Genomic DNA, 72,089 nt, shown 5'->3' on the forward strand with positions numbered 1-72,089 from the left:
CGCGGAAGAAAAAGATCGGAAAAAAACCAAATAAGCCCTTAAAATGGTCTTTTTTCATCGAAACGTCTCTAGAATTGTACATCATCCCTAAGACACAATCATGACTTTTCATGAAGCCACGGAAAGAAAAGGAAAACAAGCGGAAGCGACATTTTAAAAAAGGATAAGTTTAGCCCCAAGGACAAAATGGTAATTTCTAACAAAATTTGGGTGCTACCGAGCACACCATTGGAAAGATAGCGAAAAATTAATCAATTTAGACTCAAAACTTACTTGATTCGAAGTTTGTATGGAAGAGAAAAGTCAAAACAAAGTTTTGACATCGCCTCGGCCTTGAATAGTGTTTTGACAGCAATGAACAGTGTTTTGACAGCAGTGAATAGTAACTTGTGCAAAATGCTGAAATCGTGTGACGTTTTGAGGTACTAAACAACATTTTTTCGAAAAACACGAAGAAGAAATCCCCCTCAAAATAATTTTTCCAAGCTGACCATGTTAAAAGAAAATTTTATTTTTGATTTAAAATTCCCAAAATGCCCTTATAACAGACTTTTTCAAAAAATGCAAATGCGCACAGAAAATCAGATTTGACGTGGGGTTTTCGAGACCGAGACGGCATTTTCTGAAAAAATGTTGTGAAGAAACCCCCCCTAAAATCACTTTTTCTATGTGACCATGTCAAGGCCGGAATTTATTTTTTAAAGAAAATTTCCAAAATACCCCTAAATCAGTTTAGATAAAAGAAACGATGAAAAATAAACAACTTTGCACCAAGTGTTCATTTGACCCTAAATGGTGTTGTGTGCTAAAACGATCATGCATGCAAATGTATTTAGTGATTTTAATCACGTGGGAATGGTCCGCGGCTCCCAAAAATGCCCAATGCAAAATACGACCTATCCGAATCTCAAAATGCAAAAAAAAAAATGCTTTAAATGGAAAACTTGAGACCAACAAGCATCCATTTCATACAAATGTGATATTTTGTGCAAGGCGAGCATTCACGCAAACGTAATATACATATTTACATGTGTTCCAATGGCCTACGGCCTCAATGGTTGCTAAATACAAAATATCACCTATTAAACCTCAAATTTTGCCTAAAATGACTTTTAAAAGAGAAACTTGAAACTCAAAATTATCAAATGGTTTCAAAGGACCGTTTGGCCCTTGTCCACACTTCATACATAAATGAAGAGACTCTATGGAAGTGCTAAAGCCCACTTCCCACCACCCATGCAAATGTAGTGAAGTTAATACATGCCATTTTTCTATTTTTCAACAAAATTACTTATAAATAAAAGTACTTAGAATACAAAATGAAAGTCATTGTCCCATAACCTCATTACATACATGTCAAATACATCCCAATTGGTACACTTAAGTGCTCATTACATATTTATAATTAAATATACAAGTTTTGATATATAAAGCTACAAATAGCATTTTATGCTAACATTTTCATGAAAAAAATACTTCAAGTCTACAAGACATCCCAAAGCAAATGCAAAGCCCCATGTCTTGAATCATGTACCTGAAAAATGTCCCCACTACGTGGGTGAGTAACATAAAGCTACTCGTAGGAGATGAGCATGCATAGACCTAGCGTTTAACAAACTTATTAAGTTGATACAAATCCACTCATACGGTCATGCCACCTAGTGTCTATGTCAAAGGTGAGACTCGGGAAGCATCCTAAGCTACCTTAAAGCATTTCTAACATAAACCACATCATTCATACAATTTAACAACATAGGAGCATATAGTGCAACGTAATAAGACATAAGTATTCAAAGTTATCAACTTGAAACCTAAAATGCGTAAAACAACCGAAACGGTTCATGCCACCTAATGTCTATGTTCTAAATAAGTCTAAGGAATCATCCTAGGCTACATTAAACAATTAAAACACAAATTACAATTTCAATGCAATTTTAACTACCATTAGAACTTCTAATACAATGCATCAAAGCATAGATTATCAAAGTTAACAACTTGAAATCTAAAATACGGAATCAACAAGTAATGACAATTTAGTGCTATTAACTTGTATTGAAAAGCAAGGCATGCAAGAATACTAAGTACATGTATACTACACCTAATTGAAATGTCAAAACACCACAATGCAAGCTATAAATCAATCCATATTAAACAACTTGGAATTGAATGCGAAATTAAGTAATGGTGGAAAGACAAGGATGTACGGTCTCAATGACCAAACAAGCTGATCTCAGGTTACTAGCTCATAAGATACTACCTAGTGCACACTAAACCTGGAATCAAACCGTATATTGGTGTTTTAGGATTACCAGCCCTCAAGGAACCACCCAATGCGCACTATATGTTGTAGGGGGAGCTCTCATCCCGTACTAAAGCCATGCCCTATCCATAACATAATACAATGCCTTGTAAGCTTTCCAAAAATTAACAAGTTGTGCGTCAATGTATAATACATATACACAATGTAATAGTCAACTACTATGTACAAACAAGTCAAGTAATACACACAATATTCATCCTATGTCTTCAAGCTACCAGGGCATACGACATGTCAAATATATAATGCGTATGTAAGCAAGTTAAATTATAACTTCTACTCATGGAATACTATAGTGTAATCATACAACGAGTTCCAAATTTACATGTTAAGCATGAAAACAACTTCAATACCTAACTATCTCAATGGAAGCATATAATAGAATTTAATTAAATTAAATAATTAAATTCTCAAGATTACAAAGTAACTCCAAATATTCTAAAGTTAATACAAGTCAAAGGTCATGACAAGGCCTAGCTTAATAACACTTTACAAGTTATTTCTACCTAACTCACAATTAGGTCATTTAAACTTCATATAAGAAAGTAATTAAATAAAGTTCTCCACACTCATTCAAATATTCTCATTTGTATATATGTTAATGAACATATTAAGGCCTAATTTAATATCACATTATAAGTTCATTCCAAGTTAGGTACAACCATGTGAATTAAATCTCATACAAAGAAATAATTAAATAAAAGTCTCAAAACCTATTCAATTATTCTCAATTTAATGTATATGATAGAACATGCCAAGCTTATAAACAATATCAAGTTAAAAAATCCAATTTAGTGCTTAGAACACTTAAAATAAAATTAATTAATCTCATTAATTAATTTTCTCTAGATTTTAAAACAATTCTAAATATTCTCAAATTCACATATGTTAAAGAACATACCAAAGTCTAATTTAATATCACATTACAAGTTGATTCCATGCTAGTTACAACCATATGAATTAAATTTTCATACAAGTGAAAGAATAAATAAAATTAGCAATACTTATTCAAATCCTCCCAATTTAATATATGTTAACAAACATATCAAGGCCTAATTTAATAGCATGCCACAATTTAATTCTAAGCTACATACAATCATGAAAATTAAATCTTATACAAAGAAAATAATAAAATTAAATTCTAGATAAAAATACCTAGGCATGCATACAAGTCAAATGAGCATAAAATACATTCAATACAACATTTATATAAACCTAAAACATCCCCTACCTCCATTTGAGATGAAATCTTAAATCCCCAACAGAAGGAAAACGCTCTGCATCCGACAATACTCTTAGGTTATGTCGAGGACTACGAGGGAAGCAACTTTAACCCTTGAGGCACCATGAAATTCCAAACCCGAACTCAAAAATGGTCGGAAATGGTCTCTAATAAGGGGGGAAAGGTTCGTTTCGCCAAAGCCTACGATAAACGCTAAGGCACTACGGCGTTTTACAAAGCGGAAGAAGGTGGAAAAGAAGAAAAGATGGTGATAGCTCTTTGGGCTGCCATGGCTGCTGCTGGTTAGCCAAGGAAGAAGGGGAAATGAAATGTTTTAATTTTATAACCCCCTGTTTATAGTAAAACCCTAAAAGTGCCCCGGAAAGGCCCCGCGGGTCCAAAAAGTGGAATTTGAGCAAACGCACTCAAACGGCAAAACACCATGAATGAAAAAGAATTGAAATGAAAAAAAAAAAATGAATAATGAAAGAAGCGGTATCAAAAATTGACTCCTATGCAAAAAGATATTCCCCGAACAAGTTCGGCGCTAACTGGAGCCAAAAACCCTAAAACGGGGGAAAACGACTGGAAGGAAATTCTAAGAGTATACGACTCAATGGAAAGTGAAAATGAATCCCATACGAGGAGCCAGGCTAAAAATGAGGTATTTTGTAATAACTTTCGTTAATTGCACAATGGACCCTACAAAAAGGGATAACTGTAAAACTGTCCAGAATGAAAATATCTTCCAAAAGATATTTTCTTAAAACCCCTAATCAAAATATCTCCAAAATATATTTATAAAAAATACCCCAAGAAACATCAATGTTTCTGAAGAATCCTTTCATCTACGCCCCTACGGGAGAAAGAAACAATCGGTGAGCTTTTCTTCAAAAGTTAAGTTACGCGTTTTGAGGAAATCAATTGAAATAAAAACTCATGAAGTCAAAACTCAACTCTGAACATGAAAAGTGAGGTTATGGCAACAAAGTGACAAACAGGAAAAAGACGAAAAGTGAATAATGTCCAAAATGTGGAAATGACTCAATCATTAAAGGAAGTTGTCAATCCAAAGGAAAGAGTCTCGAAAACTATTTCTGAGCACTCGAGACAATACTAAGTGATGAGTAAACGAACTCAGAAAAGAAAATTCAACGAAAAAAATTTATCCGTAAAATTTGAGAAAAATGAAAGGAAGGAAAATGACAGGGTCATTATATGATTTAATAGAAGAACCAACCTTCTAGGGCCTCGTGCCAGACCTCAAGGATCGAGCACCATCACTCAAAGCTCGAGCCTTGACTACCAAAAGCTCAAGCTCCGGACCAAAAGCTTGAGCCTTATGAAGTTGAGATCGAGCAATGTTAAAAGAAGAGAATCCCAAAATATTCTAAGTGTTGAAGAAAAAGACGCTTCGGAAAATAGTTGAAGAAATTTGACTAAGTACAAAATTGAAGATCGAGCACCATCTTTTGAAAGCTTGAGCAATAATTCTAGAAAGCTCGAGCTTTGCTCTTAAAGCTCGAGCCTGAGCTCCAAGGCTCGAGCTCCACTTCTTAAGCTCGAGCCTTCTAGGACAGATCAGATTTAAAGTTACGGGAATTATTCTTTTCCAAGTCTTAATTCACTCCAGATGGGCCAGAAGACCTAAAAGCCCACCTGAACTTTATTTTCTTCTATAAAAAAAAGGCATAGGCCTTGATAGAAGGTGGTTCAAAGTTCCTTGTTCTCGTATTATTCAGAAGGCTGATATTGTGGTGGCGACTTTTAGGGTTTCCATAACCTTAGAAGATGAAAATCCTGAGAAAAGAAGTGCCATTCGTAATGATGAAGATGACAACAACACAGATGATATTCTGCATCGTCATGAGTAGCTAATTCCTCTCTTAGGGCACTGATGTAACCTATCAGATTATTATGGTTTGATTGTTTTAACTCTGGAAAATTTTTAATGTATATTATATTTCTTAATTACATGATTATGAGTAATTGAGACAACTCAATTGGTTCTTTAAAGTTTTATTAGTTATTGAATTTGTAATGACCCGGTCATTTTCCTCCCTTCCTTTTTTCTCAAATTTTACGGATAAATTTTTTTCGTTTAATTTTCTTTTCCGAGTTCTATTTTTCGATGCTTAGTGTCGTCTCGAGTACTCAAAAATGGTTTCCAAGACTCTTTCCCTTGGATTGACAACTTCCTTTAAGGACCGAGTCATTTACACATTTTCACTTTTTGGACACTATTCACTTTTCGTCTTTTTCCCTATTTTGTCTTTTTCCCTATTTTGTCTTTTCCCCATTTGTCACTTTTTGGCACAACCTCACTTTTCATGCTCAGAGTTGGTTTTTAACTTCACGTATCTTCATTCTAAGTGGTTTCCACAAAATACGTATCTTTATTTTTGCAGTAAAGTACTCTGGTTGCTCTCGGTGTCTATAGAAGTATGGATGCATAGTTTTTCAGAATCTTTTTCTTTTCTTGGGGTGTTTTTTATAAATATATTTTGAAGATATTTTATTTTACGGGTTTTTAAGAAAATATTTTTGGAAGATATTTTCATTCTGGGCAATAGTGCAGTTTTCACTTTTTGGAGGGGCCGTTGTGCAATTAATGAAAGTTATTGCAAAAATGCGTCATTTTGAGCCTGGATCCTCATACAGGATTCATTTTCACATTTCATTGAGTTGTGTACTCTTAAAATTTCCTTATGGTCGTTTTCCCCCAGTTTCAGGATTTCTGGCCCCGATTGCCGCCGAACTTGTTTGGGGCATGTCTCTCTGCTCGGAACTCAATTTTTGACACCGTTTCTTCTGTTATTCATATTTTCTCACTTTGAATCTTTTTTGTTCATGGAGTTTTTCCGTTTGAGCGCATCTGCTCAAATTCAACTTTTCCGGACCTGGCGGGGCACTTTTAGGGTTTTCCTATAAATAGGGGATTATAAAATTAAAAAGTCACTTTCTTCTCTCTTCAAGCACGACCAGCAGCTCCCATGGCAGCCCAAGGGGGGCTGCCACCCTTCTTTTCTCAATTAAACTTTAGTCCTTTTGTTAGAAAGTCATAGTGTCTTTACGTTTTGTGTTTGTCTTGACTACTCGCATCTTTCCCCCTTATTAGAATCCGTTTTTGGCCATTTTTTGAGTTTGGGTTTGAGGTTAAGTTAGGATTTTGGTATGTCCTCTTTGGAGTTTAATGTTCACGGCGTTGTCTGATGAGCGCTGAAAAGTTCATATTTAAACCCCTTAAGCTTATGTATTCTAGAACCTTTATCTATCTTATTTTACCGTTTTGTACTGATTTTGTATTATTTCCATTTTCACGTACTTATCCCCAAAATAAGCTAACTCAGCCAAATAAGAGCATAATTGAAGCAATTCTGGGATGAATTAAAGAAAGAAGTAAAGTAAAACAAAAGGAAGCAAAGGGTGGAATTGCAGCAACTTCGATCGATCTCAAGAAAAGTTTGATCGATCCAACTTTCATCGATCTTAGCACTTCAAGATGGATCTGAGCCATGTTTGTCCCTGTTCAAAGATCTTCAAATTTCAATCGATCCAACTTCCTTCTCCGATCGATCAAACATTTTTGTCCTTATCCAAATGATTGATCTTATCCAGTTGTACCGCCCTACCAACCACTTTTATCCTTTTCCCAAAAATATCTTCAAAATATCTCAGATTTGTTTTTATCCAAAAAGGCACCACCATCGTGGATCGATCCAGCCTAAGTTCGATAGATCTCGGCCATATTCGATCGATCCAAGTCCAAGGTTCGATCGATCGAACTTCCTCCAGTGCGAAAAAGTTAAATTTCCAGCTCACTAAAAGTTGTCCTTTATCCAATCATTGGGGGAATATTTGCTGCACAACCCCAGCTCATTTTGGGTATCATTTGACCTACCTATATAAGGATAAAGATTACTTTTTGTATCATATCACATCACATATATCATATCATACATTGTAGAACTCTTAGGGAGTAAGCAAAGAAGAGGAGGAGGCTAGAGACACCATTGGAGACTCTTCATCAACCAAGGAGCAGATTTCTTCTATGGAGCTTGCCCTTAAGGGTTGGAGGACGCCATCCATAAGTGGCTAGACATCCTCTTGGGGCTAGAGTTAACCCTAAGCATGCTTTCTACTTCTTGATTTATGTATTTTTTAGGGGATTTGTATTGTGATTCATGTTTTGACACATATATATATAAATCTTGTTTATTCAATGATTTATGTGGTTTAATGCTTCCAATTGACCATTTCATTATATCCATATGTCTATGTATGCTAGAATAGATGTTCATGTGTTTGTCTTTATTTCTCGTGTTATTGATGCATGTCTATGTGTGTTAATGTTATAGATCTAGAGATTGTCAAGACATAGTACTTAATGTCATGTTCTTGTGGTTTATTTGATGGTTCATACTCATTTCTTGATGGATTGTACCTCCCCCTTAGTTTAATTAGTTTAATTTCATGTCATTAGCTTAGTTGTAGTGTAGTTGTTAAATGGGAGGACAATCCATGCTTGTTGTTGATGTTCCATACTTATGAAAAGCAAGTAACATGTATCTCTAACCTTATGATGTGTTTGGATTGTGAGCTTAAAGAAATGATTAATGGCTTAATTTGATATGTTGTGCTATCCACCATGTTGTTTAGACAATATATGGTTAATTTTTCATCCATGCTTGTTGAAACAACCACACACACACACTTTGTTACAATACATGTTCTTCCCCTCATTAATCATTCATTAAAGGTGTAGAAAAGCTATGCTTAGTGGTGATCTCTAAACCCCAAGATCTCTCTCTCTTTTATTCTCTCTATTGCATTATTGCTTACTTTAATTTAATTGCATCTAGTTTAATTCAACCAACCAACCATTATTTTGATCACTCGACCTACTAACCCTAATTTTGATTCCTCAACCTAGTGCGACCCTCAATCCCTTGGGACGATCCCTACTCGCCCTAGCTATATTTTTAGTGAAAGGTAGTAGTGACAATTTCTAAATGTAAAACTTGGCCACATTACATAAACTTTGGGTTTGGTTCGACGACATACCATTGTCCCCGACAAAACCCCGAAGTATTGTCGGATTCAGAGCTGTTTCATTTTGGTGGCTTTTGAGATTTTCATCTCAAATTGAGGTAGGGGATGTTATAGGTTTATATTTTTGTTGTCTTGCATGCTATTGATGCTTATACAACTTGTATGCATGCTTTTGTTTATAATCTAGAATTTAATTTAATTAATTTCTATGTTTAAGATTTAATTCACATGATGATATTTAACTTAGAATTAAATTGTGGCATACTAGTAAATTAGGCTTTGGTATGTTTGTTAACATATATTAAAATTGGAGTATTTGATAAAGTATTGCAACTTTTATTTAATAAATTTCTTTGGTGAAAGTTTAATTCTCATGGCCGTACCTTGCATGGAAATAACTTGTGATATGATTTTAAATTAAATCTTGGCATGTTCTTTAACATACTTTAATTTGAGAGCATTTGGATAAGTATGAAAATTTAGAGATTTTAAGTAAAAGGATTAATTAAAATCTATTTAATGGTTCCATTGGCTTAATTAAGTTTTTAACTTGATATTTGGGATGAGTATGACTTGTACACTAGCATATATTAATTTGGGACCATTTGGTGTTGTTTTAGAAGTTAGAGATTTAATTATTATGATTTAATTAAATTATACCTTATTATTCCATGGCCTAATTAAGTTTTTGAATGGATATATAAAATGACCATGCTATGTTGTTTAACATGTGTTAATTAGGGATCATTTGATTGAGATTTGAAACCTAGAAAAATTAATTGGTTTATTTGATTAATTTCCGTTTCTATTGAATTATTGATTTAATCATGAGTTTGACATTGGTAGTACATTTAAATCATGATTTTGGACTTGGACTAGATTCTTCAGTATATGTTTTTAATATTGAATTATATTGTTATAGCATGTAACGAATCACACACTGAAGATTCGACATGTGATATTATTATAGCGCGTAACGAATCGCGCTCTGAAGATTCAACATTTGTCATCCAATAGTAGTTGTGGATTTAGAGCATGAGCTGTGTGGTTACAACCTACTTGTGCATGGAATGTAGTTTCGTGCTTTATATATATTTCGTATATAAGTTGTTAACTTTTTTATTTTGGAGTCACTTGGGACATTGTTACAGAGACATGGCTAGAGTTTAGCTCTAGTGCGGGAGGTATGAGTTCTCCACATTTATAGTGCACACTTAGGGTGGTATTCCCAGCAGGTTAATGCCCGGAATAACCATAGGTCTTGGCTTTATCTAGGATTTGATGTCCAAGTCTCCCACTATTTGTTTTCGCATTCAATTCCAAGTTGACAACCAATATTTAATTGTGACTTATGGTTTTGGCTATTGGCGATTTAATATTGTTAAGTACATTCAGGCATTATGATTTCTAATGAATCATTGCAGGTTTTGATGTTGTTAAGTACATTCAAGCATTATGATTTCTAATGAATCATTGCACGTTTTGATGTTGTTAAGTACATCTACGCTTTACTGTTCAAATGTAAGTTAGGAATGATCCTATAAATTCATTTGGAACATAGACTTTAGGTGGCATGACCCACTGTAGTTGTTTTTGCATTTTAGATTTCAAGTCAATGGCTTTGAGGATCTATATCTTGTTGTTTTGTATAACATGTTTCTATGTTGTTTGAATTGCATAAATGATGTGATTTATGCTAGAAATGTTTTAAGTTAGCTTAGGATACTCCCTGAGTTTCACCTTTGACATAGACATTAGGTGGTATGACCTTTTTGAATTGTTTTAAGTTAATGTAATAACTTTGTAAAACATTATGTCGATGCATGCTCATTTCCTACGAGTAGCTTTATGTTACTCACCCACGTAGTCACGTAGTGGGGACATTTTCAGGTACAAGAATCAATGTTGAGATTCTCGTTATGCTTGGATGATTTGTGGACTTGGAGGTTCCATTCTTGTAAAGGTTGGCTTGAAAAGCCATTTATAGCCTTATGTGTCAAATGTGTATATTTGATTCTAAATTTGTAATATATGCCTAAGCACACTTTTTGATTATCATTTTATGTATATGATATGTGGCCAAGGGCCAAACCATATTTGAAATTCATGTATATTCATAAATGTTGAAATTGCCTTAATGAGAATACTATGAAAATCATGCGTTTTAATATTTCATTTATGCGCCGAGTGTGCATTAGGTGTGAAATTCATTATCTAGCATTCATTTTATATGTATGAGGTGTGGCCAAGGGCCAAACACCATTTTGTTTTCACTTTTGTATTCTTGTTTCACATATTGCATTTTTGGGCTAAAATAGTAAAATCCGAGCCTTTAAGGGTTCATTTTCAAATTGAGCGGCGTAAAGTGTGTTCCGACATGTCCACTAGGGTTCATTTATCATGCATAAAGTGTGGCCAAGGGCCAAACGGTCATTTAAAATCATTTGTTAATTTTGGATTTCAAATTTTCCATTTCAAATTCATTTTTGTTTTTTTGGCCGTTGGGGGGTCGGATTTTGACTCGGCCATTTCCGGGAACAGTGGACCATTCCCGCGGACTCAAAATCACCATTTACGTTTACGTGTATGATCGTTTTCGTGAAAAACCCTCTTGTTTGTATTTTGAGCCTTCTACGAACTCATTTCACATTTTTGTTGCAAAAACCAGTTTAAGGGCATTTTGGGATTTTCCTTCAGGAATTAAATTCCGGTTTTCACATGGTCACTTAGAAAACATGATTTTTTTTGGGGGGGGGGGGGGGGAGGGGGGTTTTTCTTCGTGTTTTTCCAGAAAATGTCGTCTTGGTACTGAAAATCCCTCGTGAAGTTTCAGCTTCTAGTTTGCATTTTAGCAGCTTTTTGCCCTCTTAACCAGTTCTAATCTAGGGGCATTTTGAGGATTTTTTAGTGAGTTTTTTTAGTTTTCTTTTGTGTGGTCGAGTAGAAAACTCGATTTTAGGGGGGGTTTCTTCTTCGTGTTTTTCCAAAAAAATTCGTTTAGGCCTCCGTTTTAAGCCTCGGTTCTGGAAACTCCCATTTTTTTTTTTTTTCTTGTTGTTAGCATGTGCATGCCCTTGGGCGCCGCATTGAGCGCCGGTGGGCTCGCACATGGGCACCGGGCACGCCATGGCCTTCGTCGGGCCGCCGCGACGTCTCAACTTCAAACCCTCGTTTCTCCCTCGTCCGGACTCCAAATCGAGTGAACTTTTTTTTGAACTTGACTGATTTTTTGCTCTCTTTCCAACGGTATGCTCAATTGAACCCAGATCTTCCTGGATAATTACCAGTTTACCCTTTTTGCCTTAAGTGCTCGTTTTTCTTCGTCATGCCGTTTCTCCTTCATCCGGACTCCGAATCATGCGATTCTTAAGTCCATCTTGATTAGTTTTTCGTTGTCCTTCCAGTGGTGTGCTCGATGGCACTCGAATCCATAGTTTTTAAATGACTATTTTGCCCATGGGGGCTTATTTGTCATATTTTCGATCTTTTGCTTCCGTATCAATTCTCATTGAGTTCCATGACCTCATGGAAGGTCACTTTGATTTCTTAGAATCTTATTTTCTGTTTTCGCTTTCGCATTTCAGATTCATTACCAGATTATCCTTTCGGTTCATCACTGACGCACTAGCCTAAAAACCAAGGCCATCACAGAATTGTTATTACATTGTCTTATATATAACTAATTCATTAACTATAATCAACCCATTTTTATTGGACAGTATCTGGCGGAGCCCTGCCGGACATAAGAATGGAGATCATGTAATGGTGTTCTAAAGTTTTTTATAAATAAATGTTTTCATAGTCTATGCTTAGGAAAGATGGATTGTTTACAAATTAGTTAAAGTAATTAAAGTAGGTAGGTGGATAGTCCATGCTAACCGCAGATAAGTTATAGTTAGCTGCAATTTATAAAATATCTTTCTTTAAACTCGAATTGAACGAATGTTATTGAGTTCAATTCCTTTGAAATATAATTTGTTAAATCCCCCGAGTTGAAATAGTTAACTATAGTATGAAAGTTGTGGTAAAGTCAAAGCCCTAAGACCTCTCTCTCTGATCGCTTTAGTTTAATTTAATTTTATTTAATTTTATGTTCATGACAGCCAACCAATCAATCAATTCAACCAGTTACCTGTAAACCAAATATTAGTTAAAAACAAAGCAAATAAAACTCCTCTCCCTGTGGGATCGACATCCTCTATATTGTACTATCTTACAAAGATTTATGCTATTGTGAGTGGTAATAAACTGACACACATCATTACCCTAGTGCACACGTGTAGGAAGAGCTAATCTTCCACCTTAGAGCCATACTCTAGTCATATTCTAAATTGATGACATTCCAAGCTTCCAAAATAAAAAATTTGTGTAACAATGTATAAATTAACATATATGTACAAGGTAAAAGGCTATTTACCTTGCACAAACCAATTTCGGAAACATACAATACATGCTCTAAGTCCACAACTACTATGGCATACAAAATGTTGAATCTTCAATGTGTGATTCGTTACACATACAAGACATATAAATATCGAATCTTCAGTGTGTGATTCATTACATGCTATAACAATATAAACTTTAAGTCTTCAGTGCGCGATTCGTTACACGCTATAACAATATTATTTAATATTGAAAACTTAATCTCATGAATATAATACAAGTCTAAAATCATGATTTAAACATATGATCAACATCAAATACATAATTAAATCATTAATGCGATAAAAAAGGAAATTAATTACCTCTAGATTTTAAATCTCATTCAAATATTCCCTAATTAATACATGTCAAGGATCATAGCATGGTCATTACATATGTTAAGTCAAATATTTATTTAAATGAATAGAATACCTAAATAAAAATTAATTAAACTAGTTAATTAATTTCTCTAGACTTCTAACCAACTTCAAATGATTTCAAATAATTATATATCCGAGACTATATCATTGTTAATGCATATATCAATTCAAGAACTTAATTTCATCATTTGAACAATTAAATAGAATTTAATTAAGATAAAATAATTAAATCTCTAGGTTTCAAAACAACTCCAAATGATTCTAATTTAATATATACTAACAAGCCAAGGGCATTACATATATCAAGTTAAAAAAAAAAAAAAAAATCAATGAAACTATTAAATAGATTTTAATTAATTCATTTAATTAAAATCTCTAGATTTCAAAACTCATCCAAATATTCTTAAATTAAATATATGTTAATGAACATACCATAGCCTAATTTAATATCATGTTACAAGTTGATTCAACACTAGATACAACTACGTGAATTAAATTTCATTCAAAGAAAATAATTAGATAAAAGTTTCAAAACTCATCCAAATATTCTCAATTTAATATATATTAATGAACATACCATGGCCTAATTTAATATTATGTTACAAGTTAATTGCATGCTAGATACAACCATATGAATTAAATTTCATCCAAAGTAAATAATTAAATAAAAGTTTCAAAACTCATCCAAATATTCTCAAATTAATATATGTTAATGAACATACCAAGGTCTAATTTCATATCATATCACAATTTAATTCCATACTAGATATAACTATGTGAATTAAACTTTATTCAGAGAAAACAATTAAATAAAATTCTAGATTATGTACCTAGGCATGCATACATATTATATAAGTCTTGAAAACAATTAAAACACCAAGAATACAATCCTATAACATCCCCTACCTCAATTTGAGATGAAATCTTAAAAGCTACCAAAATGAAACCGCTCCGAATCCGACGATACTTCGGGGTTACGAAGGGGACAACAAGGGGAACAAATATCCTCCTTGCGGCAACACCTACTCAAAACCCGAACTAAAAAATGGTCAAAACTGGATTTTAAAAGAGGGGAAAGGATGGCCTCGCCAAGGCCTACAACAATGTCTTCGTCGTCGACGCAAAAATCAAAGAGGAAGAAGCCTAAAAAGAAGGATGAAGGTGGCAGCCCAAGGGGCTGCCATGGCTGGCCGGCCAAGGAGGAGGGAAAAGAGAAATTTTGACTTTTTTTCTCTCCCACCTCCTATTTATAGAAAAACCCTAAAGTGCCCTGAACGGGTCCCGCCCGACCCGAAAAAGTGAAATTTGTGCAGACACGCTCAAATGGTATAACACTATGAACATAAAAAAAAAAAAAACCAAATAAGAAAAAAATGAATAACGAAAGAAACAGTGTCGAAAACCGAGTTCCGAGCAAAAATATATGCCTCGAATAAGTTCGGCGGCAATTAGGGTCGGAAACCCTAAAACTGGGGAAAACGACCGAAAGACAATTCTAAGAGTACACAACTCGACGAAAAGTGAAAATGAATCCTGTACGAAGATCCAGGCCCAAAATGAGGCATTTTACAATAACTTTCGCTAATTACATAATGACCCCTGCAAAAAAAGGATAACTGCACGAATGACCCAGAATGAAAATATCTTCCAAAAATATTTTCTTAAAAACCCCCAAAATAAAATATCTTCAAAATATATTTATGAAAGACACCCCAAGAAAGAAGAATGTTTCTGAAGAAACTTTGCATTGATGCCCTTGTGGACACAGTGAGCAACCAGCGTACTTTTCTACAAAAGTAAATATATGTATTTCGTGGAAACCAAATAGAATGAAGGTAAATGAAGTAGAAAATCAACTCCAAGTACAAAAAGTGAGGTTATGTGAAAGAAATAACAAACGGGGAAAAGATGAAAAAGGTAAATGTCCGGAAAAAAAAAAAAAAAAAAAAAAAAAAAAAAAAAAGGAGGCGGCGCGGTCTTCACTAGGATGATACCAATCTCCCAAAAGAATAAGTGTTGGGAACTATTCCCGAGCACTCACGACAATCCGAAGGGTCAAAACTCGGACCCAGAAAGAAAAACATCAATGAAAAAAATTTATCTGTAAAAATAGGGAAAAAGAAAGGAAGGAAAATGACAGAGTCATTACAACTTAAGTGTTCACGGATTGGAATAGCAAGCTTACAACATTTCCACAAGAAATGTTGTATTTTTGGCATAGTCCTACAAGACCAAATACTGTCCCAAAAGAACTTACTGCTAGAATGTGAAACAGGTGCCACCAAAGATCGGTCTCCACAGCCTAGAAGACCATAAGCTAATTTATAGGCTGATTTCATAGAAAACATACCATTGGATTCCAAGTCCCAACCCAGCTTATCCGCTCTAGAAAATACACTAAAGCTGCATTTAAGTATAGCATCAACAGTGGCAGTCGGAAATAAGCTACGAAACAAATCCACATTCCATCCTTGGGTTGAAGGATCAAGAACCTCAGGCACAAACTGGGGAACCAAAGAATGTGATGCCTTGGAAGCGGAAAATATTGACCAGGAAGCCAACGATTCGTCCAAATATGAATAGATTGTCCATTTCCCACGATCCATCGAAAGCCGACGGCAATAAGAAATTGAGTTGACCAGATACTCCTCCAGCTCTAGGAAGGATTGGATCCCAACTTGGATTCCAAAAAGGAACTGATAAGCACTGAAAAGTGCGCACTTGAACCCTTGATCTTGAGTATATTAGGACCTTATTCTATCTTATTTTCCCGCTTTAGTCTGATTTTACGTTTTTCCCCTTTTCAGGTGCTTAAGATTGAAATGAGCTAAATCAGCTGAATTAAAGCATTGGAAAATCACCCAAAGTCTTGGTGGAAAGATAGAGCAAAATAGAAGCAAAAAGATGAAAATTTCCCTCTTCGATTGATTGAACCTTGCTGTGACCGATCGTACTTTAATCGTTCCAACCTTACTATGATGGATCGAAACTTTGTCCTTATCCTCAGAATTTCCATTACTTCGATCAATCTAACCTCTCTTCGATCGATCGAATATTTTGATTTTATCCTCATAAATACTTTTGTCCTTATCGTTATAAATATCTCAGCTTTTGTCCTTATCCTATTGATGCGCCGCCATGCTTCGATCGATCGAAGTAACAATGTGATCAATCGAACTGCTTCAAAAACTGTGCAGAACAGAATTCTAGCCCAATTGAAGATATGCTTGTGGTACAATCATTTAGAGGTCCGAGTGCACGAGGTCTAACCATTGGGGTTGACATTTGAGCTACCCATATAAGGGAATTAGCCCTTTTTGGCTAAGGGTTGGACAATTTGGCAAGAGATTAAAGAAGATTAGAGACATTTTTAGGACATTCTCTCTCTAGTTCATACTCTCTCTCTCTAGGATTTCAAACAAGAAGAAGAGGAAGGAAATGAAGCCATGTTTGGAGATAGCCCTTGAGGGTTCCATGACCACATCTATGAGTGGCTAAACACCATCTTAGTTCTTTAACTTTTTGGGGATTCTTTGTTGTAATGAATGCTATAACCTTGTGAATATATATAAATCTTGATATTGTCTATGATTTCTACGGTTGAATTCTTCCCATTAATTCTCTAGATTAATTACATGTCTATGTGTGATTAAATTGAGGGTTATGTCTCTACACTATTTTCTCTAGATTGGTTGCATGTCTATGTGTAATTAAATTGAGAATCTAGTGATGGTTAAGCATGGTTATTATTGGACACACTTGTTGATTAATATGATGGGTTATGCTTATACTTGATGGATTATACTACATCTTTAGTTTAATTGTTTTAATTTCATTGTCTTAGCTTAATTGTAGTATAATTGCATTTTAATTCCTAGATAGGTAGATAATCCATGTTTGAGTTTGATAATCCATGCTTATTGTTACAAGTTGTATGATTCTTTAGATTAATGTGTGCTACAATTGTGGATTAATTGGATGGTTTATACTTAGACTTGATGGGTTGTACTACATCCTAATTTACTTATTGATAAGTAGGCAATTCATGCTTGATATTGATATCCATGCTCATTGTTACAATTGATAGCACACATTTGGTTTACAACATTATGTAAGATTATTTATTTAATTATGGCCCACATGATTTGGACATATGACATATTACTTGGTGGGTAAGTAAATAGATATCAATTAATATTATTTATTTTTGGTCAACTTATAATTACCTTTTTGGTAATTACTTATTGGAGAAGTGTTTTCCTTTCTTATTCCTTACTTTGATGGAAAGTAGAATTATGTTACTATAAGGAAAACTGGTCCTCTCTTTGCCTTTATAAAAGTGCATATACTCCATCAATTATGTACAATTAATGATACAATACGTAAAAGTTTTATGTGTACAAAAGGCCAAGAGAGAGAAACCAGTTTCTACCTTGACCTGTTGATCAGAGTTGCAGATTAGTTCGTGGTTAAAGGATCTAGAAGTTGGATTTAATCTCAACAAGGTTTGATATCATGAATCGAGGTATTTATATCTAACTATTTATTTATGCATTATAGATATGTGAAAATCATGAAGTTCTAAGATATGGGATTCATGTAAATTTGTGATTAATGGCTTAACACGAATTATTATAGTTTACATGTGGTATCAGAGCTAACGGTTTGGGAATTCATTATTTTTCATTAAAGTTGTATAAATAATATGTATAAATTTAAAATTAAATGATTGTATAATCCATTATTTTAGAATCGTATGTTTAGATCAGTCCGTGTGGTTTTTGGGTTTGGGTAGCTCAATTTCCGAGCCAAAATTGAATTATGAAAGTTGATTACTGATACATAGTTTACATATGTGTAATAGTACAAACATATGCATAATGTGTATAAGACAAACAACTTCAATGCTTTAGGTTACTGATTTTCGTGCATGACTAATAAAGAACATTGAATTAAAATAATAATAATAATAATAGCATTTGTCTTGCTATTGTTTCATAGAAACAGTCAGTTGTGAAAGGATTACAAAGACTCATTCTTATTATTATTTAAAAATTAATAAATACATAAAGTTTGTGTATTTATTTATTTTATTAAAGAGGTTTAAATTATTATTATAAGTATTTGTCCAATAATTTGAAGATTCTGTTTTTAATTTGAAATAAATTAAAATTAAAGTTACTGAATACATAAAATATATGTATTGATTTATTTATTTTAGGAATTTGAATTTCTAGAATAATTTGTGAGTTTAGAAATTTAATCTAATAAATTAGACATGCAAATAACTTGTTGTTTCGTACCCAAACATACATACATATTGTGGAATCAATTTTAAACTGATTCAATTATGATCTTTAAGTCCGAAAATAAAATAATATATTTTATTATGTATATAAAATAAAAAGATATTTTCTATGAAATTTCGGACTATTAAGTTTTTGAGATCGAAGTTGCTTAAACTTTAATCGACAATTATGAGTATGTGTGTATAATGTTAAATGTGTAAATTAATAATTAATTAATTACTAGTTAATTTAATATTCATATTATGTGTGGGTTAGTAGCTACCAAAGTGGCCTAACCATAATAGTTGATGAATATTAATTTTAGTAGTAAACATAATTGCAATATTTCATGAATTATGATGCTTATAATTTTTTGTGATATTCATGAATATTGATTTTATTTAATTATGAGAAATAATTCTTCAAAGGGAATTGATTTTCAAGTGATTAAATAAAAATTAAAGGGTCGTATGTATTTTTTTTTTTTTTATTAGGTAAATATAGGATATCCAAAGGTAACTTATTTGTTTAATTAAATAATGCATCACCAATAAAGGTATACATATAAATACATATAAGCATCATTATTAGTATTTTATAGTTGTCACCCAAAGGGGTACTATAATTATACATTGTATTTATATATTTAAGTTATACATACGTATTGTTAACTCAAATCATTATTGTTGTTAAGATTTTATCTTATTATATTTATTTTATTACATCCCTTAATGCGCATGCTACATCTGTTCTGATTCTCAATATGACTAACTTCTCATAATGAAATGAGTAAGTTGAGTTCAAAATTTAAATGTGTTAAATCTTAATTTAACATTTTAAATTGAGAAACTTACTGTTATTACTGATAAAAATAGTGAGGAAGAAAAGATTCTCTATAAAGCTTGGGAGAGATCGAACAGATTAAGCATTATGGTTATGCGAATAATTGTTCCTCATAGTTATAGTGCTAAGGAATATTTTGACTAGAAGAATGTTTTCGTATTATAAATAAATATCTAAAACGAAAATTATTAATTGATATCACTACTATGCATTTTTGTTGGTACTTTTACCATGTATGGGTATGTTCTTAGGATGACTAATGTTGCTACCAAATTGAGAACCTTATAGATGATTGTGGATAAGAATTTTCTTATTCAATTTATCTCAATTTTTGTCTACTTGGTATGGGTCATTTTGAATTAACACTATTAAGACAAGTGGAAAGTAAAAGAATTGACCATTATGTTAATTTAGGAGGAGACAAAGCTTAAGCAGTAGGTAATCATTATGTTCATCTGATGACTCAAGAAGTTAGAAAGAAATTTGGGAATAAGTCAGAAAAGGCATTAAGTGAGCAACACCCAAAATTAAAAGATTTAGGTCAATCTACCAAAAGAAAGTAATGTAATAATGAAAAAGTGTCATTAATGTATTGAACACTTTTAGAAAGATTACATGACATATAAAGAATGATTCGAAAAAGAAAAGTACGCTTTTGGCTTTTGTATATTGCGAATTACTTGTTGAAATTCTTTTTAATACATGATAGGTTGACTTAAATACTAATATTTATGTTTCTAATATATGCAAGAATTTTTTATGGCCTAAACCACAAATTCAAATAAGAATTTCTTATTTATGATAATTGGGAAAAAGTTTTGTTGAAACCATTGTGACACTATGTTTAATGTTAGACAATGGATTTTATTTAAATTATTTTAAAATTTTTATGTTTATTCAATTTCCCATAATTTGATTTTATTTCAAAAACTTTATGTTAATGGTTTTTCATTTAAATTTGGCAATGATATTTATTTAAGAAATTATAATTTGTGCGTTATGGCATTATTGTTGATGATTTTTGTAAATTCAAATTTGATGATTTATTTATTAAAATCCTTTTGATCTTGTATTATAATGTTAGAATTAAGCGTAACTCAATTAATAGAAAATTTATCTTTGGCATAAAAGACTAGGTCAATATCTAGTGAAATGTTAGGAAAATTAGTAAATGATGTAATTCTTCTGAATCTAAACTTTACTGATTTTGATGTGTGTGTAGATTGTATTAAGGGTAGACAAACTAAACGCACAAAGAAATGAGCCACAATAAGTACATAGCTTCTTGAAATTATTTGTAGACCTTCTAATGTTCCATCTTTTGGAGGAGAAAAGTATTTTATCGCCTTTATAGTTAATTTTTCACGTTATGAATATATCTATTTGTTGTATGAAAAATCTCAAACAGTGGGTACTCTTATAGTATATATAAATGAGGTTAAAAAACAACTAGATAGAAAGTGAAAACCATAAGGTCATATAGAGGTGGTGAATATTATGTAAAGTATGATGAAACAGGTTAATACTCTAACCGTTTGTTAAACTCCTTGAAATGTATGCCATTTGTGTTCAATACACTTTGTTATATATGCCACAGTAGAAGCGTGTAACTGTAAGGTGTAATCGTACTCTTATGGAATTGGTTAGGAGTATATTAAGTAATTCCTCGGCTCCCATAATGTTGTGGATATTAAGTAATCTAAAGGGAACAAGTTTTACTATCCGAAACATAGTACGATAATTATTGAAACCGGTAATGTCAGATTCATTAAGAATGGTAAAATCAGTGGGAGTGATAAAAAATAAGAATTTGATCATTTCAGAAGTTAGGGTACAAATATCTTTATCCATAACTTATAAGGAAATAATTGCTCCTTCAGTTGTTGAACCGTATAACAACGAAGAACAATTAAATGATCAACAACTCTATAATGAGATTGTCACCAATGAATAGATTGTAGAAGAATTATAAGGAATAATATTAAGACGATCTCAAAGAGAAAGGAGATCTGCTATTCCGAATGACTATGTGATATATCTGCAAGAATCTGATTTTGATATATAGTAAGATATATACGGATCCGGTTACATATTCACAAGCCATTAACAGTAATGATTTTACTAAATGGATTAGTGTCATGAATGAAGAGATTATAAAAAAATCTTCTCTCTAGTATTTAAGAAGAAATCTTTTAAAATATCATAGCATTAGTAGCTTATTATGATTTAGAGTTACATCAAATGGATGTGAATACAATTTTTATGAATAGGAGTTTATAAGAGGAAGTTCATATGAAATAATTTGAAGACTTCATATTAGAGGGTAAAGAATTCATGGTCCGTAAACTTAAGATGTCAATATATAGATTTAAACAAGCTTTCTAACAATGGTATATTAAGTTTAATAATACCATTATTTCTTTTGGTTTTAAGAAAAACACTATTGATCAGTGTATATACTAGAAGGTTAGTGGGAGTAAGTTTATATTTCTGATTCTATATATTGATGATATTTTATTTGTTAGTAGTGATCTTAGTTTATTATATGAAACTAAAAGTTATCTCTAAGAACTTTGAAATGAAATATATGGATGAAGCATCCTATGTGATAGGAATAGAAATATTTCATTATAGATCACATTGATTTGTTTTTAGAATTGTCTCATAAAGCATATATTAAAAGAGTTCTAGAAGATTTGGTTGGAGGAACAATATTATGGAAAAGTGCAAAATAATTTATGATTACTTTGTCTATTATGAAATTTTAATTTGTAGTATAAACAATATTTATGATTACTTTGAGGCTATAATTTATGGTTGCAGAATTTATTTCAGGACTTGGAGTTATGGGTACCGTTTTCAGATTGCTGAAAATTTATGCTGCAATTGTTGATCTTCTTGTATGAAAAATGATAGGTATTCTAAAGTTGAAATACTTTATTATTAAAGAACATATTTAGAAATAATGAATGTCTATTGAAATTATAAGTACACAACTTATGATTGCAATCCATTAATGAATGGACTACCATTCAAGATATTTATAGAACATGTTGAAAGAATGGGTTTTAAATGTAGTCAATGATGATTATCTTTTAATTGTGGATTGCTTAAATAGTGCTTATATATATTTGACATTTTGCGCTGATTAAATGTGTTTCTGATATTTCCTATTAATTAATGTACATGTACGTATTGCTTTAATAAGTGGTAATAGGAATAGTCTTGGAAAAGACATTATTGTTAGATCATTATTGATACTTCTCATTTATAGACTATGTTGAATAGAATACTAGTGTTGTGGTACATGGAAGGGACTGTGTCATTTAAGGATATATAACCGCCATGACTCGCATTGGTAATTTATTTACCATGGTATTTATGATGACCAATTTAATGAGTTAATCTGATTTATGGTGCACATTAATGACTATTTTACTAAACCACTATAGAAATTATCATATATGCCAAGTGGGAGAATGTAAGATTATTTATTTAATTATGGCCCACATGATTTGGACATGTGACATATTACTTGGTGGGTAAGTAAATAGATATCAATTAATTTTATTTATTTTTGGTCAACTTATAATTACCTTTTTGGTAATTACTTATTGGAGAAGTGTTTTCCTTTTTTATTCCTTATTTTGATGGAAAGTAGAATTATGTTACTATAAGGAAAACTGGTCATCTCTCTGCCTTTATAAAAGTGCATATACTCCATCAATTATGTACAATTAATGATACAATACGTAAAAGTTTTATGTGTACAAAAGGCCAAGAGAGAGAAACCAGTTTCTACCTTGACCTGCTGATCAGAGTTGCCGATTAGTTCGTGATTAAAGGATCTAGAAGTTGGATTTAATCTCAACAAGGTTTGATATCATGAATCGAGGTATTTATATCTAACTATTTATTTATGCATTATAGATATGTGAAAATCATGAAGTTCTAAGATATGGGATTCATGTAAATTTGTGATTAATGGCTTAACACGAATTATTATAGTTTACACATTAAACTTCTCTCAAATTGTTGAATGCTAATGGTTTAGAGAATGAGCTTGGTGGTAATTCCTATGTCCCAAGATCTCTCTCCCATTCTCTAGACCTTACTTAATTTAGCTTGTTTTAATTTGCATGTTTCTAAGTTCAATTGTAGTTTAATCAAACCAAACGGAACACTCTTTTGATCTCTTGACCTACTAATTCAAGTTTAATTCAAAGCACCTTTGATTTGTTGAGACGATTTCTTCTCATTTTATACTACATAATATAAGTGTTTAGTGATTTTATAAATTTTAAACTATGATGCCGCTATGCACTCTTTCTAAATCTTTCAAAGTAACATTAATTTGTTGCACAATCAAGGAGTCATCAGAAACAATGCTGAAAATATTTAGTTTTAAATAATTTGAACGCCATATTTTGCTGGAGAACCTGAAAGTTTCACCAATTTTTAGCCAATAAAGTCGCATAAATTAACGAACAATTAATTGTATTAGAGCTAGAGTAGTCAAACCGTTGCTGCAGCATAAATTAAAGAACAATTTGAATTCCTAGACTGGTCAAGTTTCAAAGGATTTATTATACCTCTTGATGAGCATTGAATATGTGCAGGCCAGGTCTTTTGTTTGCAAACGACAAAGCACCCTCAGATGCTAGGCAGTTGTACCTTTTTGCACCAGTTTAGGGTATGAGAATAATTATTGGGTGAGAGTCGTGTGACACATTATTATTAGAGTTAATTACCACGACACTTAATAAAATTTATCAGACAATTATAAATAATTTAATTATTTTTTGAATAAAAAAATTTTATGTGATAATTTTGATTCAAACAAATCCTTAAAATTTTAAAAAAGACGAAATTATCTTTTAATATTTAATTTATTTTTATTATAAAATATCAGAACTCATAAAAAATCAAAATTACCCTTATATATATACATTATATACTACCCTTATATCTATAGATATATGGAAGAGCAGCGGGGAAGAGACTAGAGAGAGCACCAGCCAAAAGGTGTGATGGGTTGAACCAAAATACACCACCGCAACCATGAAGACCTGAACCGACTTTCTAAAGATTAAAAAATGTTTCAGTGTCTCAATTAACAATATTTTACACCAGATAATTATATTATTTATTGATTATAAAAATATCCTTTTAAAATAGTCCATATTGTAAAGGAAATAAAAATTTTGAAGGCCATCTCTCCATGTACTAACTTTTTCATTTTGTTTTTGTTTTATTTATTTTTTTAATAGATAAAGTCTACTTGTGAATTAATTAATTTGTTTGAAAATATAGTTTAGGGTCTATTTGGTACGCGTTTTATTTTTGACATTTAGTTTTAATTCAAAGCAAAATAAGTGTTTTGTAATATAGTAGTCTGAATAGTAATCGAAAACATGTTTGGTAACGTTCATTTGTTGCAAAATTTTTGAAAGCAAAAATATGAAAACATATTTGATATAAAAGATGTTGCAAGTTTGAAAAATATAATGGTTATTTAAAAATGTCATTCAAAAATTTTTCAAAAAAAATATATTACTATTCATCATTACACTATCAAATGCTAGTGTGGAAACATATAAAAATATCAAATTGGCGTTTCGATTTTTGCCCACTATTCACGAAATATTTTAACACTGTGTAAAACAAAATAATTTTTACCAAATGTATGTTTACAAAAATAAAAATAAAAATAAAATGCATACCCCTTATTATATACTCCCTCTGTTTCAAAGAAAATGTCATTTTTTAAAAATTGTGACTTTCGCAAGTTGAATTATCAAGATTTTTCAAAAAAGACACTATATTTTTAAGAGGAAAGGAGTACTATTCCTAACTTCTGAAATTTGAAATTAGAGTTCCTGTTTTTCCGCTGATGTTAGTCGTAGGGGATTTCTTTGACCCAATTTCACGTGCTTGAATAGTCCAAATTACGTATATTCCATTTTGTTCAAACTAAGAAGAAACATTAAATTAATGCACACCATGTAATTTTGTCCGTCTACAATGCAACAAGCGTGCAATTTTTTCTACTTTAAAGTAATGTGGGCTCATTTTTAAGAATCTAGAAGAGGGATTATTAACTGTTATATAAATAGAAATAGATGACTTTTATCAGCTCTAATATTAGACTGAATAATATATGTACTACACAAACAAATATATGTTTGTTGACTATATATATCAATTTTTTTTAATCTTTTTTTTAAAACATGACTAGAGTAGTATGATTCAAAAGTAAGACCTTAATCGTACGTGAAATATATCAATTTGGTCATTATCTTAATTGCTGTAGAAATTAATTCTTCTAGAGGGCTAATTTGTTCAAAACCATGATTTGATTGAGAGACTTTTAAGTATGCTGATGACAGAGATTATTGTGATGAAAGCCATATTTCCCTACAGTTTTGAAACTTTGTATGGTGCTTGGATAATTATTGGCCTGGTGGTCCTAATTGGCATTTATGGTGTACCCATTTCATAAGCTGTTTGGTCCCATTTTCACATGGCTACAAAGATATATACATACATACATATATATATATATATATATATAGCACACATATTCCCTCTAGAAGTTTCTTCAGTTAAGAGAAAATGTATTTTCTTCGTCTTTAAAATTTGATGGTGCACATATATTCAGGCAACTTCTACTATATAAATACTTGCCTTTGGGAACAATGGTTAGCTAAAAGAAGGGGCACCCTTTAACCTACTTTCACAAAAATAAGAGTTTTGTATACATACATACATACATATATATATATATATATAGATGAGTCAGGACATCCAAGCCAAAAAAAAAAAACAATATAGGTTTATTTATCAAAGTAAAATAATAAACAGCATTAATAATATATGACGTAACACATTTAATTAGTAGCCGTGAATTTCACTGTATAAATAGAGAGAGAGAGTGTGAAATGTGGATATTATATATATATAATACTTTCACAAAAATAAGAGTCATACGTGTATATATACATGTATGAGTGTTGATATACAGGCTGGTTATATAAATTTACTTGTTAAAGTGGAACCATAAAAGTCATTGATGATGTGATGTAATAGACTTAACTAGTAACCACACATATATATATATCAATCTATATATATTAAAAACTCCAAATTTGGCTTAAAAAATCTTTTTTTCTTCTACTTTTCCTGAGATAAATCGAAAAATTTCTCTAATTTTAGCTTTCAATCTTGTTTAGTGTATACGGAATTGATTATGTCACCACATACTTAATTTAATGGTAAAGACTTTCATCTCACTCTTGAAATTTCAATTTTTTGTAAAACCATTATGGGAAACTTGATTTTGAAAAACTACCATATTTAAAATATGCATCTTTTGAGTCTTTGACTACGAGGAGTTAGTTTTACAACTTTCAAATAATCGGTTCTACATTGTATTGTATTGTATTGCATCAAACAATTGTGATAGTATGTACGTAGATGTTATCAAATAATTGTAATCGTATTTACATATAAAGCATCTATTTTTGTGAGATCCGTGTTCTCCAACGTACACCATGAAGAATCGGACCTACTGACGAAACAAAACATTAATCTAAGGCAATAACAAATATGAAAATAACCTATTTATTAAAGTGAAACAATAAAGAATATTGATGGTCTAAAGTAATATATATATATATATATATATATATATATATATATATATATAACACTCAAGTTTGACTTAAAAAATCATTTTTTTTTTATTCTACTTTTTCTAAGATAAATCGAAAAGTTTCTCTAATTTTAACTTTCAAACTTATTTCGTACATGAAATTGATTATGTAAGAATATTTGTCTTGGAAAAATCAAAAAGTTTCTCTAATTTTAGCTTTTAAACTTATTTCGTACCTGAAATTGATTATGTGAAGAATATTAGTCATCTCATAATTAATTTAATAGTAAGACTCTCATCTCACTGAATAGAGGTTGAAATTTCAATTCCTCGTAAAACCATTATAGAAAACATGATTTTGGAAAACAATCATATCTAAAATATAAATCTTTGACTTGGGATTAGTTTTATCGCTTTTAAAGAGTTGGAATCTCATGCGATAATAACATTGTGTTCGTTTACACGTGTAAAACATTCACTTGTGCAGCAATCACAGCTATTAATTCTCTCACATACACCACAAAAAATTCACGATCGAAACAAAGCATTAATCTCAGGTAATAAATATTAAGCATGAAAATCCAAGAGCATTTAATCTTACCATAAAGATGACAATGAAACTATGGAATCGACCAGTCAACATTAGTCATCTTTTTAGACTCTAATATTAAAGCAACGTACCTGTTGTCTACGGACAGTGGGTCCCACTGATCGAATCTGAGCCGAGCAAACTCAATTATTGAGACAGATAATGTACTTTTAATTGATATTTTAGCAAAGGTTGTTAAAAAAAAAAAAAAAAAAACGAAAAAGATAAAACAACACGCAATATTAATGATTTTGCCTGTAACATATGCTTTTATTGAAACTGCATCTTTTTCACATGTCTCTTGTGGCATATTCACATTACTTTTTTAATAATAATATTATTATTATTATCATTTTTTATGTTGCATATCAGATTGAATGAATTATATACAAGGTGGTCTCATTCTTTTTGCCTAAGATCTTGGTAGACGGCTAATGTCAATGTAAATCTAGTTCGCAAATTAGAGGAAGGAGAATTCCAACACGAGTACATTCACTTAGAAAATTTGATGTTTTATTAACTAAGTTAATGTCTTAATTCAGATGGTATGATCTCTAATTTTTAAGAAAAAGATTGAACATTTGAAAAAAATACTTTAATACACTCTTAGTATATTAATGAGATAGTATCAAGTGCTAATACGTAGTGAGCGATAAGACTACGATAATAAATACATTTTTATTTACGTAACGAGATGTGGAATCACTCGTGCATGGAGATTTTCTCGGTCCTAATAAGCATACAACTTTGTTACAAGAAGTGAAGCTGATTAATTTCCATACAATTTTTCTTCGCATGCATGAACCAATCCTTATATATGTTTTATCAACGTGCACAAACTTACATGGCTCAAGTCCATGGAAAAAGGGAAACAAAAGAGCTTTATATGAATGCTTAAATTACCAAACGCTTATTGATAAGTAATGGTACAAATTCCCAAATTGAAACATTATTATTGCAAACCATATCACATAATAATCTTTAGAATAAAGCACACTTCACAACCAACAATTATTCAAACACCAATTAACAATCTTAAATCCATATATATGACTATATGAGCAGTATACTTAAAAAATTCTCTTTGTAATTTTGTACATTCACAATTCAATTGTGAGCTATATATATATAACAAAAATATATAGCCTAAATTACATAAACCATGCAATATTTCTAGTTCTTGCAAGCCCTTAATCAAAAAGGCCTTTTGAGATCTTTGAAATCCATAGAATCAATACACTCCAATCTATCTCTATGCAGATTCAACATCTTCAACAACTCAGTTGCTTTCTCTTTGATCCTCTCACCACAACCCACCTGCAACAGCAACAACAGCTTCTGAAAGGCACCAACTTGAAGAGCCTCAACAAGAACATCATGATCAATATCACCACCTCCTCCTTCCCTCCTCTTCTCATTCTTGCTCAGCTTCCACAGTGCACAAACCGCGAAATCGGTGGCCAAATCCGAAACTCGAAGCAACTTCTTCACCAACACAGGTATGGTCAGAGCATGATGATATGCCTGTTCTCTTCCTTCTGCACAGCTACAAAGTCCATCCAACACACCCAACGCCTTCTCGCAAACGCTCCGATCCGATTCCACCAGCATTTCTAGCAACAAAGACACCAGACCCATCTCCACAAAACTCGCAATGACTCTCTCATTTGCAAGATACGATGATGAGGAAACCATGTAGTAAATAACCATCAATGAAGCTTTTGTTGTAGTTGGACAAATGGGCTCTTTCACAAGCTTGAAAACTGCTTCAATTGCTCCTTCAATCTCCACCAAATCATCCACCGTTTGTTCGTCCAATGAAAGAACTTGCTTTAGCATCAAGACCGCGTTCCTTCGTCCAGACAAGCCTCCACATTTTAGTAACCATACAATGGAATGCAAAGATGTTGTTGATGCTAGATGAGACTTGGCCTCTCCATCAAGAGGCTCCAACAATGTCAATGTTGACAAAATCTCCTCGAGCAACACGGAGTTAGTCTCGAAAGATTCCTTTGAAAAGCCCTCGAAAATGGCTGACAGGACGCCGCTCGTCCCGTTGGCCACAATGCACCTCTTGTTACGCTCGCTCTCTTTCACCAAGGCCTTAATGCTGCTCACCACTTCGCGGCAACCCCTTTCGTCCCGCCATTTCTGAGCTGTGGTGGCTTTCGAGAGCATTTCCGATACCTGGAAAGACGAAACCGGGATTCTTGGCGTTGGGATTCTCTCAATGCCATAAGAACTGTTTTCTACACACCAGTCTTGGATCATCGTGCGTATTGTGTGGTTTGGAATCGGCTCGAGTGTCCTCAGTGCCTGGTTGGTGATAGGACAAGTATGGTTTCCGGATTCGATCCATCGCTCTATGCTCTCTCGGTCGTATGTTATGCCCGTGGACAGAGTGACAGGATCCTTCATCAAGTCTAGAGAAATCGGACACCGGAACTGGTTCGGGATGGTCAGCTCCATACCGGAGTTTTCGTCCGGTTGCTGCTTCTTCCCGGCGTGGCGTGCCGCCCTACGCCGCCTCCATGAAGAAATCATTGATGGGTTGTTTGTAGAATGAATGAATATCAAAGTTGTAGATTAATTTAGAGAGAGACAGAAGTAGATGTTTTGCTTGGGATGTGTTTTTGGTTTGTGAAGCTATATTAAGAATGAGAGTCGAGTAGGTTATATATAAACAAATGGTATTTTGTCTTTGTTACGCGGTTCAAACGTTCAAAACTTGGGACAATATCAAAATTGTGAAACTAAAGAAACGTTCAAGATAGAGAGAGAGAGAGAGAGGGTGTGTGTGTGTTTTTTTTTTTGGTTTGAGAGAGAGATTTGAATGTTGACCGTTGAAAGTTTGAAATGGTAAACCACACCGTCAGATGGGCATAAAGGGTGATTGTTATATTAAGTAAGACTGATTGAGATTGAAATTGAAATTGAATCAATCAAATATTGGGTGCAAAGAAAATAGTACTTAATAAATCAAAAATCAAAGGTTTTGACGAAAAGCCCGTCAACGGGCGGTGGGACTCAGCCTAGAGAGAGAAAGATATTGTATAGATAGAGAGAGAAATAAGTAATTTTGATTTTAATTTGTTACATGGGCTCATTACGCGCACCATACGCGCAGGGCTTGAATTTGGGCGTGGTCAGTCATATTAATTCAATGCCATGTTTAACGGGTAATATGATCAAATATGTACTCTCATTTGACACACAATCATGTGCTCGTCTGTGTTACGCGGTCATGCACGGTTTTTGAAGATTTCAACAACTCAAAATGTACCCGAAATAGGAGTTTTGTTCATAAACTTGAATGGACGTAATATCAAAATGTATTTATGGTTATAAAGAAGGAAACCTCTCCTGTTCTTGTTCTTGTTTCCACCGGCTTTGATGTGTGGCCCAAATTACGCCACGTCGGTTAAAGCAAATTGGTGCCAAATAAGTTACCATCCGCCTTTACTTTTATACGTTGTGGTATATATGTTAGTGTATATATATATATTATATTATGTATATTTAGAGGAATTTATTGAAATATCCTTGACATTCAAAAATCCCCCGAATTATCCTTCATTTTTCTAGGTCGGAAAGAGAAGTACTTTCAAAAGGCGAAAAAGGCGATTGAGGGGCAATTGAGGAGGACTTAGAAGAAGATCATGAGAAGAGGTCGCCGGAATTAGGTTTTCGGAAGTGGAGTGGAATTGAGGCAATTAGGTTTTCGGAAGTGGATGTGGAAGAAGGTGTTCTCAGAAGTGGAATGGAGTAGAGGCGATTAGGTTTTCGGAAATGGAGGTGGAAGAAGGTCAAGATCGAACTTAGGTTTTCGGAAGTGGAGGTGCAAGTGGAAGAAGGTCGCAAGAAGAGATTGTTATTGTTATTGTTATAGTTGTCGGACTGTTGTGATAGTGGTCGGAGTTAGGTTTGTGGAGCAGAAGGTTTTCGGAAACGCAGAGGTTTTAATTTCTTTGAATTAACTATATTAAATTGTAATGACCCGGATTTTTCGGATAAATTTTTTTTCGTTGTCTTTTCTCTTCTGAGTTTGGTTTCTTGTCGATTAGTGTCGTCTCGAGTGCTCTGGAGTGATTTCCGAGACTCTTTTCTGTGGATTGATAACTTACTTTGAGGACCGAGTCAGTTCCGCACTTTTCGTTTTTCGACACTATTCACTTTTTATCTTTTTCCCTATTTCGTCTTTTCCTCGTTTGTCACTCTGTTTGCGTAACCACACTTTTTGTGTTCGGAGTTGGTTTCTAACTTCGTGTATCTTCATTCTCAATGATTTCTATGAGATACGTATCTTTACTTTCGTGATAAAGTACTCTGGTTGCTCCCGGTGTCCATAGGGGCATCAATGCAAAGTTCTTTGGAAACTTTTTCTTTTCTTGGGGTATTTTTCATAAATATCTTTTGAAGATATTTTATTTCAGGGGTATCTAAGAAAATATCTTTTGGAAGATATTTTCATCCTGTGTCAGTTTCGCAGTTTTCACTTTTTGGAGGGACCATTGTGCAATTAATGAAAGTTATTGCTCAATGCCTTGTTTTGAGCCTGGATCCTCGCACGGGATTCATTTTCACATTTTGTCGAGTCGTGGACTCTTAGAATTTCCTCCTGGACGATGTTTTCCAGTTTCAGGGTTTCTGGCCCAAGTTTGCGGCAAACTTGTTTTGGGCATAACTTTCTGTTCGGGACTCGGTTTTCGACGCCGTTTTTTCCGTTGTTCATATTTTCTCATTTGAAATCTTTTTCATTCACAAAGTTTTGCCGTTTGAGCGCGTCTGCTCAGATTTCACTTTTTCGGACCCGGCGGGGCCCGTTCGGGGCAATTTTTGAGTTTTTCTATAAATAGGAGGTCTTAGAAAGAAAAATCAGATTTTTCTCTCTCTCTCTCCTCTCTCATGGCGGGTTGAAGCTCCATCCATGGCTGCCATCTTCTCTCTCCTCTTTTGGACTTCTTCCCTTCATTAAAAAGTGGTGATGCCTTTGTGTTTATTGTTCCCCTCGGCGAGGCCTTCGATTCCAACCGATTGGAATCTTGTTTTGGCCGTTTCTTGAGTTCGGGTTTGAAGTCAAGTTGTGTTTTTGATGGGGCTTCCTTGGGATTCATGTTCGTGGTGTTGTCCCCGACAAAACTTAGGAGTTTCGTCAGATTCAGAGCCGATTTATTTTGGTGGGGATTTGAGATTTCATCTCAAATGGAGGTAGGGAATGTTTTAGGCTTTTGTGTGTGTTGTATTGAGTGTTTAGCATGATTATACAACTTATATATGTGCCTTGTATCAAATCTAGAAAGTTAGTAATTTTTAATTCTTTGCATAAGATTTAAAATTCATGATGATATATAACGTTGTTTTGTGGCATGGTAGAAAATCTTGTTTTAATATGTTGGTTAACATATATTAAAATTGGATTAATTAAATAAGAATTGCTCTTTTTAATTAATATTTATCTTTTGTGAAAGATTTAAATTCATTGCCATACCTTGCATGGAATTGAGTTGTATTATGCTTCTAAATTAAGTTTTGGCATGTGTGTTAACATACTTTAATTTGAGAGCATTTGGTTGAGTTTGGAAATCTAGAGACTTTAATTAAGGGTATTAATTAAAATCTATTTTGGTGGTTTTATGGGCCTAATTAAGCTTGTGTGTGAACATATGTAATGACCATGATATGTCTATTAACATATATTAAATTGGGGCCAATTGGAAATAATTTGAAATCTAGAGAGTTTAATTATTTTAATGTAATTAAATTCTATCTTGTGTATCTATGGATCTAATCATGTTTTAGAAGTTATTTCTATTTTAAGAGCATGGATTTAGACTTGTGAAGTATTCACTTGATTGTGTTATATGCATTGTAGGGCATTGTTGTTAAATTTATATTCATGAGAGTATGTTTCTATATGAATATATTGTTGGCTTGTGATTTCATATCATTATGGATATGAAATGCTTATTATACACAATTGAGAGTTATATTGCTAACTTGTTACTATGTAATAGTAATATGTATAAGTTATGAACTTATTTAGCTTATTTTGGAATCTTAAAACATTGTTGAGTTGAGATGGCTAGGGTTTGGCTCTAGTATGGGGACGTGAGTCCTCTAAGTCATTGAGATAGTGCGCACTTAGGGTGATCTTCCCTTCGGGTTAGTGCCCGGAATAACCACTGAGGTCTCGGCAGAATTCCGAGCGTGATATCCAAGTCTTCCACTGTTTGTTTTCGCATTCAATTCCAAGTTGACAATCATGCTTACCTTGTTAACTTGTGGTTTTGGTTATTGGCGATTTTGATGTTGTTAAGTACATCCATACTAAATTGATATATTTAGTTGATTTCACACTTTTAGATTTCTAGTTGATAACCTAGAGAATCTATGTCTTGATGTATGGTATTAGATATTCTAATTATGCTAAATTGTTATATTTAGTTGATATTGCATTTTAGATTTCTAGTTAATAACCTAGAGAATCTATGTCTTGATGTGTGGTATTAGATATTCTAATTATGCTAAATAGTTATATTTAGTTGATGTTGCATTTTAGACTTCAAGTTGATAACCATGAGAATCTATATGTTGTTGCTTGTGTAAGCATGCTCCTATATTGTTGCTTTGTGTAAGCATGCTCCTATGTTGTTGCTTTGTATAAGCAGAAACCTATATTGCTAAAATTGCATGAATGAGGTTATTGATGCTAGAAATGATCTTAGGTAGCTAGGATGCTCCTTGAGTCTCACCTTTGACATAAACGTTAGGTGGAATTAACCACAATGATTAAATCACGCAAACTTGTAAAGCGTAGGTCGATGCATGCTCATTTCCTACGAGTAACTTCATGTTACTCACCCTTACGATACTGGGGCATATTTCAGGTACAAAAATCAAAGTTGAGGTCTTCATTATGCTTAGATGGTTTGTGGACTTGGAGACTTCCATTTTTGGTGAAGGTTGGGTTGGAATGCCAATTGTAGTCTTATATGTCAATATGTGTACATTTGATTCCATATATGTAATGTGTACATGAGTACACTCTTTACAATATATTTGACATGTATGAGATGAGGCCAGAGGCCAATGACTTGTAATTTGTATCCTATATAATTTTTGACTTCATGGAGTATTATGAAAGTGTTGAAGAATATTGAGTTTTTGCTTCACCATGTTTGCATTGGGTGTGGGAATTCCATTTTGATTCTTCCATTAGTATTCATTAATCATGTATGAAGTATGGCCAAGGGCCAAATGGCATTTTGAAACCATCTCATGATTTTAAATTCCAAGTTTTCGTTTCAAACTTTATTTTTGGCATTTTGGCCGTTGGGGGGGTCATATTTTGCATCGGCCATATTTTTGGGCCATGGACCATTGTAGCACATCTTATTAGGTAAGTTACGTTTGCATGCATGGTCGTTTCCGGGCAAAGCTTCTTCTTTGGTGAAATGAACCTCCTACGGACTCATTTTACACTTTTGTTGCATTTTCTGACCTAAGGGTATTTTGGGAATTTTCTTTAGGAAATAAATTCCGTTCTTCACATGGTTGAATAGAAAATATGATTTTAGGGGGGGTTTCTTTTTTGTTTTTTTCCAGAAAATTCTATCTTGGCATCTGAAATCACATCCGAAGTTCAGCCCTCAGTTTTTAAATTTAGCAGCTTTTTAAACCCTCTGGACTAGTTTTCTTGGGAGGGCATTTTGGGCATTTCACATTGCGTATTTTTCAATTTTCCTCTTTAGTTATGTAGAAAACTCGATTTTGAGGAGGATTTCTTCTTTGAGTTTTTCCAGAAAATGTCATCTAGGGCCTCAAATTTCCATTTTTCCCGGAAAAACCCCTGCTGCCATTATTTTTGGGTCGCACCCTTACTGCCCCTTCACATCTAAACGGTTACGAGGGGTTTCGTAACCAGTTAGATGAGTGTGGGCAGCGTGTTTTTTTTTTTTTTTTTTTTTTACTGTTTTTGGCCTCCTAACCGGTTAGGAAGGTCTCCTAACCGGTTAAATGATTTAGGGTTTGCACTTTTTGACCGTTTTGCCCCTCGTCTTCTTCATTCGGACTCCGAATCAAGCGATTTTTAAGTCAAGTTCATTGATTTTTTGTTGTCTTTCCAATGGTATGCTCAGTGGCACCCATTTTTAGGCTGGAAATGACGATTTTGCCCCTAGGTGCATTCTTGTCCCTTTTTGAAATGTTGTTTCCGCATTTGATTCCTTTGGGTCCCGTGACTTCGTTAAGGGTCACAATGGTGTCTTAAAGTCATGTTGTATCTCTAGAGACCGTTGTTTGTCTTTTGCTTCTGCGTTTCAGATCCGTTATCGGATCATCTTTCGGTTCATCACTGATGCACTGGGTTGAAAAACTTGAGCCGTCACAAGTGGTATCAGAGCTCCTTGGTTCGAAAACCTTAGGACGAAGGGTTTTGGGTGCATATCATGCTTTTGTTGCTATGCTGTATGTGTCTATATGCTCTATGATAACATGTTTATGTGCTTACGTGCTACATGTTGTATGCCATTTGTTTAACATTATTTTATTCTAATGTAAAGAGCATGACATATGATGTATGCTAGATTAGAATTGTATATGCATAATTGTGTTGCATATTTGGTATGACACGGGATTGGTCATTGAGACACGAGTTAAGGTTGATGGCGATTGTAGTCACAGTCTCGTTGTGGTATAGGTTGTTGTCGACCTAGCATGGGTTTTGAGGTAGGTGGATGGTCACCTTTTGTTTAGACTCTTGTGAGATGAGTCATTTGGCGTTACCGTAGTGGTGGATTTGTTGGTTTTAAGCCATAATGAGGTTATGGACCTCTTAGGTTCCTTGGTTGATCAGGATGATTCCTCTGGGATTGCAATTTTCATGGGCGGGTACGTTTGTGGGCGGACCGTACTGGCTAGCTACAAGCGCAGTTCGGGTGGAATCAATGTTGGTTTTGTTTTGATAGGCATTGTCCTTTCGATCGATGATAATGATGGTTGTTTTGGAGATCAGTCGAAGTGATCGATTTGATTGTTGTTGGTATGGCTATAGTTGCCATTTTCCTTGAGGAGTTCTTGCGTGATGATGCTTTTGGGATCAAGTCGATTGATTGATGTTACGAGTAGTGAGAGTATTGCACTGTTAGTGTCACTTGTAGTGTCACCCCTAGATTCGGAGTTAGATTGTTAGAGTCTTACCGTTGTGGTAAGGGCTCACATTTATTTGGAGACAGGTTGTTGTCGCATTGGTTTTGGAGACAGTTTATAACTAAGAATTGTCCTTCCTTTTCTTAGACACTCTAGGACACGATGTACATAGGGTTCATTGTTGCATTATGTTGTCTTATGCAGTTTCGTTTACTACCATGTTAGTAGTATGATTTATGATATTCTGATGCATGAGTAGGTAGAGGTATATCCACATTTGCCTTCTTGTTGTGTGGCATTAGCATGTCTTCTTTATATGCTTAGAGATGCCATGTTGTTACTGTATTTTACTGACATGCTTTTGTGCTTACGTGGAGACGTGTTGCATGTACCTTTGATTTTTATCTATGTGAGTAGATTTTCTTTCTGGTAGTTGCATTCCTTGTCATATGCATGACTTCCAGGTTTGGTTTTCCCATTCGTTTCCCTCGGTCGCACGTAGTGTGTATGCAGATTTCCATAAGGGTTTTGTGTTGGTTCGTGTAAGGGACTTCACAAGGAGTGAGTCTCTTCTTTCCGTTGTGTTGTGCACTGTTTTGGGGTTGGTTGGTCCATGAGAATCATTGTTGTTGTCTTGAGTCCTTGGTGAGGATTTGTTGGATTTTAGTCGGCTTACTTCCATGTAGGGGGTGAAGTCTTTGACCTTGTTGTCTTTCATTTCAGAGATAGAGTCGAGGTGTTGTCCTTTTTAGGACTAGTAGCTCCCTTTCTTTCGTGTCTTTCCTTGGGGAGTTTTTGCCGTGGTTGTTGATGGAGTTGTGGTGCTCAAAGTGAGTTGATTGGTGTGAGATCATTTTGTGGGGACTTGTATCCATATCATTAAGGATTTGTTTGTTTCGTGAGGTGAGCTCGATGCTCTTTTGAGAATGTCTTTTGGAGACTTGTTTCCGTTTTGGAGACCTGGATGTGGTTAACTTTTAGGAAAAGTTTTGGAGGATTGCTGTTGGATATGACTTGTTGTGGAGTTTCTCGTCCTAGTTATGACTAGGCATAGTTTTGGGGAATCGTAGTTCTGATGATTGGTTATGGATCAAAAATTGAGGAATTTTGATTTAGCTTGGTGTTGCCAAGCACGGCTTTGAGAGATTCATCTTGTAACCTTAGTTGTTGGCATTTTGATGTGTGTGTCACTTGGTGGATTTGTATTTTGAGGATTTAGTTATCCGTGATAGGGATGTGGATCTGATGTTTGATCATGGTGATTGGTCATGTAGTTGATCCGTTTCAGGGAGATATGAAGGACTTTCGATGAAATGTCTTATTGTGAGGTTTGTTTTGATTTCTGTAAGCGTTGATTTGCTTGTCAGGTTTTGGATTCCTGATTAATGTTGTTAATAGGGGTATTTTGAGACATTAGAGATGTTGGTTTTGCTGTATTGAGGATTTGTGGCCTTAAGCATAGCGGTACTTATAGCATTGTTGTCAGAGTTTTGGGATTGGCCAGGATGGTCTGGCCAGACATCTTTGGACCATATCTCAACTCTCACAAAATGTTGGTCTCCGTAGTGCTTTTGGTAATGATCATTTTTGACATTGATGTCATTTGTATCGAGAGGTTTCATGGGTAGACCTAGTGGGGGGCAGGTTATGAATTAGTGCCTTACACTGTCATGCTACCGTACGAGTTGTGTGCTGTAGGCGAGTACTCCGTCGATGCTATCAAATGAAGACATTTTTCTTAAGAGATTATTGTGTCTAAAGGGCTAAATTTATTCTGTGAAATGCACCAGTAAAAGTTTATAATCTGAAGCTGAAGAAGAGGATTGGTTGTAGTTGTTTTTCTAGTTCAAAGGGAGGTTAAGGAGGGCCAAAGTTGCTATAGTTGCTTCAGGAGCTGAAACAAGGCTTTCATACCTAAAAACCTTAGTATGCTGTGATTTTCTGGTTTATAATTTTAAAACTGAACTTAACTTGTTAGGATTGTGCTATTATTTAATTAACTATCATCTGAGCATGCTTAGCTTGGTGATTAGAGGCTGTTCAAGTTAAGTTTTGGGCTGAAAGGTGATTATGTTCAGTTATGAACTTGTGAACCTTGCTAATAAAGGGTTTAAGCTGATATTTGTATATTCTGTGAACTGAAATTGCTCTATGGGATTTATACTGCTGTGATAACCATCTAAGCACCAATATACTGCTAATATATAACTGAGGGTGTCGAGCTCAGGTCCATGGTGTTGTAAAATTCCACTTCTACCCCTAAGAATAGTGTTGCAATAGAAAACTGAATACTAAGCTGATTTGGAACTTTTAATTGATAACATTTTGCTATATTACGTGAAATGATTGTTGGAGCAAGTGTTATAATATGAAAGAGAATTAAGGGAGTTAAATTCAAACAAGTGTAGTCATGAATTGACCAAGGTACCCCTTAAAACCAGATTGTTACAGTAACAACAAAATACACCTGCTGTGAGTTACTTTTTACTGCATTGTGAGCTGCTGTGTTATGCCCCTTCTGATGTATCATGTCCTATCTTTAAAACAAGTGTAATACATCTTTTTTCAGCTATAGAAGACTTTGGTTGTTGAGGAAAAGGCAGTGTTTGGCAAAACTGAAAATCAGCCTTTTTAACTGTCAAGTTGCTGTTGTGAGCATACACTTTGTTATACCTTCCTTTGTTTAATGTGTTCAATGTGTGAGCAAGTGTATATTGACTATTGAAAACTGGGGGAGTAAAGTTTGGGGTGTCCTTAAGGCTGAATTACAGAGTTGCCCTTTTAAGCTTGAAAGTTTAGGGTTTGGTGAACTTCAGGCTGTTTGTGAAAAAAAGTGTTATTCCTTGTTGTTTGAATTGTGCTTATCATTTAATCAAGTATACTTTGCTAATACAAGACCCTAGGAGGTGTTTACAGGGCTGAACTAAAGCTACATTGTGTAGTTACCTTTATACCCTTAATTTTAGGGTTTTAATCTATTGAGCTATAATTCTATTTTAACTTGCTGAGACAATTGAATTAGACATCTATGCAAGTGTATATTGGCTATATAGAGCTGTGGAAATCCATTGCAGGCCATTATTGAACTTCATTGTGAAGTTACTTCATTACCCTTGAATTTAGGGTTTTAGCCTTTTGGGAGCTATTATTGATCTACGTTGCTTATCCACTTGTGTACTCCATTCAAGCTTGTGTATTTAATGGTGTGAAGGTTATAGGAACCAAGTTTGAGCATCTTGTGAAGCTGTAGTGCGTATTGACAGTTCTACCCTTCTTGTTGCTGACAAGTGAAGCTAGGGTTTCTTGTGGTGTGGTACTTAAGGCTATGTGTATTCACTCTTATTTTGTGTTCCAGCTTAAGTATATTGTACTTGATGTGTTAACACCTTTATTCATTGTCGATTAGGCTATTGAGAGCTTTGTGTGTCCAACCATAGGGGATGTGGACTTGAGGAGTGCCTGTGTGCACATTGTTTGATCTTGTGTGTGTGTAGAGGCTATGAAAGTCAGTGTCGTAGTGATTACAAGGTGGTTGAAAAGTGGGGTAGCTGAGTGAGTAACTACTTGCATGCAGCAAGTGAAGATAGTGAGCTAGTGTGTATGGATTGGTTATGAAAGCTAGTATTTATTCTTGTACAAAGGTGTGTGTGTGCAGTGAGTAAGATAGCTGAGTGTGTAACAAAGTTCATACTACTAGTGGAGGCTTTTATTGGCTATGAAGAAAAAGTTTAAGTAAGACCAATTCACCCCCCCTCTTGACAGAATGGAACATCAAACAACCAGAATGGATTGTCCACCTATCTAAGAAAGTAAATCAACTATACTACAACTAAGCTAGTGACATGTAAATTAAACTAATTAAACTAAGGTTGTGGCACAATCCATCATTAAATAAGTATGAACCATCAAATAAAATACAAGAGTATTCCATTTAAGCACCATGCCTTGACCATCACTAGATTCATAATATCAACACACATAGACATGCATCAATGTAACAAAATGTAGAGATAAACACATGAATATCCATTTTAGCATACATAGACATATGAATAGAATTAAATGATCAATTGGAAGTACTAAACTACACAAATCATTGTAAAAACAATATATATATATATATATATATCAAAGGTCAAAGTAAGAATTACAACACTAATCCCCATTAATTACAAAGCATCAAAGTCTAGAAGGCATGCTTAGGGCTAACTCTAGCCCCAAGAAGATGTTTAGCCACTTATTGATGTTGTCATTCAACCTTCAAGTGCTATCTCCATGCTAGAAATAATCTTCTTCCTCCTTGGTGAAAACCCTAGAAGCGAGGAAGAACTTTCCCAATTTATGTATATCTCTCTCTAATCTTTAGCCAAGTCTCTCTAACTAACCAACCTCTCTTCTCAAAATAGTCAAAATCCTTATATAGGTAGCTCAAATGTCACACACAGTGGTCAGACCTCGTGCACTAGGACCTCTTAATGATTGCACCATGAGCACACATTTAATTTGACTTGAAATCAACTTTTTACGTACTTGAGGAGGTTCGATCCATCACAAGAGTGATTCGATCGATCGAACCTTAGCGGTGCCTTTTTGGAATAAAGACAAGGCTGAGATATTTTTTGGAAGAGGACAAAAGTGGTAGGTAAGGATAAGATCAAAGATGTTCAATCAATCAAAGAATTGTTGGATCGATCGAAAAGGGAAATTTTGTTGAGGATAAGGACAAAAGGTTTGATCCATCTTAGCATGGTTGGAACGATCACTGTGTGATCAATCTAAGCTTGGTTTGATCGATCGAAGAGTGCTTCCTTTCACCAACTTACTTCCACTCTGCTCCTTTCTTCCATTGAGCTTGAGATTGCATCTTTTATGCTCTAATTCAGCTGAATTAACTTATTTTGAGGATAAGTGCCTGAAAAGGGAAATAACATGAAGTTAGACTAAAACTGGAAAATAAGATAGAATAAGGTCCTAAAATGTTCAAGCTTAAGGGGTTTAAATGCGCACTTTTCAGCACTCATCATGAACTACAAAGATTATTTCATATCAACTTACAAAACTTGTAAAACGTTAGGTCTATGCATGTTCATCTTCCTACGAGTAACTTTAGTTGCTCACCCTCGTTGTTTAGATATTTTTCAGGTATGGGGAATCATGTTTTGGGATACATAATTGTAACGACCCGGTCATTTGCCTCCCTTTTATTTTTCTTGAAATTTTACGAATGAATTTTTTTCGTTTAATTTTCTTTTCTGAGCTCTGTTTCATGTCACTTAATGTCATCTCGAGTGCTCGAAATTGGTTACTGAGACTCTTTCATGTGAATTGACACCTTCCTTTGAGGACCGAGTCATTTACACATTTTCACTTTTCGGACACTATGTGTCTTTCGTCCTTTTCCCTGTTTCGTCTTTTTCCCTATTATGCCTTTTCCCCGTTTGTCACATTGTTGGCACAACCTCACTTCTCATACTCAGAGTTAGTTTTTGACTTCACGTGCCTTCATCTTAAGTGGTTTTCTCGAAATACGTATCTTTACTTTTGCAAGAAAGTACTCTGGCCGCTCCCGGTGTTCATAGGGGCATGGATGCATAATTCTTCAGAATTTTTTTCATTTCTTGGGGAGTTTTTCGTAAATACATTTTGAAGATATTTTATTTTAGGGGCATCTAAGAAAATAACTTTCGGAAGATATTTTCATTCTGGGGCAGATTCGCAGTTAACCCTTTTTGTAGGGGACATTGTGCAATTAACGAAAGTTATTGCAAAATGTCTCGTCTGGAGCCTGGATCCTTGTATGGGATTCATTTTCACATTTCGTCGAGTCATGGACTCTTAGAATTCCGTTCTAGTCGTTTTTCTCCAGTTTCAAAGTTTCTGGACCCAATTGCCGCCAAACTTGTTCGGGGCATAACTTTCTACTCGGGACTTGGTTTTTGACGTAGTTTTTTCTGTTGTTCATATTTTCTCATTTTAAATCTTTTTCATTCATGGAGTTTTGCCATTTGAGCACGTTTTCTCAAAATCCACTTTCCCAGACCCGGCGGGGCCCTTTTGGGGCAGTTTTTGAGACTTAATATAAATAGGATGCCTAAAGTGAAAAATCAGATTTTCATTCTTCTTCTCCACCTCTTGGCCGGTAGCCATGGTAGCTCCTTGGCTGCCACCCTTTGACCTTCTCCTCCACTTGATTTTCTAAGTGAAATCTCTTCGGCCTTTACGTTTATCGCTCCCATCGACGTGCTCTACCATTCCCCCTTATTAGAATTCATTTCTGACCATTTCTTGAGTTTGGGTTAAGAGTCAAGTTGTGATTTTCATGGGGCTTCCTTCGGATTCATGTAGATCGTGTTGTCCCTGTCAAAACCCTTCGATTTCGGCAGATTCGGAACACTTTTTTTTCGGTTGGGATTTGCGATTTTCATCTCAAATTGAGGTAGGGGGTGTTATAATTTACTTTCTTGCTATATTACATGCTTGTGATGCTTATACAACTTGATTACATGCTTGAATAACAAAATCTAGAGATTTTATTATTTATTATTCTTGTGAAGGATTTAATTTTCCTGGTTATTCATAACTTTGTTTAATCATGTGGCATGATAGAATATTACCACTTGATATGTAGATTGACATAAATTAAATCTGGATTATTTGGACAAGTAATGAAGATTTTATATAATATTTATCTTGAATAAAATATTAAATCATGTGGCCTTATCTAGCTTTAAGTCAACATGTGATAGTATATTATATTAGGCCCTAGCATGATCTTCAACATAGATTAAATTGAGAGTAATTGGAGAAGTTTTGAAATCTAGTAATATTTAATTTATTAGATTAACTAATTTGCTCCAAGTGTAATATTCATCCCGTTGGATTTCCGACTTGAAATTCTTGATGTGCATGCAATGTAGTTTCACAGATATTAAATCTAGAATATTTGATTAGGTTTTGAAACCTTTCAATTATTATTTTTCTAGTATTAAAGTTTAATACTCGTGGCCATACCTTGCATGAAATGTACTTGTACCGTGTTCTTAAATCAAGTTGTGACATGTTGTATAACATATATTAAATTGAGGTCATTTGGATGACTTTCAAAATCTAGAGATTTTAATTAAATGAAATAATTAAAATCCATTTAATGGTTCTATGCACTTGATTAAGTTTCTAACCTTGTACTCATGATTTCCTTGATAAATTCCTTCACGTGTATTACATTGAGCATAATCGGATAAGTTTTGAAACTTATATTTATTCATTTCCTTTGTATGGAACTTAACTCACATGGTTGTGTCGTGTATGAAATGAACTTGAAACTTGACATTGAACTTGGCCTTGACATGATCCTTGAGATGCCTTGTTCGCAGAACATTTAGACTTACCATGTAACCTTGATAATTTAATCCCTTAAGTAGATTAGATTTCCTTTTATATCTCCCTAGAGTTAATCATGCCTCGATATCACGTATCTAGACTTTTTGTATCTTGGTTTCATTAATGTGTTTAATGAACATGTTCATTTGTCTTGGAATGGTTTATGTACACATGTGTTGTTTAGTATGCAACTGATATCATGTACCTCATACTTGTGGTATATTTGCTTCGATGGATTCCATGTGCTATTTATCTTAGTTGTGGTCTATATAAATGCACACTTTGATTTCTTGACATTTCACATGCCATCATAGTTAAGAACTTAGGGCATGACTTGTGTGTTCCAAAATCTTGGTTGTGTAAGATATGTGGTTAATACATTTCTTGTATTTTGATACAATCTTGACTTACACAACTTGTTGATTTTGGAACTTGGGATATCAATCAAGAATTGACATGGCTAGGACTTGGTTCTAGTACGGGGGATTGTCCCTCTAAACTATAGTGCGCACTAGGGGAAAGGTACCCATGGGTTAGTAGCCCTAAAGTGATCTCAAGAGTATAGTTTTAATCTGGGCGATATCCGAGTTTCCACATTGGTTGATTTCACTCTTTAAATTTCAAGTTGCTATTCATTGAAGATTTAAACTTGTCGTGTATGTGAAATGCTCCAAACATGTCTCATTGCATAGATTTTATGCATCATTTGTGATTTAACTCCTTAAATTTCAAGTGTTGTATTCCTTGAAGATTTAAGACTCTTTTCGTGCTGTATGGAAGATTCTATCCTTGCTTAAATGCATATTTATTATGCCTTGCTCTTGATATAACTTTTTTCGTGTTTCATAGAATGTTCCATCCTTGTTTAGTTGCATAGATACTGTGCCTTGTCATTGATTTCTTGTATTACTTCTATCATGTTAATTGGAATGCTCTAAGCTTGTTAATTGCATAGATATGATGCCTTGTTCTTGATTTCATGTATCACCCCCAATCATGTTAATTGCATTTGATAATGTGATCCTTGTATTCTAGCATCCTTCTTATCGTGTTCTTGGATTATCCCAACTCTGACTTGTTTCATATACGTATATATGTCTTGATTCTTGTTGCTTATACTCCATGATATCTTAGGATGATCCCTGAATCTAATCTTTGACATAGACGTTATGTAGCATGATCCTTTTTGAAATATATCATGTTAGTCCTAAAAATCTCTAAAGAAATCGAGTCGATACATGCTCATCCCCTACGAATAAACTTGTTAGTCTTGTTTATTCACCCTGAAGTTACTCGGTGTTTTGCAGGTAAAGAAGATTTGTTGTGGGATACACAACACTCTTAGACTTGCTAGAAGTCTTGAAGTATTTTTGATGACATTGAATATGCACATGTTAGCATATCATGTTTGCTTTTATTTATTTTGACAAAGCTTGTATCTTTTGATTCCATGTATGTAATGTGTACCTAAGTACACTCTTTACAATGTATTTAACATGTATGAGATGAGGCTGGAAGCCAATAACATGTATCTTGCTTTCTATGCACTTTCATTTCCAAGGCTTAATATGAAAATGTTGAAAAATGCTTAGACATTGTGTCATAACTTTTGCATCGGGTGTGGGAATTTCATTTTTATTCTTTCGTAGGGTCTCATTAATCTTGTATGAAGTGTGGCCAAGGGCCAAACGGTCATTTGAAACCATTTCCAAATTTTGGTTTCCATATTTTCCATTTTAAGTTCATTTTCGCCTTTTTGGCCATTGGGGGGTCGGATTTTGACTCGGCCATTTTCGGGAGCTGCAGACCATTCCTGCACACTCAAAATAACCATTTACATCTGCGTGCGTGATCATTTCCTGGAAAAACCCTTTCCTTTGTGATTTGAGCCTCCTATGGAATCATTTTTCAATTTTATTGCATAATCTGTTCTAGGGCCATTATAGACTTTTCACATCAGTTTTATTTTATTTTTTCAATATGGTCGCATAGAAAACATGATTTTAGGGGGTGTTTCTTTTTCGTGCTTTTACAATAAACATCGTCTTGGTATCGAAAATCCATCGCAAAGTTCAGATTTCTATTTTTTTTATTTAGCAGCTTTTTGGCCCTCCATGACGAGATTTCATGGAGGGACATTTCGGGCATTCTACATTGCATTTTTTTTTTTAATTCTCTTGTAAATCACTTAGAAAACTCAATTTTGAGGGGAGGTTTCTTCTTTGTGTTTTTCCAGAAAAATTCATCTTCTTGCCCGTTTTTTATCTTAGATGTAAACAGATCCTGTAGAAGCTTTTTGCCCTCTTGTCCAGTTCTGATCTAGGGGCATTTTGGGGATTTCACAGTGAGTTTTTTTCGATTCCGTTCGTATGGTCGGGTAGAAAACTCAATTTTAGGGGGAGTTTCTTCTTCGTGTTTTTCCAGAAAAAGTCGTTCCGGACCTCGTCTCTGCTCTTAGTTTGGGCTGAGTTGTTTTCCTTCCTAGCATGTCATGGTGCTTGTCAGGATGCTCGTGGGGCTTGTCAGGGTGCTCATCTCGACGTCGTGACGTCGATCTTTGTTTTCACTCGTTCTCCCTCGTCCGGACTCCTAATCGAGTGAACTTTTTTTTGAACTTGACTAATTTTTCAATGTCATTCCAACGGTGTGCTCGGTTTTACTTGGATCTTTCTGGAGAATTACCAGTTTACCCTTTTAGCCTTAAGTGCTCGTTTTTTTCGTCATGCCGTTTTTCCTCGTCATGCCATTTTTCCTTCGTCCGGACTCTGAATCCAGCGATTCTTAAGTCCATCTTGATTATTTTTTTGTTGTCTTTCCAACGGTGTACTCAGTGGCACCAGAATCCATACTTTTAAAAATGACTATTTTGCCCCTAGGGGCTTATTTGTCATATTTTTGATCTTTTGCTTCTGCATCAGTTCTCATTGAGTTCCACGACCTCATGGAAGGTCACTTTGACTTCTTAGAGTCTTGTTTTCTGTTTTCTTTTCCGCATATCGGATCCGTTATCGGGTCAATATTCGATTCATCATAGGACACGCTGGCCTAAAAACCAGGGTCGTCACAGGTGGTATCAGAGCTCCTAGGTTCGAAAACCTTAGGACGACAGGTTTTGGGTGCATATCATGCTTTTATTAGTGTACCTTGATTTATTTATATGCCTATGATAACATGTTTTGGGATTATAACAAGTTTACGTGCTTCGTTTGATAACATGCTTGGTGTGATGACATATTTTCTATACTTATATGCTTATGTGTTTAAAAGCATATTTGTTTGACATGTTTGCTTATGTGGCACCTTGAGTAGATAGTCCACTGCTATGATGCATGCTAGTTGTTTACTTCTATGTCCGGTTTTGGCATTGTCTCTAAGGATCTGTCGTATCCCTTGGATGCATTCTTGTTTCACGAGTTTCTTCCTTGGATAGGAGAAATTTATTCTGTAAGAACCCATGTCGGGAACCTTCTTGTCTGTTCTGTCAATTGATGCGAGTAAGGCTCATGTGAGTGTAGAATCGCAATTTTTGTCTGGTGGAGTGAGTCGTGGGCCAGTGAGGTACAATTTCATTTCCTTTTCCTTCTTGGCTTCTAGATTTAAGGCCTTAAGCGTAACGGTGCCAGTGTCATTCTTGTCAGAGTTTTGGGATTAGCTACCCCAACTCTCGCAGATGCCTGGTTTTTATAGTGCCTTTGGTAATGATCATTTTCGACATTGATGTCATTTGTATCGAAAAGTTCCCATCTGGAGTATGCTACGAACAAGTGCCTTATACTGTCATGCTACCTTACTAACGAGTAAGTGTGGGCGGGTTCTGGTTGCTGTTCGTACTACCTTGACACTCTCTTCTTTCACCGCATTTGACATTTTGTTTTCTTGGGATTCTCTCGGTGGTTGACGTTGAGTTAACGTGCCGATTCGTATGGGGTGTTGTCTTAGTTCATTGTTTCGCATTCCTTCAGTTAATCTTAAGACTTCAGGATTTGTCCTTCAGTGCGTTGTGAGCTGTCCTTTGATTTGACCTTTTGCTTGGTCATTTTTCTGCTCTCTCTGGTATGTTCCTAATTTCGGGGACGAAATTCCTTTAAGGAGGGTAGGTTGTAAGGACCTGGTCATTTGCCTCCCTTTCCTTTTTCTTGAAATTTTACGAATGAATTTTTTTTCGTTTAATTTTCTTTTCTGAGCTCTATTTCGTGTCACTTAGTGTTATCTCGAGTGCTCGAAATTGGTTTATGGACTTTTTCATGTGAATTGACAACTTCCTTTGAGGACCGAGTCATTTTCGCATTGTTGGCACAACCTCACTTCTCATACGCGTAGTTAGTTTTTGACTTCACATGCCTTCATCTTGAGTGGTTTTCTCGAAATACGTATCTTTACTTTTACAAGAAAGTACTCTGGTTGCTCCCGGTGTTCATAGGGGCATGGATGCACAATTCTTCAGAATTTTTTTCGTTTCTTGGGGTGTTTTTCATAAATACCTTTCGAAGATATTTATTTCTGGGGCATCTAAGAAAATAACTTTTGGAAGATACTTTCATTCTGGGGCAGTTTCGCAGTTAACCCTTTTTGTAGGGGCCATTGTGCAATTAGCGAAAGTTATTGCAAAATGTCTCGTCTAGAGCCTGGATCCTTGTACGAGATACATTTTCACATTTCATCGAGTCGTGGACTCTTAGAATTCCGTTCTGGTCGTTTTTCTCCAGTTTCAGAGTTTCTGGACCCGGTTGCCGCCAAAATTGTTGGGGGCATAACTTTCTGCTCAGGACTTGGTTTTTGACGCCGTTTCTTCCATCATTCATATTTTACCATTTTGAATCTTTTTCGTTCATGGAGTTTTTCTGTTTGATCGCGTTTGCTCAAAATCCACTTTTTCGGACCCAGCGGTGCCCTTTCGGGGCAGTTTTTGAGACTTAATACAAATAGATGCCCTAAAGTGAAAAATCAGATTTTCACTCTTCTTCTCCACCTCTTGGCCGGTAGCCATGGAAGCTCCTTGGCTTCCACCCTTTGACCTTCTCCTTCACTTGGTTTCCTAAGTGAAATCTCTTCGGCCTTTACGTTTATCGCTCCCCTCGACGTGCTCTAGCATTCCCCCTTATTAGAATTCATTTCTGGCCATTTCTTGAGTTTGGGTTATGAGTCAAGTTGTGATTTTCATGGGGCTTCCTTCGGATTCATGTAGATCGTGTTGTCCCCGTCAAAACCCTTCGATTTCGGCGGATTCGGAACACTTTTTTTTCGGTGGGGATTTGGGGTTTTCATCTCAAATTGAGGTAGGGGGTGTTATAATTTACTTTCTCGCTATATTACATGCTTGTGATGCTTATACAACTTGATTACATGCTTGAATCACAAAATCTAGAGATTTTATTATTTATTTTTCTCGTGAAGGATTTAATTTTTCCGGTTGTCCATAGCTTTGTTTAGTCATGTGGCATGACAGAATATTACCCTTTGATATGTTGATTGACATATATTAAATCTAGATTATTTGGACAAGTAATGAAGATTTTATTTAATATTTATCTTGAATAAAATATTAAATCATGTGGCCTTATCTAGCTTTAAATCAACATGTTATAGTATATTATATTAGGCCCTAGCATGCTCTTCAACATAGATTAAATTGAGAGTAATCGGAGAAGTTTTGAAATCTAGTAATATTTAATTTATTAGATTAATTAATTTGTTTCAAGTGTACTATTCATCCCGTTGGATTCCCGACTTGAAATTCTTGATGTGCATGCAATATAGTTTCACATATTTTAAATCTAGAATGTTTGATTAGGTTTTGAAACCTTTCAATTATTATTTTTCTAGTATTAAAGTTTAATACTCATGGCCATACCTTGCATGAAATGTACTTGTACCGTGTTCTTAAATCAAGTTGTGATATGTTGTATAACATATATTAAATTGAGGTCATTTGGATGACTTTCAAAATCTAAAGATTTTAGTTAAATGAAATAATTAAAATCCATTTAATGGTTCTATGCACTTGATTAAGTTTCTAACCTTGTACTCAAGATTTCCTTGATAAGTTCCTTCACGTGTATTACATTAAGCATAATCGGATAAGTTTTGAAACTTATATTTATTCATTTCCTTTGTATGGAACTTAACTCACATGGTTGTGTCGTGTATGAAATGAACTTGAAACTTGACATTGAATTTGGCCTTGACATGATCCTTGACATGCCTTGTTCGTAGAACATTTGGACTTGCCATGTAACCTTGATAATTTAATCCCTTAAGTAGATTAAATTTCCTTTTATGTCTCTCTCGAGTTAATCATGCCTTGATATCACGTATCTAGACTTTTTGTATCTTGGTTTCATTAATGTGTTTAATGAACATGTTCATTTGTCTTGTAATGGTTTATGTACACATGTGTTGTTTAGTATGTTACTGATATCATGTACCTTATACTTGTGGTATATTTGCTTCGATGGATTCCATGTGCTATTTATCTTGGTTGTGGTCTATATAAATGCACACTTTGATTTCTTGACATTTCACATGCCATCATAGTTAAGAACTTAGGGCATGACTTGTGTGTTCCAAAATCTTAGTTGTGTATGATATGTGGTTAATGTATTCCTTGTATTTTGATACAATCTTGACTTGCATAACTTGTTGATTTTGGAACTTGGGATATCAATCAACAATTATCATGGCTAGAACTTGGTTCTAGTACGGGGGATTGTCCCTCTAAACTATAGTGCGCACTAGGGGAAATGTACCCATGGGTTAGTAGCCCTAAAGTGATCTCAAGAGTATGGTTTTAATCCGGGCGATATCCGAGTTTCCACATTGGTTGATTTCACTCTTTAAATTTCAAGTTGCTATGCCTTGAAGATTTAAACTTGTCGTGTATGTGAAATGCTCCAAACTTGTCTCATTTCATGGATGTTATGCTTCATTCGTGATTTAACTCCTTAAATTTTAAGTGTTGTATTCCTTGATGATTTAAGACTCTTTTTGTGTTGTACGGTAGATTCTATCCTTGTTTAAATGCATAGATATTATGCCTTGCTCTTGATATAACTCCTTTATTTTTTCATGGAATGTTCCATCCTTGTTTAGTTGCATAGATACTATGCCTTGTCATTGATTTCTTGTATTACTTCTATTTTGTTAATTGGAATGCTCTAATCTTGTTAATTGCATAGATATTATGCCTTATTCTTGATTTCAGGTTTCACTCCTAATCATGTTAATTGCATTTGATAATGTGATCCTTGTATTCTAGGATCCTTCTTATCATGTTCTTGGATTATCCCAACTTTGACTTGTTTCATATATGTATATATATCATGATTCTTATTTCTTATACTCCACGATAGCTTAGGATGATCCCTGAGTCTAATCTTTGACATAGACGTTATGTAGCATGATCCCTTTTGAAATATATCATGTTAGTCCTAAAAATCTCTAAAGAAATCGAGTCAATGCATGCTCATCCCCTACGAATAAACTTGTTAGTCTTGTTTATTCACCTCGATGTTACTGGGTGTTTTGCAGGTAAAGAAGCTTTGTTGTGGGATACACAACACTCTTAGACATGTTAGAAGTCTTGAAGTATTTTGATGACATTGAATATGCACATGTTAACATATCATGTTTGCTTTTGTTTATTTTGACAAAGCTTGTATCTTTTGATTCCATGTATGTAATGTGTACCTAAGTACACTCTTTACAATGTATTTAACATGTATGAGATGAGGCCAGAAGCCAATGACATGTATCTTGCTTTCTATGCACTTTCGTTTTCATGGCTTAATATGAAAATGTTGAAAAATGCTTAGACATTGTGTCATAACTTTTGCATCGGGTGTGGTAATTTCATTTTTATTCTTTCGTAAGGTCTCATTAATCTTATATGAAGTGTTGCCAAGGGCCAAACGGTCATTTGAAATCATTTCCAAATTTTGGTTTCCATATTTTCCATTTTAAGTTCATTTTCGCCTTTTTGGCCGTTGGGGGGTCGGATTTTGACTCGGCCATTTCTGGGAGCCGCGGACCATTCCCGCACACTCAAAATCACCATTTACGTCTGCGTGCCTAATTGTTTCCGGGAAAAACCCTTTCCTTTGTGATTTGAGCCTCCTATGGAATCATTTTTCAATTTTAATGCATAATCTGTTCTAGGGCATTATAGACTTTTCACATCAGTTTTATTTTATTCTTTCAATATGGTCGCATAGAAAACGTGATTTTAGGGGGGGTTTCTTATTTGTGCTTTTCCAAAAAACATCATCTTGGTTTCGGAAATCCATCGCAAAGTTCAGATTTTTGTTTTTTTTATTTAGCAGCTTTTTGGATCTCCATGACCAGATTTCATGGAGGGGCATTTCGGGCATTCTACATTGCATTTTTTTTTTGAATTCTCTTGTAAATCGCATAGAAAACTCAATTTTGAGGGGGGGTTTCTTCTTTGTGTTTTTTTCAGAAAAATTCATTTTCTTGCCCGTTTTTGATCTCAGATGCAGACAGATCCTATAGCTGCTTTTTGCCCTCTTGTCCAGTTCTGATCTAGGGGCATTTTGGGGATTTCACAGTGAGCTTTTTTCGATTCCGTTCGCATAATCGGGTAGAAAACTCGATTTTAGGGGGGGTTTCTTCTTCGTGTTTTTCCAGAAAAAGTTGTTTCGAACCTCGTCTCTGTTCTTAGTTCTGGCTGAGTTGTTTTCCTTCCTTGCATTTCATGGTGCATGTCGTGGTGCTTGTCAGGATGCTCATGGGGCTTGTCATGATGCTCGTCTCGACGTCGTGACGTCGATCTTTGTTTTCACTCGTTCTCCCTCGTCCGGACTCCAAATCGAGTGAACTTTTTTCTAAACTTGACTAATTTTTCGATGTCATTCCAACGGTGTGCTCGGTTTTACTTGGATCTTCATGGATAATTACTAGTTTACCCTTTTAGCCTTAAGTGCTCGTTTTTCTTCGTCATGCCATTTCTCCTTCGTCCGGATTCCGAATCCCGCGATTCTTGAGTCCATCTTGATTATTTTTTTGTTGTCTTTCCAGCGGCGTGCTCGGTGGCACCAGAATCCATACTTTTAAAAATGACTATTTTGCCCCTGGGGCTTATTTGTCATATTTTTAATCTTTTGCTTCTGCATCAGTTCTCATTGAGTTCCACGACCTCATGGAAGGTCACTTTGGCTTCTTAGAATCTTGTTTTTTGTTTTCGCTTGCGCATATCGGATCCGTTATCGGGTCAATATTCGGTTCATCACAGGACACGCTGGCCTAAAAACCAGGGTCGTCACAGGTGGTATCAGAGCTCTTAGGTTCGAAAACCTTAAGACGACGGGTTTTAGGCGCATATCATGCCTTTGTTAGTGTACCTTGATTTATTTATATGCCTATGATAACATGTTTTGGTATTATAACAAGTTTACGTGCTTCGTTTGATAACATGCTCGGTGTGATGACATATTTTCTGTACTTATATGATTATGTGTTTAAAAGCATCTTTGTTTAACATGTTTGCTTATGTGGCACCTTGAGTAGATAGTCGATTGCTATGATGCGTGCTAGTTATTTACTTCTATGTTTTGTTTTGGCATTGTCTCTGAGGATCAATCGTATCCCTAGGATGCATTCTTGTTTCACGAGTTTCTTCCTTGGATAGGAGAAATTCATTCTGTAAGGATCTATGTCGGGAACCTTCTTGTCTGTTCTGTCAATTGATGTGAGTAAGGCTCATGTGAGTGTAGAATCGCAATTCTTATCTGGTGGAGTGAGACGTGGGCCAGGGAGGCACCGTTTCATTTCCTTTTCCTTCTTGGCTTCTAGATTTAAGGCCTTAAGAGTAACGGTGCCAGTGTCATTCTTGTCAAAATTTTGGGATTAGCTACCCCAACTCTCGCAGATGTCTGGTTTCTGTAGTGCCTTTGGTAATGATCATTTTCGACATTGATGTCATTTGTATCGAAAAGTTCCCTTCTGGAGCATGTTACGAACTAGTGCCTCATACTGTCATGCTACCTTACTGACGTGTAAGTGTGGGCGGGTTCTGGTTGCTGTTCGCACTACCTTGACACTCTTTTCTTTCACCACGTTTGACGTTTTGTTTTCTTGGGATTCTCTCAGTGGTTGACATTGAGTTAATGTGCCGATTCGTATGGGGTATAGTCTCAGTTCATTGTTTCGCATTCCTTCAGTTGATCTTAAGACTTCAGGATTTGTCCTTCAGTGCGTTGTGAGCTGTCCTTTGATTTGACCTTTTGTTCAGTCATTATTCTGTTATTTCTGGTATGTTCCTAATTTCGGGGGCGAAATTTCTTTAAGGATGGTAGGTTGTAACGACCCGGTCATTTGCCTCCCTTTCCTTTTTCTTGAAATTTTACGAATGAATTTTTTTTCGTTTAATTTTCTTTTCTGAGCTCTGTTTCGTGTCACTTAATGTCAACTCGAGTGCTCGAAATTGGTTTCTGATACTCTTTCATGTGAATTGACAACTTCCTTTAAGGACCGAGTCATTTTCGCATTTTCACTTTTCGGACAGTATGCGTCTTTCGTCCTTTTCCCTGTTTCGTTTTTTTTCCCTATTTTGTCTTTTCCCCGTTTGTCACATTTTTGGCACAACCTCACTTCTCATACGTGTAGTTCATTTTTGACTTAACGTACCTTCATCTTGAGTGGTTTCCTCGAAATACGTATCTTTACTTTTACAAGAAAGTACTCTGGTTGCTCCCGGTGTCCATAGGGGCATGGATGCACAATTCTTTAGAATTTTTTTCATTTCTTGGGGTGTTTTTCGTAAATACCTTTTGAAGATATTTTATTTCAGGGGCATCTAAGAAAATATCTTTTGGAAGATATTTTCATTCTGGGACAGTTTCGCAGTTAACCCTTTTTGTAGGGGCCATTGTGCAATTAACGAAAGTTATTGCAAAATGTCTCGTCTGGAGCCTGAATCTGTGTATGGGATTCATTTTCACATTTCATCGAGTCGTGGACTTTTATAATTTCCTTCTGGTCATTTTTCTCCAGTTTCAGAGTTTCTGGACACGGTTGTCGCCAAACTTGTTGGGGGCATAACTTTCTGTTTGGGACTCAGTTTTTGATGCCGTTTCTTCCATTGTTCATATTTTCTCATTTTAAATCTTTTTCATTCATGGAGTTTTTCCCTTTGAGTGCGTTGGCTCAAAATCCACTTTTTCGGACCCGGTGGGGCTTTTTCGGGGCAGTTTTTGAGACTTAATATAAATAGGATGCCCTAAAGTGAAAATTCAGATTTTCACTCGTTTTCTCCACCTCTTGGCCAGTAGCCATGGAAGCTCCTTGGCAGCCACCCTTTGACCTTCTCCTCCACTTGTTTTCCTAAGTGAAATCTCTTCGGCCTTGACGTTTATCGCTCCCCTCGACGTGCTCTACCATTCCCCCTTACTAGAATTCATTTCCGAACATTTCTTGAGTTTGGATTAAGAGTCAAGTTGTGATTTTCATGGGGCTTCCTTTGGATTCATGTAGATCGTGTTGTCCCTGTCAAAACCCTTCGATTTCGGCGGATTCGAAACACTTTTTTTTCGGTGGGGATTTAGGGTTTTCATCTCAAATTGAGGTCTGGGGTGTTATAATTTACTTTCTTGCTATATTACATGCTTGTGATGCTTTTACAACTTGATTACATGCTTGAATCACAAAATCTAGAGATTTTATTATTTATTTTTCTTGTGAAGGATTTAATTTTACCGGTTGTCCATAGCTTTGTTTAGTCATGTGGCATGACAGAATATTACCCTTTGATATGTAGATTGACATATATTAAATCTAGATTATTTGGACAAGTAATGAAGATTTTATTTAATATTTATCTTGAATAAAATATTAAATCATGTGGCCTTATCTAGCTTTAAATCAACATGTGATAGTATATTATATTAGGCCCTAGCATGCTCTTCAACATAGATTTAATTGAGAGTAATCGGAGAAGTTTTGAAATCTAGTAATATTTAATTTGTTAGATTAATTAATTTGCTCCAAGTGTACTATTCATCCCGTTGGATTTCCGACTTGAAATTCTTGATGTGCATGCAATGTAGCTTCACATATATTAAATCTAGAATATTTGATTAGGTTTTGAAACCTTTCAATTATTATTTTTCTAGTATTTAAGTTTAATACTCGTGGCCGTACCTTGCATGAGATGTACTTGTACCTTATTCTTAAATCAAGTTGTGACATGTTGTATAACATATATTAAATTGAGGTCATTTGGATGACTTTCAAAATCTAGAGATTTTAATTAAATGAAATAATTAAAATCCATTTAATGGTTCTATGCACTTGATTAAGTTTCTAACCTTGTACTCATGATTTCTTTGATAAGTTCCTTCACGTGTATTACATTGAGCATAATCGGATAAGTTTTGAAACTTATATTTATTCATTTCCTTTGTATGGAACTTAACTCACATGGTTGTGTCATGTATGAAATGAACTTGAAACTTGACATTGAACTTGGCCTTGACATGATCCTTGACATGCCTTGTTCGTAGAACATTTGGACTTGCCATGTAACCTTGATAATTTAATCCTTTAAGTAGATTAAATTTCCTTTTATGTCTCCCTCGAGTTAATCATGCCTTGATATCACGTATCTAGACTTTTTGTATCTTGGTTTCATTAATGTGTTTAATGAACATGTTCATTTGTCTTGTAATGGTTTATGTACACATGTGTTGTTTAGTATGTTACTGATATCATGTACCTTATACTTGTGGTATATTTGTTTCGATGGATTCCATATGCTATTTATCTTGGTTGTGATCTATATAAATGAACACTTTGATTTCTTGACATTTCACATGCCATCATAGTTAAGAACTTAGGGCATGACTTGTGTGTTCTAAAATCTTGGTTGTGTATGATATGTGGTTAATGCATTTCTTGTATTTTGATATAATCTTAACTTGCACAACTTGTTGATTTTGGAACTTGGGATATCAATCAAGAATTGACATGGCTAGGACTTGGTTCGAGTACGGGGGATTGTCCCTCTAAACTATAATGCGCACTAGGGGAAAGGTACCCATGGGTTAGTAGCCCTAAAGTGATCTCAAGAGTACGAGTTTAATCCGGGCGATATCCGAGTTTCCACATTGGTTGATTTCACTTTTTCAATTTCAAGTTGCTATTCCTTGAAGATTAAACATGTCGTGTATGTGAAATGCTCCATAACTTGTCTCATTGCATAGATTTTATGCTTCATTCGTGATTTAACTCCTTAAATTTCAAGTGTTGTATTCCTTGAAAATTTAAGACTCTTTTCATGTTGTATAGAAGATTCTATCCTTGTTTAAATGCATAGATATTATGCCTTGCTCTTGATATAACTCTTTTCTTGTTTCATGGAATGTTCCATCCTTGTTTAGTTGCATAGATACTATGTCTTGTCATTGATTTCTTGTATTACTTCTGTTGTGTTAATTAAAATGCTCTAATCTTGTTAATTGCATAGATATTATGCCTTGTTCTTGATTTCATGTATCACTCCCAATTATGTTAATTGCATTTGATAATGTGAACCTTATATTCTAGCATCCTTCTTATCGTGTTCTTGGATTATCCCAACCCTGACTTGTTTCATATATGTATATATATCATGATTCATGTTGCTTATACTCCATGATAGCTTAGGATGATCCCTGAGTCTAATCTTTGACATAGACGTTAGGTAGCATAAATCCTTTTGAAATATATCATGTTAGGCCTAAAAATCTCTAAAGAAATCGAGTCAATGCATGCTCATCCCCTACAAATAAACTTGTTAGTCTTGTTTATTCACCCCGAAGTTACTGGGTGTTTTGTAGGTAATGAACCTTTGTTATGGGATACACAACACTCTTAGACATGCTAGAAGTCTTGAAGTATTTTTGATGACATTGAATATGCATATGTTAGCATATCATGTTTTCTTTTGTTTATTTTGACAAAGCTTGTATCTTTTGATTCCATGTATGTAATGTGTACTTAAGTACACTCTTTATAATGTATTTAACATGTATGAGATGAGGCCGGAAGCTAATGACATGTATCTTGCTTTCTATGCACTTTCATTTTCAAGGCTTAATATGAAAATGTTGGAAAATGCTTAGACATTGTATCATAACTTTTGCATCGGGTGTGGGAATTTCATTTTTATTCTTTCGTAGGGTCTCATTAATGTTGTATGAAATTTGGTCAAGGGCCAAATGGTCATTTAAAACCATTTCCTAATTTTGGTTTCCATATTTTCCATTTCAAGTTCATTTTCGCCTTTTTGGCCGTTGGGGGGTCGGATTTTGACTCGGCCATTTCTGGGAGCCGCGGACCATTCCTACATGCTCAAAATCACCATTTATGTCTGTGTGCCTAATCATTTCTGAGAAAAACCCTTTCCTTTGTGATTTGAGCCTCCTATGGAATCATTTTTCAATTTTGTTGCATAATTAGTTCTAGGGGCGTTATAGACTTTTCACATCAGTTTTATTTTATTCTTTTGATATGGTCGCATAGAAAACGTGATTTTAGGGGGGGTTTCTTTTTTGTGTTTTTCCAGAAAACATCGTCTTGGTATCCAAAATCCATCGCAAAGTTCAGTTTTTTGTTTTTTTTATTTAGCAGCTTTTTGGACCTCCATGACCAGATTTCATGGAGGGGCATTTCGGGCATTCTACATTGTATTTTGTTTTTGAAATCTCTTGCTAGTCACGTAGAAAACTCAATTTTGAGGGGGGTTTTTTCTTTGTGTTTTTCCAGAAAAATTCATCTTCTTGCCCATTTTTGATTTCAGATGTAGATAGATCCTGTAGCAGCTTTTTGCCCTCTTGTCTAGTTCTGATCTAGGGGCATTTTGGGGATTTCACAGTGAGTTGTTTTCAATTCCGTTTGCAAATTCAGGTAGAAAACTCAATTTTAGGGGGGGTTTCTTCTTTGTGTTTTTCCAGAAAAAAGTCGTTTCGAACCTCATCTCTGCTCTCAGTTCTGGCTGAGTTGTTTTACTTCCTAGCATGTCATGGTGCATGTCATGGTGCTTGTCAGGATGCTCATGGGGCTTGTCAGGGTGCTCGTGGGGTGCTCGTCTCGACGTCGTGAGGTCGATCTTTGTTTTCACTCATTCTCCCTCGTCCGGACTCCAAATCGAGTGAACTTTTTTTTGAACTTGACTAATTTTTTGATGTCTTTCCAACGGTGTTTTCGGTTTTACCTAGATCTTTCTGGATAATTACCATTTTACCCTTTTAGCCTTAAGTGCTCGTTTTTCTTCGTCATGCCGTTTCTCCTTCGTCCGGACTCCGAATCATGCAATTCTTGAGTCCATCTTGATTATTTTTTTGTTGTCTTTCCAGCAGTGTGCTCGGTGGCACTAGAATCCATACTTTTAAAAATGACTATTTTGCTCCTGGGGGCTTATTTGTCATATTTTTGATCTTTTGCTTCTGCATCAGTTCTCATTGAGTTCCACGACCTCATGGAAGGTCACTTTGACTTCTTAGAGAAGAGTTTTCTGTTTTTGCTTCCGTATATCGGATCTGTTATCAGGTCAATCTCCGGTTCATCACAGGACACACTAGCCTAAAAACCAGGGTCGTCACAATAATACTCCTTGGTGGTCATGTAAATTTGAAGTACTTCATTCATGCACTTATTAGCATGAAATGCCTTATTTTTTGTTATACATGTCAAAACATGTGTATTCGATTTTAATTTTGTAATGTGCACATAAATGCACCTTTAGGAATGTATTTGATGTATATGTAATGAGGCCAAGGGCCATTATGACGGCCCTGGATTTACAAACCCAGTGCGTCCTGTGATGACCTGATAACGGGTCCAAAATGCGGAAGCGAAACACAAAACCATGGTTTCTAGAGATGTAACACATCCCTAAGACACCGAAGTGACCTTCCATGAGGTCACAGAACTTAAAGAAAATAAAGTGCGGAAGCAAGGTTGAAAATGGACCAAGCTTGGTCCCAAAGGAAGATGGTCATTTCAAGCTGAAATGGGTGCCACCATGCACACCAATGATAGACAACAAAAAATTAACAAAGATAGACCAAAGAATCACTTGATTCGGAGTCTAGATGAAAAAGATATCAGGTCCCGAAGTCAAAGGAAAAGAAACCCCAAAAGAACCCTATCCCAGTTCGAACCAAGTCTTGACACTACCTCACTAAAACTTTAATATCTCGAGGTACAAGTGGAATCCAAAACTATAATTGGTACCATTGGAAATCTTATTTCAACACGGTCAGTTTAGACTCAAAAACTGATCAATTTGTTAAAACAAAAGAGATATGACAATTTGAAGTCGGAGGGTCAAAGTTGAGTGAAGGCTTAGAGCGCTAGTCCAAAAGCTATGAGCGCTCGTCCAAGCAATCATGTTGTACGATCGATCATCCGGCTATCATAGTTAGGCCTGAGCACACTTCCCCAACTTGGAGCGCTCGTTCGTTGCCGACGAGTGCTCGTCCGTTGCCTAATACACCAGACCAGCCAACTTAAAATGCAATTTTGAGGCCTTTAAGGGACTTTTTTGGACGAAATTTGTGAAGTGACCCCCATAGAATCAAGTTTTCTGATCAACCATGTCAAAACCAACATTTATTTTTCAAGTAAAATACCTAAAATGCCCTTTAAACCAAATTTGGCAAAAAACTATTTTTCATGAGGTTCAAGGTGTTCATTTTGTACAAAACCATGTTGTGTGCAAAAATGAACATCCACGCAAACGTAAAAAGTGTTTTTAAGCACGCGTAAATGGTCCACTGCCTTAAAATAACCTCGATGCAAGATATGAGATATCCGAACCTCCAAAGTAAGAAAATAAACCTTTAAAAGAAAAACTTGCAGCCTACAACATCCATTTCATGCAAATGTGATATTGTGTGAAAAGTGAACATACACGCAAGTGTAATATACATATTTACATGTGTTCCAATGGCCTATGGCCTCAATACAAGTCATTTGCAAAATTTCACATGTCAAACCTCAAATTTTGAATTATTTGCCTGTAAAAGTTAAAATTTGAAACCAATGTGCATAGTCATAATTTAAACGGTGTTTGGCCCTTGGCCACACCTCATGCATATTAAATGAATGCCAAAAAGTAAATTTGCATACACAATGCACACTCCGATGCAAAAATTACATATTAAAACCCTTGATTTTCATATTATTCACTTTAAAGGTAAAATTCCACATTTAAGGGTATACATGTGATTTAAATGAAGTTTGGCCCTTGGCCGCAAATCATACACATAAAATAAGTGCTAAAAAGTGTACTGAGGTATATGTTACACGTTTCAAGGCAAAAATGACATTTTTAACCTAACTATGCATTATAACTTAAAAAGGCAAAACGATACAGGCTAACACTTGCATGCTCATTAAAATACATCAAGGTACCCCAAAATAAATAAGGTGACCTAGGGATGTTATGCATCCCAAACCAAGGTATCTGTACCTAAAAAATATCCCAACAACTAGGGTGAGTGAACAAGTTACTCGTAGGAAGAAGTGCATGCGTATACCCTAATGTTTCAAATGTCATGCAAGTTCAATATAGACCATTACAAGGGATCATTCCTCCTAACGTCTATATTCCAAGGTGAACTAAGGGATCATCTCATGCTACTCAAGCAATTGAAATGAAAGATAACATATAAGTACACATATTTAAGTATACAAAACAATGTTAAAACACAATGCACGACATATAAGCATACCCTTACAAGTATAATAAACCATATTAAAAACAAGATATGTAATATCTAAGCATACATACACGAGTATACAACTAATATGGAAACCCTCGTAAATCAAGTATACAAGCACAAGTGTATTAGGCTAAAGGAAATGCGCATACGACAAGTATACACAGTTCAAGTATACTAAATGGAATTTAAACACACGGAGCAAGTATACAAGTTTAAGTATACAAAATGGGGTTTAAATAAATGAAGCAAGTATACAAGTTCAAGTATACTAAATGAGATTTAAATACACAAGCAAGCATACAAGTTCAAGTATACTAAATGAGATTTAAATACATAAAGCAAGCACCAATTCACAAGCTACAAGTAATCCATGATTAACTACTTGGGATTTGAATGTGAAATCAAATAGTGGAAAGACTATGACATGTGATCACAAACCAAGCAAGTTATTCTGGGTAATTACGACCCACAAGGTGTGATATCCCCAGATTTCCGAATACGGGTTGGTCAGGCCCACGCCCGAACTCCCGAGGATGTAAATTTTTTTTTAATAATAATCAAACATAGAATATAAATATGATAAACAAGAATAAATAAAATGCTAAAAAGAAACTAAAATGATAATCCAATAATTACTTAGAATAAATTTTCATTATTAAATTCTTGTGATACAAATAATCCTCTAATTTATATAACTCGGGAATCCATACTATATGGACCCCTAGAAAATCAAAAACTGAATAATCAACGATCAACAACTAAACACTGAATCATAAAGGAACTCTTATGCAGATAATTCGGAAGAATGAAGCAGACTGATCCCTGCTCTGCACGAATAATCTCTACTCCTGACAAACACTTGAAAAATAATAGTAGGTTAGGCCCATAAATAAGTTCTACCCTACTGCAGTCCGAGCAGAGATCTGATACACGTATATATCCTAATTAATCTAACAATATCTACTAATCCATCTATATATATATAGATATACAAGAAAAGGGGTCCTACTGGTTATAAGGCAACCTCAACCTGAATAATAAATAATATGCAAAACGCACATATAGTGGACATGAGTACCTAGACCTACTAAGGTACATAAAGATCCACTATATCCAGATAGTCATCCCATGCAATATACACACCTTAACTATGATCTTGAGACTCAAGCTTATATTATGGCACATAACTATATATATATATATAATCCGTCCTATCCAAATATAAAATAAATATCTAATATGTCATCCAACTGATTCAATTGACCTGACATGAAAATATGTAGGATTTAACATTTTAGTTAATCCATTCCGTTATACATGAATAGGTAAAACTTAACGTTTTTAGTCAATCCATCCCTAATATGCCACCATCCCATACTGGTGCATATAATGCATAAAATCCATAAATGATTCAACAATTATAATATCACATCAAATACATCCAAAAATAAGCATAATAGAAATCAGATATATACATGATCATATTATGCAGCTAATATATGATTAAAATCATATAACATCCATATTAATTGCTAAGTTATTTTTAAGCAATTAAATCCTCCATTCCATCCAATAATTGACTAAGTAATAATACAATACATCAATTAAATCCATAAACAAGTGTAATCAAAATTAGATACTGATCGGTTGGTCAATCATACATCAACCTTCGCAATAGCACGAATCATTGTAAAATAGGGCTATTGGTCGGGTAAGTCGAACCACAGGGACTACGCTAGTCTAATACAACCTAAATGTCTAGAATCATTCTTAGAATGATGAAGGGTGTATAGAGGTTTTGTTGGATGTCACTTAAGCTAGGAAATTAAAAGTGCATAAAACAGTAAATTGCAAGAATTTAAGGGAGTGAGTACAAGTAAAGAAGGCTAGGGAAATGAATCCACCTCCATCCCTATACACATGCTAGGTTAAGATTAATTTAAGGGGAAAACAACATATATGATAGTCATGATACATAACAATACTAGGTTGCTATAATATCCTTAAGAAGTTCATTTAATTAGAAAGGCAAGAATAAACCATCAAAGGTTCACATGATCAACTACCTAAACTAAAATGTAGCTTAGAACATGCTTACTAAGCCAAGGATTATCAAGCCCTAATTTAAATGGTGAATGCACATAAAGCTAAGAATCAAGTATAGCCCATCAAAGGGAAACCCTAAGCCATGAACTATCTAGGTTCTCCAACTCCATGCCATTAAAACCATTCCATGATCTAACTTCCATTGTCACCATGGAAGTGCAAGCAATATGATTAAGAAAGGCAACCATCCAAGACAAGATGAGTAACTCACAATAATCATTTAAAACATTCAACATTCATTACAACAAAAGTGAGGCTCTTGACCATGGAAAGACTATCAAAAATACATTGTAATCCCCAAAAATAAACTATACTAACACATGCTTACAAGGGAGGGGTTTCATCACCTCCCTAGATGAGGTTTAGTTACCCATTGGTGAGCTAGAAGAAGGAAGAAGCTTCATCCTCATCTCCATTTTCGAGCTCCTACTGTAGCACTCAAGAACACCCTCTCCTTCTCTCTTCTCTCTCCTTTCTCTTGCTCAAGATAAAGCTTAATGATATATGTGGCCTTTGGGTAGCCTTTTATGCTCCAACCATACCCTCTCTCCTCCAAGGGACACCTCCAACCACTTCATAAAGAGGGAAGATGGCATTGAGGAATCCAATGTGCAAGTGGGCTGAAATGAGCCATTTCCGAAGGGCATTCTGCCTGATTTTCGAGCGCACGCTTGGTGACTTCGAGCACTCTAACTTAGTGCAATGTGCAACATGCTCCTCTTGCTCAGTGCTGACCTATTTTGGGAAAACTGCTATAACTTTGTGCCCCGAACTCCGAATGACGATATGTTTGAAGCTTTGGAGAGCTGATTCAGTGCTTTAAAAACTTCATGTTTTGATGAAGACCCAAATCTCAAGTCTGGTTGGTCGAAAATGGGGAGAAAGGCAGTATATCAGTGCTGCCAGGCAGTTCTGCGCACCTCTGTTGTGAAGATCATAACTCTCTGCTCCGAACTCCGAATGATGAACCACTTGAAGATTTGGAAAGCTGATTCAGAGCTCTAAAGCTTTCATGTTATGAGGGAAGTCCAGTTCTCGAGTTTGGAAGGTCAAAATGGCAAGCAAAGACCAGGCTCTACTGCTGCCAGAATTCAGCATTGGCACCCTTTTGTTGCTCAAGACTCCACAAGGCCTTATTCTTGTTCCATTTTGGCCAATGAACCTGAAAATGCATAAAAACATAGAATTGGAGTTAATCTACATAAAATAATTAATAACTGGACTTTGTTAATGTAATTTAGGGCGCTTGAATATACATTATTCGGCGCTCATCACACCCCCAAACTTACATTTTGCTAGTCCCTTAGCAAAACTACAATGAAAAACATAAAGAAAAGACAACCATGGGCATGCTACTACAAAAAATATCCTCCATGGTAAAATGAGATAGATACATAGCTCAAATACAACTTGAAACAGACAAAAACTAGAGATGGGGTCATTGGGAAAACTACCTTGCATATATGAAGCATTGATACAAAAATTGGCTAAATACATTTCCACATACATGCATCAACATCAAAGTCTATATAAATAACTCAATTATCATCTCTTGAATGGAAATCAACTCTAGCTTCAGTGAAAGTGAATTGGATTCTCAACATGCGGCTTTTACTTTCTTTTCCAATTCCAAGGTACAAGTTTTCAAGTCAATGAATTCCCTTTTACATGAAGTCCATAAGGCATGATTTTATTTTCAAGACAACTTTTGTTGCTTGTTAACAATTTATTTCAACACATAAGCGAAACATAGAATGGTTGTGCAATGCTGAAGTCCCTTAAGCTTTCTAACCAACCCTTGTAGCAAGCGTTAGGCCAACAACTCCCAAACCAGATGGCTTTAGGGTGCTAAGTGTAGAGACACTCCTAGGGCTTAATAGCTCGAGCTGGAAAGGCTACGAACTCCAACGAACCATGTTTATTACTAGTTTAATTTTTTTGAATGACCGTGCAATGTTTAAGTCCCTTAAGCTTTCTAACCAACCCTTGTAGCAAGCGTTAGGCCAACAACTCCCAAACCAGATGGCTTTAGGGTGCTAAGTGTAGAGACACTCCTAGGGCTTAATAGCTCGAGCTGGAAAGGCTACGAACGTCAACTGGTCATTTTTTTTTTTTTTTTTTTTTTTTTTTTTTTTTTTTTGAATAAACATGCCAAAGGTATCCATCTATCAGGTTCATCAAATCAGATTAACTAGGCCAAGGTCAAGGTCAATCAAGTTGCATGCCTCACAGTTAAGTTTCCAATGTGCATCTGTGCATTGTGAAGCTTATAAGAGTGTAAATCCAGCAAGAATCTAATTGAGGCATTTATACAGACTACATTGTATTTACATGATCATTTCAACTCAAATTTTTCTTTATTTTCAAAATTTTTCAATTGCTTCTATACACAAGGTATTAAACATATGTTTCATCTCCGACAAGTGTCAAGTTATACTATCATTGCTTAGCAAAAATTATGGAACCAAAAATATGCCAAGAATGCTTGATGCACCCCCAAACTTAAACGACACAGTGTCCTCAATGTGGACATGGATGCAAGTGAGAGACAAAAATGACAACGAGTATAAAAGGAACAACAATACCCGGGGGAGGGAATGGCATTTGGAGACAAAAACCCCCAAACTTGAACCGGACTGCGCAACCTGGAAAGCAATATGAAGAACCAAAAGAAACAACCACAAACATATTAATAGCACAAGCATAAAGACAGAAAACGAATGTATCGAAAGTTAACAGAACATAAAGAACTTGCATTGCAAAAAGAGTTTACATGATGACAAAAAGAACTGTGCAGGGATCATGTCGACCAGAGCAACCTATACATAGCAAATTCGTACAGTTTAAAAGGAAAACAAAATATACAAGAGAAATAGTTACAGATGAAACAAAAGAGAAGGTCCACACGCGCAACAAGCTACTGGCCAGAAGGTAAACGGGCGAGGATGGAATGGAGGAGAGATTGAGTCTTACGCCGTTCAGCGGAAGCCAAACGACGGTCCTCAGCGGCGACACGGCGGTCTTCAGCAGCAAGACGACGATCTTCCTCAGCACGTGAAGAAGACTCACACAGAGCCTGAGTGCACGCGGACAAAGAATGCTCAAAACGATTTAGTCGCGCATGAATACCGGCAATGGAAGCCCGGATGAAAGCCTGGTCCTGGTGAGAGTCGACCGAAGGCTCTATCCTCGCAGTGGCTGCGGCGGTGGAAACTGCCTCAGAAGGAGGAGGAGGTGGAGCGTGGATGAACAGGGGGGCAGGAGGCGGAGGGGTACTAGAATGGCTCAGAACATTGATCCACCGGCGCTGGGTAAAAATTTTGATTTTGTCGCCTCTTGGTTCGTGGGGAGGAACAACGAAACCCTTGTGCTGAAGGAGTCGAGTGATGAAAAACGGCAAAGGCAATTTCCGATTTTCAACTCGCGGAGCCCGTGCATTATGAGCATCATGCCAAAACTTCATAAAGGTGGACCAAATGAGCTCTGGGATGGAGAACCATTGGCCTTGGTCCATGGCATATAAGGCTTGCAGAAAGAGGCCCCGACGCTCGGTGCTGTGCACCAAAGGGCAAACATTGTGCTTGAAGACAGTGTCAATGAACCATAGGCGTTCCGGAAGATTGGTTTTGCGGATAAAAGACCGGGGCCGAGTAGGATCGTCAATAGGGCAAATGGCAGCGGCAATCTGCGCCACAGTTAGTGTATCCGGCTCCTCATATAAAGGGAGATTCTCACGATCGACAATGTCATCGGGGCACTCAATGGGGCAACCAGAAACCTGAATGATGTCGGTCATAGTGAAAGCATAGGCGGTGCCGTCAATGGATGTAGTGAGAGAAATGGGTGGCTCTTCAGGGCGCTGGAGATTCTGGTAGAAGAGGCGCACTACACGGGGGTAGGCAACCCTGGCAAGGGGTGCGCAAATGTGTTGCAGACGCCGGTTAGTCAATTCGGCGACAGCCCACGAAGTTGTGGGTAGAATGTCAAAGGCATCCGTGAGCGGAAATGAGAGTTCGTAGTTGAGTTGTTTGCGATCCCAAGGATCACGTGGTCGCTCACGAGTGACAGCACGGGCACCTGAAGAGGGTCGAGGAGGGTGAGAAGGACCGGCACGAGACATTTAGAGAGGTGGACTTGGTTGAGGAATTTCAGCGAACACCTGGCGTGCACCACAAAAAGGAGAAGAGGAAAGTGAGTGGGATGGAGGAGCAAACCCAAAATTTTTAACAAGGAAACAAGCACTAGCATTGACAAAGCAACAACAAATCATCAACAAAACCAAACTCCAACATTACTAGCCCATCCTCCGTGTAAAACACCATGAATGAACAAAGGAAAAGAAAAACTAAGGAAGAGGACACAAACCTGAATGTCAGGGTATCCGAGAGCAAGAAGGAAGGCAGGAAGAGGGAGGTGAGAGGATGGGGTGGTGAGGTATGGAGGTGGGTTGGTTATGCAAGTGGATGCTGAAGGTGGTGGGTGGAGGAGTTGGCTGCGAGGATGATGGGTGTTGGATGTTCATGCAAGCAAGGTGTGGTGCATGCTGGTGGTTGTGCACTTGGTTGTGAGTGGGAGGGAGAGAAAAGCTGGTGTGGTGTGTGAGAGGGTCGAGCAGGTGGTTGGGGAAGGTAGAGAGAGAGAGAGGTGAAAAGTGGGTGCAATAAGGGTGGGGAAGTTGGAGCCAAGAGAGGGGGAGGAAAGTGAGGTGGTAGCTTCGGGGTTTAAAAGAGGGAGAGTGAGAGCTTGGTTCGAGCACTCGAAGGCCCACTTCGAGTGCTCGAAATGGGGGCAGAGAGGTGGGTGAGGGGCTCGGGTGTGTGAAGGGGAGTTCGAGCACTCGAGGCTGGGTCTTCGAGTGCTCGAAGTTTGAGCAGTGTGAGGGTTTGAGGTTGGTTGTGATGGTTGGTAGGAGGGTGGTGAGGGGAGTGGTGAGGGGTGGAAGGGGTGGCATGCATGCATGGGCCTGCATGCATGCATGGCCGAGAGGGTGGATGCAGGAAGGTGGTTAGCTGGGTGGTGAGGGGTGGAGGCCGAGAGGTGGTAGTGGTGCAGGGTGTTGGAGGGTGTGTTGTTGAGAGAGAGAGAATGTGGGTTTGAGAGGTGGCATGCATGCATGGACGTGCATGCATGCATGCATGGTGGGGATGTATGGTTTGGTTTGGGAAGAGAGAGAGAGGAAGGTTGGTGTGCATGGTGTGAGATAGAGTTGAGGGTTTGCATGCAGGGTGTGGTTTGCATGGGATGGCTGCGAGGGCTTGGGATTGAGTGAGCTGAAAGCTGAACATGGTTGGTGGGTTTTGAATGGTGGTGAGTTGAGGGAGCTTGAAGTTGCCGAGAGAGAGAGAATGTGGGTTTGAGAGGTGGCATGCATGCATGGACGTGCATGCATGCATGCATGGTGGGGATGTATGGTTTGGTTTGGGAAGAGAGAGAGAGGTGAGTTGCAGAGAGGTGGGATGATGTTGGTTAGGGTGGGAAGGGTGGTTGTGCATGGTGTTGTGCATGCATGGGGGTAAGCCGAGAGGATGAGGGTGTGGGAGGGGGGATGAGGTGAGAGGGGTGGCATGCACGCATGGGCGTGCATGCAAGCAGGCAGGGTGGTGGAGGTTGAGAGGTTTGCTGAGTGGGATGGAGTCTTCGAGCACTCGCAAGGGGGAGGGCGAGTGCTCTGCATGGAGACAGCAGGCTCGAGTGGGTTGTATGGGGATTTCGAGCACTCGGAAGAGGAAGCTCGAGTGCTCGAAATGAGAGCAGTGAGCTGGCCAAGCAAATGGTGAAGCTTCGAGCACTCGAAGCTTGGGCTACGAGTGCTCGATTCTGAGGCAGTAGCATGCAGCTGCGGAAGATGGGCTAAAAAGCTTAGAGCACTCCAACTGGGAGCTAGAATGCTCTAAATGAAGGCAGCAGGCTCATGATTTGTGGTGCTTGAACCTTGAATGGAGCTTGAATGCTGTTGCATGGCCATGCATGAGCTTGCATGGATGGAAAAAAGTGCATGGAAAAAAATTTTTCTGGAAATTTTTCATGGAAATTTTTTTCTTTACTGATGCATGCATGAATTTAAATTGCATGGAAAAATTTACAACTTTTACAACATCACACAAAGCTTAAATGCAATTTCTGAAGAAAAATTTTTTAAACGTTGCAAATTCATTCCATTCCAATGCATGGATGAAAAAAAATTTTTTTTTTTTTTTTTTTTTTTTTTTTTTAAACTTTGCACTGCACACAATGCATGGATGAGTTTAAGAAAATTTTCAAGCTTTTGGCAACATGATGCAAAAGGGATAGAATTCTCAAAAATGAAAATTTCAAACTTAAAACATTTCAACATGATGCAAAAGGGATAGAATTCTCAAAAATGAAAATTTTAAGCATAGAGAATTTTTGAAAATTTGCATGTCAGTCCTAAATTCAAGGCATGCATGGAAAATTTGAAACTTGACACATTATTCCAATCCAATGCATGGATGGATTTTTAGAAAAAGTTGGAAAACTTTTCAACTTCTTTCTAATGCATGGATCAGATTGGAAATTTTTTCAAAATGTAACACCTCTCCAATGCATGGATAGAAAATTTGTGGAAAAATTGTCAAATTGCTCAACATTTCTAATGCCTGGATGAAAATTTTTCAAACTTTGCATTTCATCTCCAATGCCTGGAAAGTTTTGAGAAAATTTTCAAACCTTGCAGCTTCTCTCTAATGCATGAAATTTTTTTTTGAGGAACCATGATTCAACAATGCATTGAAAAGGAGAGGTTGTGCACATGAGTTGCATGCCAAAGGTCCTATGAAATTGCTCAAAAGCGATAGAAATTTCCGGGAATGAAAATTAGAGCTAAGAAGGTCTAAGAGGCCAGTCTAAAATTGCGAAACACAACTGAAGACCATTTTAGAAAAATCAAATTTTTGGCTTATCGAAACCATTTCCCAGAAAATTTCAAGGCACGAGCAATTTAAGAAGGTAGAGAAGCTTGGAACATCGAAAGAATTTATTCCCTTGCTTTGCTAAATTTAATGTCGATAGCTAGACGCAGTTAGAGCAGGCACTATTCCTCATAAATGGGATCCGTCAAGGGGACTTCCTCAACTTTTCGGGTTAGAATTGTGCTGTCAATGCAAGGCTTAAGCCTTTGGCCATTTACCTTGAAGAGTGATCCACTTGCAGGATCATGAAGTTCGATTGCTCCATGAGGAAAGACGGTAGTGACAATGTATGGACCATCCCATCTTGACCGGAGTTTACCGGGAAAGAGTTTCAAGCGGGAATTGAAAAGCCAGACCTTTTGTCCCGGGGCAAAAGACTTTTTGACGATGTGTTTGTCATGGAAAGCTTTAGTCTTTGCCTTGTAAATTTTTGCATTTTCATACGCGTCATTACGCAATTCCTCAAGTTCATTCAATTGCAACGCACGATTAGAGCCGGCTTGTTTGAGATCAAAATTGAACCTTTTTACGGCCCAATAAGCACGGTGCTCTAATTCCACCGGGAGATGACATGCTTTGCCAAAGACAAGTCGATATGGTGACATGCCAATGGGTGTCTTATAAGCTGTCCGGTAAGCCCAAAGTGCATCGTTTAGCCGTAATGACCAATCTTTGCGATCCGGTCTAACCGTTTTTTCTAGAATGTGCTTAATCTCCCGGTTAGAAATCTCTACTTGACCACTCGTTTGAGGGTGGTAAGGTGTAGCAACCTTATGAATGACTGAATACTTAGCAAGGACGGATTTGAGATAACGATTTCGGAAATGAGATCCGCCATCACTAATGATTGCTCGGGGTGTACCAAAACGACTAAAGATGTGAGATTGAATGAAATGGATCACGACTTTATGATCATCGGTTTTGGTAGCCGCGGCTTCAACCCATTTAGACACATAATCCACCGCTACAAGGATGTACTCATAGCCATAAGAAGATGGAAATGGTCCCATGAAGTCAATCCCCCACACATCAAAAATTTC

The 72,089-nt window shown here is 35.7% G+C and overlaps 1 protein-coding gene across 1 annotated transcript; it reads right to left on the bottom strand.

Annotated features, from left to right (window-relative positions):
- Nucleotides 1-28,813: 28,813 nt before the first annotated feature.
- LOC132295518 (U-box domain-containing protein 21-like) lies at nucleotides 28,814-30,646 on the bottom strand. Its single transcript, XM_059793814.1, has one exon. The coding sequence runs from the start codon at nucleotides 30,309-30,311 to the stop codon at nucleotides 28,962-28,964; it is 1,350 nt and encodes a 449-aa protein (XP_059649797.1). The 5' UTR covers nucleotides 30,312-30,646; the 3' UTR covers nucleotides 28,814-28,961.
- Between the last annotated feature and the right edge of the window lie 41,443 nt (nucleotides 30,647-72,089).

The sequence above is a fragment of the Cornus florida genome, unplaced genomic scaffold (genome assembly GCF_030987335.1).
Source record: "Cornus florida cultivar Cherokee Brave unplaced genomic scaffold, ASM3098733v1 CherokeeBrave_3.0.0_Hap2_Chr02, whole genome shotgun sequence".
Classification (NCBI taxonomy): domain Eukaryota; kingdom Viridiplantae; phylum Streptophyta; class Magnoliopsida; order Cornales; family Cornaceae; genus Cornus; species Cornus florida.

What these genes read in the sequence shown, in the direction of transcription:
- LOC132295518 (XM_059793814.1), bottom strand. Translation starts at nt 30,311, where the DNA reads ATGATTTCTTCATGGAGGCGGCGTAGGGCGGCACGCCACGCCGGGAAG.